Source organism: Engystomops pustulosus, chromosome 8, assembly GCF_040894005.1.
Source record: "Engystomops pustulosus chromosome 8, aEngPut4.maternal, whole genome shotgun sequence".
In the NCBI taxonomy this organism is placed as follows: Eukaryota; Metazoa; Chordata; class Amphibia; order Anura; family Leptodactylidae; genus Engystomops; species Engystomops pustulosus.
The window spans coordinates 70,960,893-71,032,981 of record NC_092418.1 but is presented as its reverse complement, the minus strand read 5'-3'; the positions used below and the strand labels follow the sequence as shown (position 1 = coordinate 71,032,981).

General features: G+C 41.4%; 1 protein-coding gene across 1 annotated transcript; it reads left to right on the top strand.

Moving 5' to 3' along the window:
- Nucleotides 1-16,228: 16,228 nt before the first annotated feature.
- Nucleotides 16,229-69,735, top strand: LOC140074606 (T-cell-specific surface glycoprotein CD28-like). The gene is made up of 5 exons (XM_072119622.1): nucleotides 16,229-16,434; nucleotides 35,989-36,075; nucleotides 60,700-61,035; nucleotides 64,722-64,840; nucleotides 67,929-69,735. Exons 1-5 carry the CDS (start codon nucleotides 16,380-16,382, stop codon nucleotides 68,046-68,048), a joined length of 717 nt encoding a protein of 238 aa, XP_071975723.1. The 5' UTR covers nucleotides 16,229-16,379; the 3' UTR covers nucleotides 68,049-69,735.
- Nucleotides 69,736-72,089: the final 2,354 nt, after the last annotated feature.

Below are 72,089 nucleotides of genomic sequence, written 5' to 3'. Positions count from 1 at the left end.
TTGCGGTGGTGGATATAAATATTCCAAGTTCCATTATTTAATATTTTATGCAATGTTTGAGGAAATTCCATATGTTGCAAAATTGACAGTAGGGTCTTTTTCACACTGACATTGTTTTTTTACATTTGTGGTTCAGTGATTTTCACAGATGCCTTACTGAGCCAAAGTTTGCAATGGGTGTTTTGACATTGGCTTTTCTTTTCACTGATCTTTTGAAACCTGTCCTACTTTTTTCATGGATGGGAATCCATGCAATGGAAGTCCATGGTCCAGCAAACAAACAAACTGATGTCAGGTCCATTTTTTTCACTTATATAGCCCGGAAACCAGCCAGGTGTTTTCTAACCAATGTTATAAACTATGACAAAATGGAGACAACACGCAACGTACACACAATACACAGACCAATGTGAATCGACCCTAAAACAGTTTTCTCCTACAGACTTTGTATTTACAGCTTTAACTGTATGGTATTTTCTTATTCACAAGGGGTGTCAAACTTATTTTCGTGGGGGACCACATCAGCCTTGTGGTTGCTGTAAAGGGGCTGACTGTCATTTCGATAAATTTTATCTAAATTCTATCTACTTTTTAGTAGTAATATTCATACAGTGATATGATTACAATCAGCTTTTTGAGAGGAACCACAATGCTGTGTATAACATCGTAACATAGTGTTAAATAACAGTAACCTGAGACATCGGCATGGCTTGTATGTACCCCACAGCATAATAAAATAGACACAGCGCCTCAGAGTGCACCCCATGAGCCACAGTGCCCCCACTGTGTACCGCCAGCAGAAACAGTGTCCCCACAGTGTCCCCTAAGTAGTCACAGTGCCCCCCTAGAAACAACAGTGCCCCCCTAGCAACAACAGTGCCCCCCTAGCAACAACAGTGCCCCCCACAGTGCCCCCAGTCGGCACAGTGCTCTTAGTGGCCCCCAGAAGCCAAGATGCCCAAATAGCCACAAAACTCGCTCAGTACTCTCAGCCACAGTGACCCCCTGGTAGCCACAGTGTGCACCCAGTGCTCCTCCAATCACCGTGGCAAAGACACACTGGATGCTGCTTCTGGGGAGCAAGGAAAGGTAAGTATTAACCTGTACCTATGCTGCACGCCCAATGAGTGCAACATAGGGGCAGGGAAACAAGAGCTGGGCCAGATAACACAAGGCTTCAAGCCGGATTTGTCCCGCTGGTCTTTTGTTTAACACCAACTCATTATTATACATATCTCCTCATGTGTTCTTATACTGTATATCAATCTTAAAATATGTATGTAAACAGGTGTAGCACCAATTTCCCCATTAGAGTAATAATACTTGCTATACTGTAAATGTATAACCAATCTATAAATGGGTAAACTGGCTGCACATTTTGTTGGATATGTATAGACAGTGAGATTGTGTTTTGGTACCTGTATAGAAGCTGAAGTAGGCTTTGCCTCCATGGTGAGAAACTGTCTGTTTGGAGTTCATAGATACCAAATTCCTTGAAGATCCACATAGAAAGTCCTCTGGGTTTCTGTGTCCAGGGGTAATCCACTAGTCGGTAGGTTTTTAGACTCGAAAGATGTCTGTTTGCACGCGGAGTGGAGCCCCGGCCGGCGGCTAACACTCCATACACAGTCTGATGGTTTCCATGTGGTGACGTCAAGCTACGGTAAGTCCATGGGAACAATCTTTCCAATGCGTTTCGAAGTGTATAGCATTTTTAATGTGCATTGTATAAATAAATAAATAGTGCCAAAATTAAAAGACATTTTTAAATTAAAGCAAATAAATCTATCTCTTGATTAAGTCCCACCAGGGCTAGAGAGTCCAACAAAAAAAATCAATTTACTCTCTGCCTGTGTCATCTGGAAAATATAGTTACCACCTCTCCAAATTGGGTGGATTTTTTAAATGTTTTGCCTATGTTCATTCATGCATTTTTTTAGCATTCCTTTAGTGCGTCCAATGTATAATTTATTGCAAGGACATTTGATGCAATATATAACTTCTTTAGAACGGCAATTCATATGACTCTTAATTTTATATTTGTTTGCACAGACATTGGGTCCAAAAGTTTGAATCACTTTTCTGGTTTTGTCTGTCTTAGTTTTATCGTTCTTTATAGTTGTGGCTACTAGAGTTCCAATATTTCTGGCTTTTTTAAAGATAAATTTCGGTTTCTTTGATAAATGTTGTCCAATTGTTTTTATCCTGGGATAGAATGTTCCAATGTCGATGTCTAATTCGTTTTAGGATTTCTCAATCTTGTGTATATTGGGGCACATTTACTTACCCGGCCCTGCGCGTTCCCCGATCCGGAGTGTCTGATGAGAATGCACTGAGGCACGATTCACTTACATCGTGCGCCCAATATTCTGCATGTGTCGTTCCCTGCTCCGGTCTGGCGGATTTCACCATCTTCTTCCCGGGGCATGTAAGTGCTTGGCTTGCGACACAATTTTAAAGTTAAATCCCGTGCTCAGTCTGAATCCAGCCCTTTTCCAGTGGCGCAATCCCCGAATACGTTAGAAAACCCAACTGAAATGCGGCCGCGGGACCCTTAGTAAATAAATCCCATTGTGTTATGATATGAATTTCTATTATTTTTATGATATTCATGGTTGCTTCTTTTTCATCGTTATTTTTTCTTTATTAATAATTCTGATCTTTGTATGTTAGTGATTATCCTTTCAGTGTTTTTAAACGGAATCTCATTGTAGCCCTTATCCTTAAATTTTTGTTGTAATATTTGAGCTTCCTCTTTGAAAGGCATCCAGCCAGATTGGAAACTGGTTTTTAAGATAAAAATATTACTGTCAGTGGGTTTATTAAATGTTTTAGTTTTAATAGTCTGATTTTTAATATAGATAGATAAATCTAAAAAAATTCAAGGATTCCTGGCTGAATGTAGGTGTGAATTCAAGGAAATAATTATTTTCATTTAGCTTTTTGAGAAATTCTTGAAGGGATTTCTCCCCTCCCGACCACACAAATAGCACATCATCTATAAATCTGTGCCAGAGGACCAGATTTGCAACAAGTTCGCCTGTGGGGAAGATGTGAAGATCTTCCCATTCCCGCACATATAAGTTAGCGTAACTTGGTGCGAATCTGGTCCCCATGGCCTTGCCCCATGTCTGAAGGTGGAAGGAGTTTTCATATTTAAATAATTATGGTTCAAAAGGAACATAATGCAGTCTCTTAGAGTTACGACTTTCTCAGGAAATATTCAACCGAATTTCTTCCCTTAGTATGCTCGATAACAGTATACGATGTAACATCTAGGGTTCCGATAATAAAATGCTATTCCCATTTAATACTTTCCAAAATTTGTAAGACATGTTTGGTGTCCTTAAGGTAAGCAGGCAATTTTTGCACATGAAGCTGTAATAAATGGTCAATGTACTCCGAGAAATTAGATGTTAGATATCCTATCCCCAATATAATAGGTCTCCCAGGGGGTGCCGTTTCTCATTTATGGATCTTCGGAATGTGATACATAATAGGTATTCTTGGGGTAAGGTTATTGATGTACTGGGACTCCTTTTTACTTAGGATATTTATTTTTTTATTAAGTATTTATTTTCTTTTATAGTTATTTGAATGAAGAATTGAAACATTTTTGAATTTGAAGTTCCATTAATATGGAATTGCTTCTGGTCTAGTGGGAAGTTTCCACAATCAGTGATGCTTTGAGGCTTGAGGTCATCTGTTGGTGTAGGTCCACTGTGTTTTATCAAGACTAGTGATAAGAGAGCCAAAACTGCATAGTATTGAATTTCACAGGATCAGCACCCACGGACCCTGAGCCCGAACACACATTCATTCGAATAACTAGGTCTGTTAGTATAACTATATATAACTAGGTTATATTATTACTTCAATTGCTGACTGTGGTGCAGTTTGCCGGTGTGTAGTGCAGAGTATGCCAGATTCAGGATTTCTGGCGTACATTCTGCATGAATCTGGCCCTCTGCACTGCCCCAACAGAGTGCACAAATTCATGTTGCGTGAAGTATAGTGCAGCAGTGCCACAAAATGGTTGTCAGCGACACAAATGTGGCGCAGGCAAGAAGTTCGTGCAAGCAGTTTGCACCTAAAAGAATGTGCAAAGTCAGACAGAAAACTGGTGCACATCCTTTAGTAAACGTGCCCCAGTTACTTTTGGGTTTTCCTTGGCTATAAGCCATAATCATCAATATTAACATAAATAAACACTTGAAAAAATTCACTCTGTAATAAATTTATATAATGTGTGTCACTTTTAAATTAAATTGCAGATATTTTTTTTACTGATATTTTTATTTATAAGAACTGCCAGTCATCAACATCTTAAGCCAATGATTACAAGGCCTTGTAAAGCCTCACCCCCAGACGAAGGCTTTGCGTAGCCGAAACGCGCGTCGGGGCGTTGCAGTCGTCTCGGACACCGGAACACCCTATTTCATTATTTGGTAAGGGCCGGTAGTCACATTATCCTTGATACCCTACAACCCGTTTTTCTTGCCACTTTAGGTATCTCAGTTCATTGCACTCAGCAACTTACCCTGGTATCTCTAGGATTTTATACAATCCATCTTAGTCCTTACACCTACCTTTTTTGATAAGATCTTCCCATTGTGTTCCATCTATTGTCCTTGAGCACGGCTGCAATTTTTCTGTGTCTTACCGCTTGTATGTCTCTGCATTATGTATTAAATTTACTCACATCATGTTTTTATATACTTTACCAATAAAGATTTATTGTGTTTCTAATACTTTTGTTGTTAGAGTCTTATTCTGCACCAGATTTATAAAAGAGTCTAATGCTGGATGATAAATCTGTCCTAGTATAAGACTGTCTAGTTGTACCCTGCACCTCCTATTAGTTGGCTTACTTTACGCCAGAAAATTAGGACACAATTTTGTCAGGTCAACAGTATTTCTGGCACACGGACCTTTCTGGCATGAGGGCATGCCCCTTTATTAGGCCATGCCCCTTTTTGCAAGCTAGTCATAGGAGAGGAATAAGAGAGTGTGCAGTGTACAGTGTAACGATCTGGGTCTGGTTTTGGAGTCTAAGTGTTGTGACTTACTTGAGTTATTGCAGGCAGGAATCGTAGTCAGTGAGGCCAGAGGTCGGAACACAGGAGAGGCTTAGCAGTACAGAGGAGCAGGCAGGTATCGTAGTCAGGTGGAAGCCAGTGGTCGTTGCACAATAGAGGAGTCAATCGCAGGAGAGACAAGCTAGACTACAGGCTGGAAGCACAATAATCTTGCAAGGATGTATAGGCAAGGCTGGGTTAAAATAGGAAGTCCAATCTAGGTAGGGGTGGAGCAAGAACAGGGAAACAGGAACTTGGAACTGGAAAGTCAAAAACTAGGCCAAGGATCAGCACTGGAACTGTCCAGAGTGTTGCATAGCTCAGTTGGTAGAGCTGCAGCCTGGGACAGCGGAGTCTGCCGGTTCAAGTCCTGACAGTAGTCCCCTCCTTTCAGGATGGCCTCTGGACATCCTAGGGGCTGGTCTTTCTGGATGTCTCTGATGAAAAGCTTTTGTTAGTCTAGGGGCATGAACATTATTTTCTGGCTCCCAAGAATTTTCTTCTGGTCCGTACCCCTTCCATTGCAAATACTGCAAACGACCTCTTGAAATTTTAGAGTCCAGGATTTTATCCACAACATATTCCTCTTCCCCTTGGATTTTTACTGGTGCAGGAGGTGGTTGATTTTGTCCTGGAAAGGGGTTTTCAATGAATGGTTTAAGCAATGATACATGGAACACAGGATGTATTTTCAAACTGTTGGGAAGTTTCAAACGGAAGGCAACTTGGTTAATTTGAGCAGAAACCTGGAAAGGTCCAATGAATTTTTGGCCCAATTTGGGAGAAGGAACATGTGTTTTCAGATTTTTAGTAGATAACCAAACCTTATCACCAACATTTAGGGTAGGAGGAGTCTTGCGATGTTTATCTGCCGCCTTTTTGTAGTTTTCTTGGGCTTCTTGTAACATTTCAATTAGTTTTTTCTGAGTTTCATGTAATGCTGTTAGTCTGTCAGTAACTGCAGGAGTAGATGTAGACGATGGAAGGTTAGGAATAAACACAGGATGGAAGCCAAAGTTTGCATAAAATGGGCTTTCAGATGTAGAATTATGTTTGGAATTGTTGTAAGCAAATTCTGCTGTTGGTAAATAGTCCACCCAATCATCTTGAAGATAAGAAATAAAGCAGCGGAGATATTGTTCAAGAGTTTGGTTAGTCCTTTCAGTCTGGCCGTTTGACTGAGGATGAAAAGCAGAAGATAAATTAACTTTGATTCCTAAGGCTGTACAAAAATTCTTCCAAAATCTTGATGTGAATTGCACACCTCTATCTGAGATTACATTGTCTGGTATACCGTGCAGCCTAAAAGTCTCTTTTAACATTAATTCTGCAGTTTGTTCAGCAGTAGGGATTCGTTTGGTTGGTATAAAATGGGCCATTTTTGTGAGTCGGTCCACAACAACAAGAATGGTGGTCATTTCTTTAGAAGGAGGAAGATCCACAATAAAATCCATGGAAATTGATCCCCAAGGCCTGGATGGAACTTGCAGTGTTTGAAGAAGACCTAGAGGGGGAGAACGTGGAGTCTTGTTTCGTGCACATGTTAAACAGGATGAAACATACTTCTTAACATCATTTTTACAATTGGGCCACCAAAATGAGCAAAGCAACAGTTCATAAGTTTTCATAACTCCTAGATGCCCTGCAAGTTTTGAATCATGGATCAGCTTTACGACTTCAAGGCAAGCAGATTCAGGGATATATAGTCTGTTGTCCTGCTTCCAGAACCCTTCTTTTAAGGAAAGATTTACATCCTGAGAAGGGTGATTGAGAAATGAGTCATTCTGATATCCATTTTTGATCATTCTTTGGAATCAAGAATTCCTACAAAATTTTTGGAAGGTAAGTTGGTTGACTCTGTCTTAGACCCCTCCTTAGGTTCATCAAGAATCCTGGATAAGGCATCAGCCTTGCCATTCCTTGAGCCTGGTCGATAAGAAATTATGAAATTAAATCTAGAGAAAAATAAGGCCCACCGTGCTTGTCTTGCAGATAATCTCCTGGCAGTACGGATAAATTCTAAATTCCTGTGATCTGTTAGGACAGTTACAGGATGATTTGCACCTTCCAAAAGATGTCTCCATTCAGAGAAGGCAATTTTAATGGCCAACAGTTCTTTATTTCCGATGTCATAGTTCCTTTCTGCAGATGACATGGTATGGGAAAGAAAGGCACATGGATGAAGTTGCATCTTGTCACCAACCCGTTGAGACAGAACAGCTCCCACAGCAGCGTCTGAGGCATCTACCTCCACAACAAATGGCAATTCAAGATTTGGATGTACCAGTATGGGTGCAGAAGTAAAAAGAGTTTTTAATTTATCAAAAGCCTCCTGTGCCTCTGGGGACCACAAAAATGCTTGGGTTCTCTTTGTGAGTGAAGTGATTGGAAAAATTACCTTAGAAAAGTCCTTAATGAATCTCCTGTAAAAATTTACAAAGCCAACAAACCTCTGAATATCTTTAACATTTTTGGGGGTAGGCCAATCCACAACAGCTTTGATTTTACCAGGATCCATACATAGGCCTTCTGGAGATATGATATGTCCCAGAAATTGGATTCTGGTTTGTTCAAATTCACACTTCTCTAATTTAATATAAAGATGATTCTCCCGTAAACGTTCCAAGACTAACATAACATGTCTGCGGTGTTCCTGCAAGGTGTCTGAAAATATTAGAATGTCATCAAGATATATCACAACAAATTGATCCAAGAAGTCTCGAAACACATCATTTATAAAATGCTGGAAGGTGGCTGGGGCATTGCATAAGCCAAATGGCATAACCAGGTATTCAAAATGTCCATATCTTGTTCTGAAAGCTGTCTTCCACTCATCCCCTGGACGAACACGTATGAGATTGTATGCCCCTCTTAAATCAAGTTTGGTAAATATCTTGGCACAGCGCAGTCTTTCCAGTAACTCAGGAATCAGGGGGAGAGGGTAACGATTTTTAATAGTAATCTTATTTAGTTCTCTGTAGTCGATACATGGCCGGAAGGATGAGTCTTTCTTTTCTACAAAGAACAAGGGTGCACCAGCTGGGGAGGAAGATGGACGAATAAAGCCTTTCTTTAAATTTTCATCAATGTATTCTCTGAGTACTTTTAATTCTGGTTCAGAGAGACTGTAAATTCGCCCAAAAGGAATAGCCGCTCCAGAAAGCAACTCAATAGGACAATCATATGGGCGATGAGGAGGTAGCTGATCAGCTTTTTTCTTGCTGCAGACATCATTGAATTGTTGGTACTGAGGTGGCAACATGTCCTTTTGAAGAGAAATCTCAGAGACTTGCATTTGCTTTTGGATAAACAGATTCATATGACAATTGTCCTTGCAGTATTTAGATGGAAAGGTAACCGACCTTGATTCCCAGTTGATAAAAGGATTATGTATAGCAAACCATGGAATTCCTAGAATGACTGGAAACTTGGGAGAAGAAATCAGATGAAAAGTCATAGTTTCATGATGATCAGGTTCAATACAAATTCCAAGATCAATTGTCTCCTCAGTTACAGGCCCAGATGATAAAGGTGATCCATCAACTGTTTCCATTTCGATTGGAATGGATTTTGGCCTACGTGCAATGTTATGGTCAAGTGCAAACTGTAAGTCCATAAAATTACCCCCTGCACCAGAATCCAACATAGCAGAACATGGTAACGTACAGCTCCCAATGGTGATTTGTATAGGAATGACAAAATGAGATGAATTAACTTTGTCCTGAGTTACAGAGGAGATAGACTGAGAAGCAGAATTTGGTAGTGTAGAAAGTTCAACATTGTTTACTGACTTCCCACTTATGCAGACTACAGTCCTTTGGAACTTATTTGGACAGTGGATGGCATAATGTCCCGATTCTCCACAATAAAGACAAAGATTTTCAGTACGGCGCCTTTCTTTCTCAACCGCAGTTGAGGTTTGCGGATTACATCAATCTGCATAGGTTCAGGTGTTGTTTCAGTCTTTTGTTGTGTAGATTGGCTGAAAGAGTAGGTCGGATTGTTTCCAAAGATGCTCAACTTTTCATTCCTACGTTCTGTAAGTCTCTGATCAATTCGGATACACAGTTTAACAAAGTCCTCAAAACTATCAGGGGCCTCCACTCTGGCAAGCTCATCTTTCACTTGTTCTGATAACCCTCGTCGAAATTGACTCTTCTGGGCTGGTAAATCCCATTTGGTGTCAGCTACCCAGCGACGAAATTCTGCCATATATTCAGCAACAGAGCGTCGTCCTTGACGCAGATTATGTAATTTGTTTTCAGCCGTGGCACAACGATTAGGGTCATCAAAAACTTGATCCATAGCTTTGGTAAAAGTTTCCAAGTCATTGAGGAGGTCACTGTTCTTTTCCACATAAGGCGAGGCCCATGCAAGAGCTTCATCTGTCAGGAGATTGATTATAAACAATACTTTTTTTCTTATCTGTGATGAAAGGTGCAGGTTGCATTTGAAAAAATATGCGGCATTGATTTAAGAAACCTCTGTAATGGCGACGTTCTCCATTGAACTTTGATGGCAGGGGCATGCGGCATGAATCTGCGCCTTGGTTGTGCATAGCCAGAATTTGCCTTTGTAATTCAATTATTTCTTTTTGTTGATCCATTAACACAGTTTGCAACTTAGAGAATTTTTCCTGATAAGTAGCACCAAAATCTTGTAGCTCAGCCACCTGTTGTCTCAGAGTAGTCACAACAGACTCCATGGTAGGCAAGATTATTCTGTAACGATCTGGGTCTTTTTTTGGAGTCTAAGTGTTGTGACTTACTTGAGTTATTGCAGGCAGGAATCGTAGTCAGTAAGGCCAGAGGTCGGAACACAGGAGAGGCTTAGCAGTACAGAGGAGCAGGCAGGTATCGTAGTCAGGTGGAAGCCAGTGGTCGTTGCACAATAGAGGAGTCAATCGCAGGAGAGTAGGAGACAAGCTAGACTACAGGCTGGAAGCACAATAATCTTGCAAGGATGTATAGGCAAGGCTGGGTTTAAATAGGAAGTCCAATCTAGGTAGGGCTGGAGCAAGGCCAGGGAAACAGGAACTTGGAACTGGAAAGTCAAAAAACTAGGCCAAGGATCAGCACTGGAACTGTCCAGAGTGTTGCATAGCTCAGTTGGTAGAGCTGCAGCCTGGGACAGCGGAGTCCGCCGGTTCAAGTCCTGACACACAGACAGTCACTGGAATGAGAGTGCCCGAGACAGTCATTGGATTGAGAGTTCCCAAGACAGGCAGTCACTGGAATGAGAGTGCCCAAGACAGACAGTCACTGAAAGAGACGGACAGTGTCAGTGACAGAGCCAAACAGAGACAGTCTGAGACAGTCTATAGATACATATAACATATTTTTTGTTAACCCATTCTATTTTTTTTACAGCTAACAGCAGTTATTTACTATCTAAGGCAATGCCATGAGCTACAGCTAGTATACACATAAAACTTGTTCAGGTAACATACACATCAAACCATCACACACATTATACATACATACTATGTAGGCTTTTATATAGAGTAGTGCTGCCTTTGTTTGTTTTGGCTGCATTTAAAATAAACTATGTGATGCTCCTCAGCTCCGAGACCCCACCTTTGTGCTCCTATAAAAATCCTCCCTGTTGCTCCTTCACTCACACAGGGACAGAGCTCACAGCCTTGTGAGCTGGCATAAGTGGGGGAGGGAAGAGTTGTACAGTTACACAAAGGTGGGGGCTGAGAGCTGAGGAGTGAGCAGAACAGACAATTCACATGTCTTTTTTTAAAATGCATCCAAACCAAAACAAACCTGGGACTCAACACAGGATTCGGTCAGGGTGCAAGGTAAGTTTAAACATACAATTATATTGTAATGCAAATGCACAGCATTACCAAAATTACAGAGACTAGGTCATTGCATGTGAATTAGTTGCATGTCCATCTCTGTTAACCCAAGGGGTAAATGTTTTATCTACATTATAAATGTAAAATATTGTAATCTTCCTGAAGCTTAGCAGGCTGCTCACGGTTGGCACCCCAGAGTGTCTACACACCGCAAGTGAATATGTAGAGGCTCTATCTGACCCACTGTTCCAGGCTGAGGTTCCTGGTGGAAAAGGACTTTTTCTACTGCTGCAGCCAGCCAAACTACAGCTCTGTTGGCCCTCAGAGGAAGGAGTTGGTTGTCATCTTGATACCTGCTACAGTTACAGTTCTTCCAATAAAGGAACAATGAGGTACTGAAATCTGGATTGCAGATTGCAGTGGCCTCCTTCTCCTCTTCTTGCTTCACCCTGCCAGCCGGGTTGGGTGTGTTTGAGGCCTACACTGGGACAAAAGGCTCCCATTACATCTATAACCCAGCCGCTATCAAGCCAACCACACATGTTCAAGCCTCCAGCTGCCCAAACTGGTGGCCACTGATACACATATTGCACTTGTAGATATCCTCCTTTCATCCCAACATCCACTTACAGCTCATCTACTCATATTATTCCTAGGTGGGGAGGGGCAGGATGACCTCTTAGCTGTCCTCGGCTTGTGCTAAGTGGAAGAACTGCCATGGTTCTCAGAGTGGATCCCATCCTTGATCCTGAGCTATCCCTGATGCTGTAGTTCACTGCTCTAAATGCTGCTAATGTAGTAGACATAACAAGCAGTTGATAACACGTGATTAGATATGAACGATATAGAAATATGAATAGAATGTAACTCACTGAATCTGCTTTATTTTATTTGCATATAATAATAATATAATAATTCTTTATTTATATAGCACCTACAGATTATGCAGCGCTACACAGAGCTTGCAAAATTAGTAACTTTTCCTGTTGGGCTCACAATCTAATCAACCTAACAGTATGTTTTGAAGTGTGGGATGAAACTTGAGGAAACCCACGCAAACACAGAGAGAACATACAAACTCTTTGCAGTTGACCTGTATGGGACTTGAACACAGGACACAAGCACTGCAAGGCTGTAGTGCTAACCACTGAGACACCATGCTGCTGATTAACTCAACAGATACAATAACAGTATGATGAACTCACCATGTTATGACACGGTGCTGACAATACAGCTCTGGGCTTCCACTAAATTGTAGGAGCTCCCTAGCTGTTTAAATGAATAGACTGGGTCACTTTAGTCCAATGAGGCCAACTTTATTGCTGAAAGAGTTGCTGCACTATTTTGTATAGGAAGCGGGGGGTGATGACTTCTAGTAAACCTCATAAGGTTTCTACAAAAGACGGACTTTTTTTAAATTTAGAAACCATGCATCATGTTATCCTGAATATGTTGGATTTAGTGGACTATGGCCAGAGCTTAATATTAGCTGCTAAAAAAAACTACCTCTAACCCCAATGTCAATACTCTGGTACCCCCAATTCACCATGGGTACCAGGAAAAGGCATTAACAATCAGCAAATAATCGTAAAAGATAATCAGGATCTTGGGCAGTTGAAGGCTTGTACTACTGTGCTGTGAGAGTCCTAAAACTGATTTTCTTTTTGTATTTGAAGAGCACATTTAGTTTTAACAGTTGTTTATCTAAGAAAAAATCCCCCAATTTAGTATAATCAGCCAGGCGCACAAAACAGCAACAGGGGTCTTCAAGCCTGATAATAACAGTTTGTGACTTCCCCTGTACCTGTTCACTCGATTGTTAACATTAGCTGGTAACAAAAGTAGCTCTAATCCCATTTTCATTACTCTGGTTTGCCCACTACACCAGCGGTACCAGGAAAAAGCATTTGAAATCCAGTACATGATCATAAAAGATAATTAGGCTCTAGGAAAACTGGAGACTTATAATATTAGGCCGTGAACTCCCCAAAACTAATGCTTTTTTGTATTTGGTTGGCTAAAGAAATTAGGAGAACCCACTTAGTTTTTAATAGGTATTTAAGAAAAAATCCCCAATTTACTATAATCAACCAGGTGCAATAAAACAGCAGCCTGGCATTATTTGGGTGGTAGTGCCCAAAAAGTTTTTGTGGGTCTCCAAGCCTGATAACAGCTTGTGACTGCTTATGTTTCTGATCATCTACTAGTTAATGGAACCAGACTCTACCCATGTACACTATTTAAAAACAATTATTACACTTACCTCTATATTGTCAGGAGGGACTCAATTTTTCCAGTGGTTCCAATATAGAGCTTGTATCAGGCTTCTCAACTATAATATAATGTTTATAGTCTCCTGATGTGGACACCTAATTTCCCTCTAAAGCTACTTTGCCTGAGTGCTACAGCATGCTCAGCCCCTGTTGGAGTTGCAGCCCTCCTTAATTCTTTAATAGAAGAAGAAGCTTTCAAAGAAGCTTTCCAGAGATCATGCGTGCAGATCTAGTAAACTTCCAAGCGCAACTACAGCATTCCACCAATCTAGCTTTATAGCAGAGTAGCTAGAAATAAGCCTCTCCTCAGAAAAATTGTGTGTCACAGGTGCTCCTGCGACCCAGGTTGCAGGCATACCCGTGAAAGCTATCTACTCTAGCGAGGCATCGGCGGTATCCTCACCTGTCCGCATTCCCTCAATGTCTCTGGCAGTGCGTCGCTGTTCATCCCTTAATTTAATAAATGGCTGGCCCCTTCCTACATACTCCGACAAATCTTTGTGCCTTGTGCCATAGAAAAAGCTTGTTCCCTTATGTCCTGCAATTGTTGGTTGAATTCCCGTTGTGACCCGGTTCTGTTCCGGACTACACCATTGACTTTGATTGTGTGCTGCCTCTCTTGACCTCCTGCCTGTCTCCGACCACTATTCTGCTTGACGACTTTGTACTTAGTCCTGGCTGCCACCGCCGGCAAAGTTGCACCTGTGGAGTGACCTGGTGGCATCCCGCCACAGCAAGTCCAACCCGCTTTGCGCAGGCTCTGGTGAAAACCGGGTGCCACTTGGACTCCACTCCCAGGTGTCAGCTTACGCCACAACCCTTGATCCTGAAAGTGTGCTTGACGTTTTCAAATAAACACCAAAATGACTCGAGATTCTTTGGTCAAACATTTGGTTAAAGCAAGATTGATCCTATTGGTCTTAACTCTAAATGTTATATCTGGCTAAAAGACCAGAAGAAAACAAACAGGGGGAGATTTTTCATGGCTTGTATCCCAGTTTTTTGTGTACAATCCTGAAATAATCAGAAGTATTAGCATATAACCATTACATTTACTTTTTGTAGAATCAGTTCTAGTTTTTATTTTTGTGTAAGTGTATTTTTTTATAGTTTTTTAAAATAATATTTCTGCATTGGTTAAACAAAATGGCTTTTACTGTGGGGACTAAATATTGAGCTACATATAAAGACACGTTTAATTTATTAAATAAGGCAAGTTTAAATATATTAAATATATTTTTTATTACATTATTTATTTTAATTACATTTTAAATTATTTTTTTCTTTGCTTTATTTTTATTTTAATAATTTTTTTTTACAGTTCCCAAATTACTTGAACATGCAATCATTTGATTGCTTTTATGGTGGTGCACTATTCTTCTAGGGTCTAATAGGCAAATGGTGAGGACAGACTTGCCAAACTCAGCCAAATATATAATTTAACATCGAAAAGTTTGAAAACATTTAGACACTATAAAAATGTGCTTCTTTTATTTTAGTTTATCTAACATAGTATACATTAACAAGGAATACAGAATTCTACAACTACAAAAAATTTACAGCAACAAAAAAGTAAATGTGTAAGTAGAAAAGCAATGTAAAATGTTGCAATAATGCATGGGGTGACATGTAAAATACTAAATAAATAACAAAAACTATTCAATGGCTGTTGCTTGAGAAAAAAAATCTGCAACAAATGCAAGACTAAAAATGTAAAAACCAAAAAAGAAATAGGAGCCGTGTCAAAATTAGCTAAAGGCTTGGTGCAGTGTTCTGAGTTTTAACCACACCCAGAGCTGTTTAGCTGGAAGACTGGAGTGACAACTGTCTTGCGGAGTCTTTTTTCCTTGGTGAGCTGGGTGGTGTCATTTTAGAGCTCAGATTTGTCTCAGATGGGGGTTGAGTAAAGGACGGCAAAGCCATTTAGATGCTGGGGTCACCATCCAGGAACACTTGTTTCTCACAATCCCAGTTGCTGGTTTTACTAGTTTGCTGACACTTGTTGTCCTATTTCTGCTTTGCTATTTTGCTATTACTTCTACTGTGGATCTGACTCTTGCTTCATTTGTAATTACTCTTTGCCTTTTTTGAATCAGTATCTCGCCACCATCTTAGTTTTACCTGGCTATCCAGACCACTCCTTTGTATGTCTGTCTGTGTGTCCCTCTTTGTTCTTTTGTAAGTCTTTCTGAGCACTTGCTCAGAGTAGGGGTTGTCTTTTAGTTGTACTCCATTTCTAATACAGCTTGAGCAATCAGGAAGGGATTGTGGTTGAGGGTGAGTTCAGGGCCTGTACCCCTTTTTCTGTTTTTATAAGCTGGTAACAAAGTGACTGACTTCAAATGGAAAGAATACACCTCTTAGATTTCCTAGATTTTATTTTAAAAAATGTGAGTACCTATAGTAGTCTATCCAAAAAAAAAATGTGTTAACCAAAAAGTTATTTTTTTAGCTAAAACAGAAAAAGCTATTGTGAATCCTACTCTTGTGATTAAATTTAAGTTTGTGCTTAAAGGGTATGTCTATTTTCAGCAAATAAATTTAAATGGTTTGTGTAGTGAAACAGTATAGAATTTTTCAATATACTTTTTCTATCAATTCCTCATGTTTTCTGTTTGCTGTCCTACTATAGAAAGCTTCTATGTTTACTTCTAGTGGAAAAAAATCTGACCATGGTCATGTGATGGACAAGCTATTACTATCAAGGACAATAATCAAAACTATGCGATAATAATGGCTCTTGTACCTGTGTGACTTCACATGACCATGACCAGATTTCTATCTACTGGAAATAAACATGGAAGCTTTTTATAGAATGACAGCAAGCAGAGATCTGGAAAACCACGAGGAAGTGATACAGAAAGTATATTGGAATATTGTATAACTTTTCGCTACACAAACCAATTATTTGCTAAAAACAAATAACCCCTTTAACTATTATATAGAAGTCATCAGGTGGTTTCCTGCCTTTTAAATAGAACTCAATGAAAGCTTATTGTGTAACAATTTTAGTATGGAGGAGGAGACAAGCTTAGGAAAAACTGAGACAAGTCACTAAGATAAAAGAACAACATATTTTCTTGCTCTATGAACTAGCTCATTGTTTCTCCAGCTTTAGTGCTGTTTGAATGAGTGAATGTTTGAAGTTTTACCAACTTGTTTTTGGTGCTTTTCATAGTTTTCACAGGTGCATGGAAGTGTATACTGAACCTTAATGCAACCATGGTTCTCAGAATGATCTGCTCTGTAGGTCTTATCTTGTTGGTTCAAAATACAGGTAAGTCAATCTATTTTAGAAATATTTAGGCATATACAGGCATACAGACTGACAATTTTGGACTAGTGCTATTAACATTCTGGCTTCCAAAAATGAACATAATCTTGCATGTAAATTTTAATTATCTTACATGTATGTAATATTTGTTTGATATTTTAAGTAAGTACTAAAGTTTTGGTTAGTACTAAAGATTAATAGCACATTTTGCAATGTGATTTCACCAAAAATTACCAGGTTACTAAATGCAAAATCTAAGATTAACGCTACTAGACCTGAAATGTGCAGTTCAAGTTCTGTTTAAATGAATGCAGGTTCCACATATAAAAACTTTTTCACTGTGATTTGTGGTTTTTTAGTTTATCGCTGTATATTAATTTTTAAAATGATCTAAAAAAAGTATACATTGACTGTCGATGTCGATTGACATTGCAATGTATCCTGTTTTTTTAGCTTAATGTATTAAAGAAATACATACAAACACAAGAGTTCTTATTTTTTTTGAAATTCCAAAATAGAATTACATTACACAGGGGCTTATAGTCATCTTTAAACCCCTCACGTTTTACCACTGCTGTGGTCACCACGGGTCTCCATCTATCTTGCTGAAGTGCTGACATACTGCACACTACTTCTCCAGAAATCACTGGATGAAGCTCCCACATGCCATATCAGCTGTTATGATTAACAAGTGATAAAAAAAAAAAATAAAAGTAACTTTTTATTTGTAGTGTTTGGCTAAGACAGAAAGGTATCATGACAATACAAGCCAATATATATGTAGTAGGAGAATTAATACAGAATATACACAATATTAGCAGATAATACAATGACAGTTACACTCTCTCTGTGCCTAACCACACCGTGTATATATGAGTAGGAACAAATTTCAATAGCTTACAGCACTTGCCATGCCCGAGGAGCCTCAAGCAGATGAAATTAATAAAAGGTCATATAAGGAAGATCATGTTAGATAAGTAGTCTGTATACTGAAATATCCAGGGAGAAACTAGATTATCATAAACCTCCCCAGGGTGATTAACTAGTGACTGGCTGGAGCAGAAATGTATACTTACAGCAAGAAGTTGCTTCAGCAAAGTGAACAGAGCTTGGGCACTGGAAAGATGGAACTCAATCAAGTTGGTGATTTAAAAGAGTAGATGAAATTTTCTTTACAAATTCTTTTCATTTGCATCTGGTAAATGTAATTATAGCTGTCATTTTCCAAAGGATATCTGGCAATTATAATTGTAATAGAAACATTTCCAACATCAATGGTGTTAGGAAAGGTTTTCAGTTTTTGGCTAGTGTCAGTTTTTATTTTTCTTCTTGTGGGTAGAACACTTTGAAACTGTAGGAGTAATAAAGCCATAGAGAATGAAACAGAGAGGCTTACTATAGATACAGAAGGACATACAACTGTTTCTACCTGTAACATTGCAGCAGTTTTGGGACGCTATTGGTTCTGTGAGCTGGATAATGCTGCGTTATACTTAACCATGTTAGAAATTAGTTCTCATCATCTAATGTTTTTGGGCTGTAGATGTTGAAAGACCGTAACATTATTGGAATGCTTGTTGCCTGAATGATTGGACACATCATTTAAAGCACTAATCCTCCGATACTTCCTAAATTGTGATGGTTGACCATGCTTGACTACAAAAGGTTAAAGGATTTGTCCACTTTCACCAAATAATTGATACTGTTTGTGTAATGAAAAGTTATTCAGTTTTCTAATATACTTTCCATATCAATTCATCATGGTTTGCCAGATCTCTATTTGTGTCATTCTTTAGGAAGCTTCATTCACTTCCAGTGGACAGACAGAAATATGTCCATGGTCATGTGATGCTACACAGCTGCATGGCTTGTTCAAACCAACAGCTCTTATCAACGCTCTTCACTTGTGTAATATCACACGCATCAACAGATTTATCATGTCTATTGAAAGCAAACAATGAATAACAGCAAGCAAAGATCTAGAGTAAATAACTGTTGGGTATTCCATATTCCAGAATGGAATTTTAACTAGTGAGTTAATGCATGGAATAAAGGAAGATTTAGTTGTGAAACTGTTGATAGTACTTTGAGGGTAATAGTGAACCAGTAAGAAGAAACATTTACATTTAATTAGCTGGAGTACCATTACTTTTTTAGACAACCCTGTAATCTTAGAACATGACAAATGTTACCTTGGTCTTAGTCTATACCATTACAGCAAGCTAAACTGATCAATGCTCTGCCAGTTTTAACCCTTTACACATTGTTCAAGTGCAAAGCCTTTGCATTTGGGTCATTGCCAAGGAAACCTGTGACATGGATGACATCACAATTTCCTGTAGAAGAGATCATGCTAAGGCAGCATAAATTGTGCTTTCTCTGCATACTCCTATTTACTAGAAATTGATAAGAGGGATGTAATGGGCCATTTCAGAACCACTGTTTTCAGTGATCTTCATATAGGGACGTGATTACAGGTTTATTTTTCCTAACTAGTTATGGGCTCCAATTTCCCATTAAGCCAACTCATTAAATTATAGTAACATAACCACTGAAAAGCTACAACATGTGGCATGTCACATTGTAATTCAATATTACATTACAAAATTCCTGAAGAAGTTAAAGGAGGATTCTTCCATTCTCATCTGGATATTCACATCTGTCATAAACATACATTTCCTCAATTGGATGTTGTTAAAAAGTTGTACCTGGGTGAAGATAATTTCCCATAGATGTAGCCAAGCCCCTTAGAAACAAGATAATTGTCCCTGCATACAACCATCCCGCTCTCTGGCAGCAGTGGACACACATATACTATTGAGGAACTTGACCACCTGGATTCAGCATTCATTACCACTGGACGGCTGCGGGACAATCATGTAACAGCTGACATAACTACAGGCAATTTCAGATGCAAAAACTCTTTGTTAATTTGTGCTACAGCAGCAGTGGGCATATTCGATCACAACAATCTCGTTCTAAGGCCCAACATGGCTACATTTCTGTGAAATTATCTTCAGACAGGTATTTTTCCAATTGAAGAAATGTAGTATATGACAGATGTGTTAAATTAAAAGTCAATGCCCATACGAGAATACCCTATAAACTATGCAATTGATTATATTCCCAAATAAGAACATGTCCTTATACAGTCAGACACTTATCAATTAATATCAATTAATGACACATAAAAATGCAAAATTGAGGCTTTATGCAGGATGAAAGTAAGCCGTGAGCAGCAGCTAAGTAACAGCAGCTAGGTCTTCACCCAGAAGCTCAACAAAAAAATTACAAATAGACTGCAAAGGTTAAAAAGGTAGGAAAATAAATAAATAAAAGTCCCATAATGGTCAGAAAATGTGTTATTCAAAATGAAAAAAATATAAAGTATATTTTAAAGAAATCTCATCTATAAAAACCCCTGAATCTGGGCAGACATTTACCTTCTGTGGCAACTTGGCAATCCACAGTGTTACCGCAATGAATGTACCACAGTGATTTGATTAAACTTTAGATATTCTACGGCTGATAGCCATCAGCATTTCAATCCTCTAAGCACGTAGCACAAGGAGTACTAGGTTTTGAGTTTTTTTTTAATTTAAGGTAAACTGTCAAGTGTTTTTTACCATCTTGAAAAACAACAAGTTATTCAAGTTTCCTATGGTGCCTCTTACTAAGCTTTCTGTTGCTGAAAAGTCAGGTCATATACCTAAACTATATGCAAATGTAACTTCACTTGCAGAAAGGTAAGGTGCCACTTCATGTTCCTGTCTGAAATGGGAGCCAAGTTTTTTTGTGATTTGCTACAATGACTGCATAGCTTAATGAAGCTGCATATCTACCATTTGACTAGTTAAAGGAAATCTACCGCTGCCATATTGGAGCACATCTCCCACGCCTCCCTGCTCACTCAGCACTCCCCACTCCTGCTGCCCATTGTCATCTCGGAGCACCACATAGAGCACATACTCACTGTTTCTGTAAGATTGGGGAGGGGGGAGCACAGAGAATACAGGGGAAGTTCTCCTGAGGGCTTGCACTATCCAAAGCCTCAGAGCACACCGCCTTAGCACTTGACTTTCATTTAAATAAATATCAAAGTTAATTTTTCACTAAACATACCTCACCAAATCCCTTAATAAACACTGAGCTGTAATTACCCTGCTGGGAGCTACCAAGTGGCATTAATGGGGAATACGGCCCTATGACAATGGTAGATTTCCTTTAAAGGGAACCTACCACCACGAATGTACCTATAAAGGTAGATCGGGTGGTAGGTGGATCAATAGGGCTAATCCTCACGTCCCCGCACTTTTTTGGTAGCTTTTATTAGGTACATATGTAAATTTTCTTATGCGGCTACTGGGGCGTGGTGTAACCGCATCTGAGGTTACACGGGCTGCTACTCCACGCTCCAGTAGCCTCTTTTCTCCCCCTACTCCTCGTAGCTGTGCGCCCTCGTCCGACGATCCTGCCCACGCCTGTGCAGCTCCGGCTGCTGTTCTGCACATGCGCAGACGGCAGGATCGTCGGACAAAGATTTTCGGTAAGAGGAGAAAAGAGGCTACTGGGCGTGGAGTAGCCGCACCGTGTAGCCTCAGCTGCGGCTACTCCACGCCACAGTAGCCGCATAAGAAAATTTACATATGTGCCTAATAAAAGTTACCAAAAAAGTGCGGGGACTTGAGGATAGCCCTTAAAAGGGCTATCCTCACGTCCTATTGATCCACCTACCACCCGATCTACCTTTATAGGTAGATTTGTGGTGGTAGGTTCCCTTTAAGGTACATTTGCATAAAGATAAAAGATTCAAATATTTAAAAGATTATAACTAGACTTTTTAGCAAAAGACATCTTGGTAAGGGACACTATGGAAAGGTCATTACTTGATAAGACACATGGTTATTGAGAAAGTAATAGTTTGAGCTAACATTTCGATGCATTTATTCAAGTATATATTTGATATTTCAGAATATTAGGATTTACAACCTATTTTTCTGAACCTATAAAATCAAGATATTTGGGTAGGGTCTTTCAGATCTCCTTTGATACTGTGAATGATTTCTGTGCTTTTGTTATTGGCCATTACATAATTTAATCTACCTGTTTAGCATTTCTCTATTGCTTAAAAAAGACATTATGAACTAGAAGCGTTGCTACAATTTATTAAAATTCTAAGCCTAAAAAAGGAAAATGAGGAGACATCCAAAGGGCAAGAAATTTATCATGTTTTGAATGGAAATTATCTGGTGTGAAAAGTCAGAAAAGTATGTTTAATTTTGTAAAAAGTGTGCATTTACATTTTTATAAAAGGTGGGTATGTGTGGACAAGATGAACCCTCAAATTTGGTGTGTATGGTTGACTTCTATGCCAGCTCATGGTGTCTCATAATAGGGTTAGTGTCGTGTACATTAGGTTACAGTAGGTAACATATTGAGGTCTTCTTTAGTCTTCTCTAGTGGCTCCAATATTACAGTTTCTCACTACAGTACTTACTAAATAATAAAGAGTGAAAATTACAAATCTACAAATTTGTCCTTCAAAGACCAAGATAAGGAGGCAACACACTAAACATTTGGTCCCTGTTGTGTAGGTGCTTTGGTTATAAATCTGTAGCCTTCAGTAGGGGGAAGGTGGGTAGAAGAGATCAAGGTCCTGCACAGTTCCTCGCCCCTCTGTGATGTGCTAAACAATGAGTAGAACCACAAACACTAGGTGTGTTAAATTCCTGTCTTCTATCTTATCTCATTGTGTTCACAGCTGTCTCTGTTCAGCAACCGTTTCCTGTATAGGAGCGTACAACGCTAACCTTCTCTTCTTCAACCAATCACTGGGCATGTGCCTTACTCTGTGGTCTACACAGCTTCAGCATGACTTATCTGTGTGCACCAAAGAGCTAGGCACTTTTTCCTGTTTCTCAAACTCAGTTCAGAGATTGTCACTGCTATTTTTTATGTGGCAATATTGCCTGAAGAGTTATTAAAAGCAGGGCTGGATTAAGTTCGGTGGAGGCCCCTGCACAAAAAAATCTGGTGGAGGCCTCCATAATGCTTTTTAATCATGTGTCATATCATGTGGCAATCATGTTGCATATCCCTGAATCACAGGCTGAGTGTAAACAGGTCTACAAAGATATCTGCCTCCAGTCAGTCCACAGTCTAGTGTAGCTTTATAGCACTGGTTATTAGGTAAATGGGTAATAACAGCCACAAAAATAGACCCACCATTAACCACTTGCTGCCGATGCCCTTTTTGAGTTTCAGTTTCAAACTTTAAAAAATCCATAACTTTTCTATTTTCAGTGTACAGAGCTTTATCAGGGCTTGTGCTCTATGTAACAAATTGTACTGACCAGTTTGCATGGTGACATTATGTTCAGCGGGGACGCCAAAAATGTATTTGTGCCAATTTTTTTTCAGGCTCTTATTTTATGTGTGGTGAAAATGACACCTAAACTTTGTTCTTTTGGTTGGTGCGATCAGGCATTTGCCTAGAGACCCCTGTCTTACTTGGGCTCCCTGCTTGTGGACTATTGTGGGCAGAGGATGTATTGCTTGTTTAATACCCTTTAGTTGAATGCCCAGGTGAAGATGCTCATCATATCTCCTGTCTATATATCTATCAGTCTACTCATATATCTCCTATAATTTGTCTATTTCCTATCTATATATCTGTCTATCTAACCGTTTATTTATCTAGCTTTTTGTCTATCTATCTATACACTCACCGGCCACTTTATTAGGTACACCATGCTAGTAACGGGTTGGACCCCCTTTTGCCTTCAGAACTGCCTCAATTCTTCGTGGCATAGATTCAACAAGGTGCTGGAAGCATTCCTCAGAGATTTTGGTCCATATTGACATGATGGCATCACACAGTTGCCGCAGATTTGTCGGCTGCACATCCATGATGCGAATCTCCCGTTCCACCACATCCCAAAGATGCTCTATTGGATTGAGATCTGGTGACTGTGGAGGCCATTTGAGTACAGTGAACTCATTGTCATGTTCAAGAAACCAGTCTGAGATGATTCCAGCTTTATGACATGGCGCATTATCCTACTGAAAGTAGCCATCAGATGTTGGGTACATTGTGGTCATAAAGGGATGGACATAGTCAGCAACAAGGCTGTGGCATTGCAACGATGCTCAATTGGTACCAAGGGGCCCAAAGAGTGCCAAGAAAATATTCCCCACACCATGACACCACCACCACCAGCCTGAACCGTTGATACAAGGCAGGATGGATCCATGCTTTCATGTTGTTGACGCCAAATTCTGACCCTACCATCCAAATGTTGCAGCAGAAATCGAGACTCATCAGACCAGGCAACGTTTTTCCAATCTTCTACTGTCCAATTTCGATGAGCTTGTGCAAATTGTAGCCTCAGTTTCCTGTTCTTAGCTGAAAGGAGTGGCACCCGGTGTGGTCTTCTGCTGCTGTAGCCCATCTGCCTCAAAGTTCGACGTACTGTGCGTTCAGAGATGCTCTTCTGCCTACCTTGGTTGTAACGGGTGGCGATTTGAGTCACTGTTGCCTTTCTATCAGCTCGAACCAGTCTGCCCATTCTCCTCTGACCTCTGTCATCAACAAGGCATTTCCGCCCACAGAACTGCCGCTCATTGGATGTTTTTTCTTTTTCGGACCATTCTCTGTAAACCCTAGAGATGGTTGTGCGTGAAAATCCTAGTAGATCAGCAGTTTCTGAAATACTCAGACCAGCCCTTCTGGCACCAACAACCATGCCACGTTCAAAGGCACTCAAATCACCTTTCTTCCCCATACTGATGCTCGGTTTGAACTGCAGGAGATTGTCTTGACCATGTCTACATGCCTAAATGCACTGAGTTACCGCCATGTGATTGGCTGATTAGAAATTAAGTGTTACCGAGCAGTTGGACAGGTGTACCTAATAAGGTGGCCGGTGAGTGTATATCTTCTATACATATCTACCTATCTGTTATCTATCCATCTATCAATCAATCGATCTTCAAAATCTCTTCTACTATATCTATCTATATTCTAGCTATCTATATATAATATACTTTATATTTATGCATCTATAAATCTATGTCATCTATATCATCTTTCATATTTATCTTCTATAAAATCATCCTACAGTCTAATATTACAGATTGCCTTATCATACTACTGCTTGTAAACTACAAATTGTTATTATCGTATCAGTCTATAGGAGCCTCTTACTGACTGTGACTGTTCATAATATAGTTTTACTTTGGGGCCCCAATTTTAGTTTTGCCCAGGGCTGCACTTTGTCTAAAACTGTCCCCGAGTGCAATCGCAGGGATACCAAGTTTACAGTTGGTACGGGACGTATTCAGGCCCCTCTAAATTCTTTCTACATTTTCTTTTTTAGTTTCTGTTTCACTGTTTCATTGCAAGCAAAGATCAAAAAGGTTATTTTTTTGCTCATTAATGTACACTCTGGAACCCATCTAGACAGAAAAAAAATCTGAAATGTAGATAATTTTGCTAATTAATTAAACAAGAAAAACTGAAATATCACATGTCATAAGTATTTACACCTTTTGCTCAGTCTTGAGTTTTGAGCTAGTCCAGCCATGAGTCTTCTTGGGAATGATGCAACAAGATTTTCACACCTGGATTTGGGGATCCTCTGCCATTCTTCCTTGCAGATCTTCTCCAGTTCCCTCATGTTGGATGGTTAATGTTTGTGGACAGACATTTTCAAGTTTCTACTGAGAAAGTCAATTGGGTTTAGGTCAGGGCTCTGGTCGGGCCAGTCAAGAATGGTTAGAGATGTTCTGAAGCCACTGCTTAGGGTCATTGTCTTGTTGGAGGGTGATCCTTCGGCCAAGTCTGAGATCCAGAGCACTCTGGTTTTCATCCAGGATATCTCTGCACTTGGCCGCATTCATCTTTCCCTCAAATGCAACAATCACTGGAGCTCAGTCACAGGGGTTCTTCAATACCTCTCACTAAGGCATTTCTCCCATGGTTGTTTTCTCCCATTTAGTTTTGATGGGTGGCCAGGTCGGGGAAGAGTTGTGGTTGTCCCAAACTTTTTCCATTTAAGGATTTGGGAGGCAGCTGTACTCTTATGACCCTTGAGTGCTGCAGAACTTCTTTTGCAACCTTTTGCCATAATTCTATGTCTGAGCTCCTTTGGCAGTTCCTTAGAACTCACGATTTTGTGCTCTGAGATGCACTGTGAGCTCTTATATAGACAGGTGTGTGCCTTTCCTAATCAAGTCCAATCAGTTTAATTATACACAGCTTGACTCTAATGAAGGAGTACAAACATCTCAAGAAGGATCAGAAGGAAATGGACAGCATAAGAGTTAAATATACGTGTCACAGCAAAGGGTCTGAACACTTAGACCATGTGATTTCAGTTTTTCTTGTTTAATAAATTAGGAAAAATATCTACATTTCAGTTTTTTCTTCCAAGATGGTGTGCAAAATGTATAATTATGAGAAATAAAAAATATTTTTTTTTGATCTTGCAAATTGGCTGCAATGAAACATATGAAACAATGAAAAATTTAAAGGGGTCTGAATACTTTCTGTACCCACAGTATATAAGTTTTATGATGTTTTAATAGATTATTAAAAAATGCAAATCTTTTGTACAAAAACATATTTTATTTAGCTTCTGCCATATTCTGTCACCAATAACTTTTCCATACTACAGTACACTTCCTTATGTAAGGTATAATTTTTTGCTGGACAAGCTGACGTTTTCATTGCTACCATGTTGGAGAATATTAGGCAAATTTGTTTGTGTAATACAGCACTTAGGCAAATGTGTTCACATAGACTTTGTGATATGGTTTGTGTAAGGAAAAGTTATACAATTTTTCCAAAATACTTTCTGTATTTTGTAAAAATTTGCCGGTTCCAAAAATCAAAATGATCTCTTTTTCAGACAGATAGTTTTACCACCCAAATTAGTTACTTACAAACATTACTCACATATCTGCTTTATATTTTTATAATTTTTAAAATGTCTTCATATTTGATCACAATGTCAGCCGATTTACAAATAGAACATTGGTTTCCTGTATTTTCAAGATTTCACAATTTTACCTTTTTGGGAATTATTTTTGTTTTAAATGAGCTTTGAAAAAAGATCAAATCTGCGACCCTCAAACTATTAATAACAGCTTTTAAAAAGCTTGTTAACCCTTTGAGCGCTTCATAGCAGCTAAGACAAAATAGAGGTGAATTTGATGAGAAGGACTCTTTTTGGCTAATCATTGCTTTGTGCATGTGTAGCTATGACTTTTTTCACTGAGAAAACAAGGGTGGTCGGTTTCTTCCACTTGAAGGAAAATGAGGAAGTCCTAACTGGTCCTAATATTGTGTCCATGCCTGGATAATAGTCATTTAAAGTGTTACTATATGTTATTAGCCATTTCTAAGGGGGGAAATATGGAGATTAACATGTCATGTAACTGGCCCTTGTGTGAAGATCAGAACCTACTTTTGATAGTATGTCTTTAGAGATAGTTTTATGGGATGTTAAGGGCCTTCTATCTCCACAGAAGCATTCCATGTTATTGAGACACCTAAAACCTCTGCAGATAGATGTGGGGCTATTGTTGGAGTCCCATCTGAGTACCGAGTACTGAGATGAGATAAAACTCAGGAAACCCCTGTGGGTGTCTGATGTTGTTGGGTTGTCGGAGTCAACCAAACGAGGAGGGGCTATTATTTTGATGAATAAGTATTCGGCTATTACCATACGATCACAAATTATTTCAGAAAACCATAGAATTATACATGCTCTCCTGGAAACCCCTGCAGGAGATCTAAGCATCTATAACATGGAGAATCACACATGGTCGCAACTTGATAACATCCTGGATAGAAACACTCTAATGGATAGGATGGTAAGCACAAATATAGAACAAATGGTCATATTGGACCATTTTCTGTTTCACTTAAATACTCATACAAGCCAGGTACATACTTTATATGCCACTTTCCTTCTTGTATGTCAGATGAGTATTACTGCAATAATTGAGAGGTTGATGGACTGAGTTTAAATATTATAATAGTGCTACTAAAGATAGCACTATTGTAGGATGTGGCAAGAAACAAGTCAAAAAAGTTTAGTAAGTGTAGTGAGGCTCTCCAACAGGCCTATACCTCACACATTAACTCGGCCTCTCTAATAGTTCTTAAGGGTTGGAAATTGGCTAGGCCCTGCACGAATCTCTGCTTGAAAGTCAGGAACACCATAGGTCAACGAGGTCGAGAGGTTTTCATTTAGTAATAAATTGGGCCATATCTTGGCAACCCTAGAGCAATAGTGCATATTACCAGATTAATGACCTCTTTGGGCATTATTCACGATGACCCAAGCGAGGTATTAACTATATTTTGCCAAATCTATTTGTTTCTTTACACGGACACTGACCCATTTGACGTAAATAAGGGTGAAGCATACTTGTAATGGCTTCAGTTTCCTCATCTAACTAAAGAATAGTCTTAACGCACATATTACCCCAGAAGAAGTATCAGCAGCAATTAGGGGTCTAGCGACAGAAAATACCCCAGGGCCTGACAGCGTTCTAGGTGAGGCATATACAGGTCCAAGAGAGCAGGTCTCCCTTGTCCTTTCGCATTACTTTAATACCCTTTTACACAGCAGCAGACACCCACCTTTTGCTAATTTAGCTTAAATTATAGTTAAAACTAACTAACTAACTAACTAACGATTAATCTGATTAACAGTTTCTTAAATTAGTGGCGAAAATATTGGCCGACTGCCTATCAATCTACTTGCCTAGCCTTATTAGCAGTCCACATGTTGGCTTCATTAGAGCCGCAGTCTCTAATATATGAAGGGACCTAGCGGTTTTGGATACGCTAAAGGTCCAGCCGCCCATGATGGGAAAAAGTGCATTCAGGGTGCATTCAGGCTGGATCAAGTTCTTGATAAATTTTCAATTAAGGGGCCATTCCGTACCTTGTTGATGACCCTATACACAGACATAACGGCAGTCATATACTTCCCAGGATACCTCTCTAATAGACTCACATAACACAGAGATACATATAAGTGGTGCCCATTGTCTCAATTAATGTTTGATTTTGTGGTGGAATCATTGGCACATGATTGGAAAGACTCATTTCTAAACCAGGGGATAAGGATAGAATCAGAATGGGGGTCTAATGACCTATTTGCAGAGGATATCTTACTTTTCATTTCAGACCAGATAAAATATATTCCTAAGGTTATGGATCACATCATATTAAATACCTAGGCATAAAGATTGGGAAGTCACCATCATCCTTTTACAAGCTGAATTAATTCCAATTTTACACAAAATTAAACCGTGAGTAAATACTGTAGCAGAACTAACTTCTGAATTTCGTCTGCCACCGAGACAGGAATTCCTGTATGCCCCGTTGCAGGCATACTGAACAAATTGCTCCTACTTAACCAACCTGATGATGGACCAAAGAGTTCAATATCCTTGCCAAGCCTATTACAAAAACCTAGAAGGGAAGATTCAGATTTAGCTATTTCCATACAGGGAGCGGAAATTGAGGGCAAATTAGGGCAGTTTCTTCTAGAATTGTGTAAGGTTGGGGAAATAAACACAGGCTTGGGTTACGCAAATACATAATCAGTGAAAAATTGCGGAAAACCTTTTTCAAGTTAATGCACGCTGCAACGTATGCCTTCAACATTCTGGCCTCAGAAACCTGATTGGATAGAATTACAAGTGTCCACCTCCCTGGTGGATTTATTTAACTCAATATGGTCATGCCCCTTAGTACAATCCTTTTGGAAGGATTTTTATAAATTTCTGTATTATGGGTTCATGATCCCCCTCCAGCCATTAGCTTTTCTCTTCCACTCGGCCGCTCCACAGGGGAAAAATGAGGGGACAAAAACCACTAAAGTGGCCATTGTCCACATACTCTTGTTGACAGCTAAACGCAGCCTCTTAAATAATTGGTTAGTGTCGACTCTACCATCACTTTCAGAGATCGTAGATCAGGTCAAGGATCTATCTAAATGTATATAGACTAGTAACTGAATGGATAAGTGACAAGCGCACTAAATTAAAGGGGTATGCCGGGAATATGAAGGTCTGACACAAAAACCCATGATGATATAAATAAATTAATACAACAATACTCAATGTCATTAGTCACAAAACGGAGCTTAAATAGTTTGATTTTATGATTTACTAAATTTTATGGCCTCTCTAAAGTAGGTGGAGTTATCACTAAGATGGCCGCCACTGGAAACTACAAGTTCCATGATCCTTTAGTTCTCAGTAACTCCTCCTACCACTTATGCTCTGCTCCCAGTGATGCTGTAACAGGTTTTCTTGCTCTGTTACCATAGTAATGATGTGTAACTGCCATCACCACAACACTGGCCATACTGGGTGCACTGCAACCAACTGACTACAGCCAAACATAGTGGTGATCACATGACCCTGCCCAGGCAGGTGCAGGACATGTGATGTGGACATGTGACCAGCGGCCATCTTCTGTTCTGCGATGGACCGCGCAGAGGAAATAAACGGACTGATTAAAGGGCCAGTAGCATTTTAATTCTTCATCACAGTGTATGTCATCAGCATTTTTCTGCTAAGGGGAGAATAATTTTAAATAACAACTAATTACACATTAGCTTATGTTTTGAGCATCCATTTGCATATGAATTATGCTGATTCCTGGAATACCCCTTTAAATTAACTGCAAATTCGCCACCAATCAGAGAATTCCTGTACAAATTGAAGAACGCTACTTGGTACCTGTATGAGAACCTTAGAGGCACGCTGGGTAGACTGCAAGTATAGACAGTTTAGGGAGTGAGCTCCCCTTGGAGATAAATCATTCTCAAATGGATAACCACTTAAAGGGGTTTTCACATGAAAGAAAATTCTCACATCTCAATACCCTAGTGATGTTTACACAATAATGATCATTTTAACCCCTTATTTTACAATTTTACTCAGTGTTTTTGCTTTTTTTGCCTCTCTAAGCAGACACATTATGATCCATCTAGTTTTGTAGGGTGACAATTTTGTTAGATTATCAGGGTACCGGAGTATATGCACTTTCATCTGGCTTCTGACATTATACTAACACACTGACACATAGAAAGAGAGATGAGACAGATGAGCGTTGCATGAGATGCATGAGAATACAGAGAGGCTGACAGACTTTTACACTGTTACACTGTGAGCTCTGCTACCTCTGCGTTCTCACAGAGATGTGCCTGCCTCCACCTTTCCCCATATCACTTATCTCATTGTAGTTTGTAGCCTCTCTCTCTGCTCATAATGTCCTGGCATTAAGTGATCGGTGTGAGCTCTGTGCAGGGGCTGTGGCTACAGGCACACAGCAGAGATTGGCAGAAATCTTATCTGCACGCTGTCATATACAATTCCAAGATGGCTGCACCGACCCAAAGTCAGAAGTTACAGGGAAGTGTCTAGGGGCAACTGAAATTGTGTATACCAGGACTGATAGAGACAGGTTTGGCTTATATCTGTGAAATGCTACATTTTTGTTATTAACAGTGAATTAGAGAACTTGTTGTTTGCTATCATGAGTCTTTGTGTGAATACCCCTTTAACCCCTTACCGATATGTGACGTTATAGAGCGTAACATGCCGGATGCGGGTGCATGGTGAGGGTTCACGGGCTGAGCCCTCTCCATAGCTGGTAAGTCTTTGCTGCATATTGCAGCAAAGGCTTACCGGTATCACCTGCGATCGGTGCCAGCAACGATCGTGGGTGTTTTCCCACTGATCACGGCGCATGGGGGCCGCCATCTTGCCTAGGATCGTCCCTCCCCGTGACATCATCGGGGAGCCGTGATCCGTCGCCATGACTGCCTTGGGTCTTCGTTTTAACCTATTCATTACAATGTGCCATCAGCACATTGTAATGAATGAGGAGGAAAATCCCCATTTACTGCCATACTGTTTAAAAGAAAAACAAAATTCTATAAAAAGTGATCAAAAAGTCGTACAGTCCTAAAAATTATAACATTGTAAACGTAATCAAAAGCGTCAAAAAACGACACCTACCAAAGCTTGGTATACCAAAGTATAAAAAAGTTATTAGCGCCAGAAGATGGCAAAATTTAAAAAAAAAATTCTTGTGGAGGAGGTTTTAATTTTTGAAAATGTATAAAAACATTATTAAACCTATACAAATTTGATATCCCCGTAATCATACCTACCCAAAGAAAAGTTGATATGTAATTTCGGGCATACAGTGAAATCTGTAAAATCCAAGCCCACAAGAAAATGGCACAAATGCGTTTTTTACCAATTTCACTGCATTTGGAATTTTTTTTACCGCTTCCCAGTACACGGCATGGAATATTATATATCACCATTTTGAAGTGTAATTTGTTATACAGAAAATAAGCCATAACACAGCTCTGTACATGGAAAAATAAAAAAGTTATAGATTTTTGAAGGTGGGGAGTGAAAAATGAAAACGCAAAAACTAAAAAGGGCTGCGGCGGGAAGGGGTTAAGCAACTTAGAGTTTTGTGGAAAAGAAAAAGATTGGAGAGCGCAAATATAGTGCAGCAGGTTTAGTAGTAGAGGTTTCCAGTTAGTAACTTATATCTAGGTGCTCACCTTGATGAGTTTTGTCAGAAGCGACAACCAACTTTAAACGCTTTTGCAGGTCAAATCCACAGGGCTGCCCTTGGACCCACAGTTTCTTCACCAGTGGGTATATTGCAGAAAAAAGGTTTGCGAGCATATAGCTGGTGTTTAAAAAAATGCTGATTGGCGTCCTTTTCTGGATTTTTCATTGATGGACTGATGACGTACCTGGTTCGGGTATGAAACACGTCTCCCATTAACGATATAATTGTATTGTGATATTAATATAGTTTTCTTTTTCTTTTAACTTTTAACTACAATTAAAAAGTTGTAAAAAAAACAGAAAGGGGTGCCAAACAGGATTTTTTAAACAGGAACTATATGCACGCAAACCTTTTTTTCTACTGTAGCAATTTGTGATATTTCCCCCTGGCCCTAGATGTATTTCAAGGATGCGAGATATGCTGCAATTGATGTACCTTTTGGAGTAAAAAGTGAAAAAGGAGAGTGTGAGGGTCAGGGCAGTCCTAAGACCAATATCCTCTATCACATTCCAATATATTGTATTGCAAACGACTCACATTGTGATCTTTGTACTTTCATGTAAATATCAACACCTTAACGACTTGGCCATTTTGCACCTTCCTGACAGATTTAATTACCCGGCCCAATCCAGCGGCGCGTTCTGTGACGTGGATTCGGGTCTTCCGGCAATTCACTAAGGCAGTTTCTCTGATGTCCATTAGATGTCGCTGCACTGAAGTTCCGAGGTCCGCCGGAATGCACCATCCTATACCTGGGGAAATGCAAATCGGGCCCTTAGTAAATGACCCCCGATGTTTTTTCCGAATTCAAACTTTTTGGAAAGTTATATTACCAAAATAACTCGTTAACTAACATTTTCCATATGTCTGCTTTAACTTGCCATCATTTTACACCCTTTCCTTTTTTAGGATGTTAGGAGGATTATAACTTTAGGTGTGATTTTTACGATTTTCACGAAGATCATCAAAACCTATTTTTGAAGTGATCAATTTAGTTAAAAGAGACTTTATAAGGCCTATATGATAGAAAACCCCAAATTACACAATTTCAGAAACTGCACCGCTCAAAAAACAACCTTTGGGAAGTTTGTTAACCCTATGAGCGTTTCATGAGGGTGAAAATATACAGAAGTGAAATTACAGAAATGTAATTTTATCTAACAATATATTCATTCAGCACTAAAATTTGCACATTCACAATGGGTTAAAAAGGAAAATGCATTTTACAATGTTTGATGCTATTTCTCCTGAGTATGCCAATACCCATTGTGTCACTGTACCCTGCTGTACGGGCACACGGGGGCACTTGGAAGGGAAAGAGGGTTGTTTCGTTTTTTTGGAGGCAAAAATTGATGTAAAGGTTTTCATGTGTCAGGATGCATTTAGAGAGTCCTAGTGGTACCAAAACAGAGGAGAACCCCAACAAGTGACACCATTTTGGAAAGTACAGCCATTGGAGAATTTAGCAAGGTATAATTTATGTATTTGCCCCAACAGGTGTTTCATTCAATTAGGCCCCAAAAAGGAAAAATGTGAAAATTTTCTCGAAAAGGTCACTTTTACCCCAATATATTTTAAGCCATAATGGATAAAAGATGAAACAACCCCCAAAATGTGTAAAACTATTTCTTCCTAGTCTAGAATTGCCTTACATGTGCATATATAATGTTGTATGGGTACACAGTAGGGCTCAGAAGAGAAAGAGGGATGTTTGCCTTCTAGAAGACAAATTTGACAGACATCCTTTACATGTGTCAGGATGCATTTGGAGAGCCATAGTGGTACCAAACAGAGGGGAACCCCGACAAGTGATACAACAATTTTGGAAAGTGCACACCTTGGATAATTTAGCAAGGTGCAATATGTGTATTTGCCTGTAAGGTGTTTGATTCAATTAGACCTTAAAAAGGAGAAAGGAAAAAGGTGAACATTTTCCTTTAAAGGTCACTTTTAACCCTCATTTTTTATAGCCACAAGTGATAAAAGATGAAATAACCCCCAAAACTGTGTAAAAGTATTTCTCTTGAGTATAGAATTACCCCACATGTGCATGTTTGCCTAGGTTAGAATCCCACCCAGGTCAACATCTGCAAAGAGTATGTATGTTCTCTCCGTGTTTGCGTAGGTTTCCTCTGACACTCCAAAACATACTGTTAGGTTGTTTAGATTGTGAGCCCCATTGGGACAGGGACCAATTTGACATGCTTTGTACAGCGCTGCGTAATCTGTGTGCACTATATAAATAAAGAATTATTATTATTATTATTATTACAAATATGATGTGCCATGGATGCCCAAGATGGAAATTGCAATTATTTCTGGAAAGTTCAGTGCCTATTATGTGACGTCGTGTATGTGTTCCCTATTATGTATGCCTGTTATGTGATGCCCAGTTTGTGCCACTGTGAAATGTGGGCTTATTTTTTGTGTGACAAGTTGTTCTTTTTAGTGGTACCATTTTGGTGTTTGTAACTTTTTATGATCACTTTTTAGAACATTTTTTTGTAAAGCAAAGTGATAAAAAATGTGTATTTTTGGCTAGTTTTTCAGATTTTTTTTTTTTACAGCGGTCCAATTATCATTAAAATTTATTGTACAGATTGTTACGGACGCGGCAATACCAAATATGTAGGGGTTCTTTGTGATTTAGTGTTTTTTTCGTACTTTATAATTTGTGTTCAGGGAATTGTGGTGTTTAGGGATCTTGCACTTTCTTTTATTATCTAATTTTTAAAAAAACCTTCATTTTTAATATTTTTTTTAACTTTTACTGACATGATCTTCTAATCACTTGTTCAAGCTCAGATACAGTTTACACAGTGCACAGATATTTTGCACTGTGTAATGTAAGACACTGAGCAATCATCCGATTGCTTGTTAATTATAATACCCTGCAATATTATTATCACTGTCAGCCTATGCAGATGCAGTGGCTCACAGGCTCTTACTATACACATCTCTAGGGTCCTAGTCGGACCACAGAGTGGCCATTTCAACTAAAGCGAAGTGGGTGGGGGTGATTTTGGGGTAGAATCCCCCATTTAAATGTTACGGTCAAGCAGCTCACAATGATTCCACCCCAAACATTATCTAGTGAATTAATAATTAATCATTGTAAAATCCTCTTTTCTTTATTATGTAAATGAGGCTGGGCACATGGAGAGAGAAAGTGATGTCTCCCTTTACTGCTGCCCCTGCTCATGTCTGTGTGTAATGTATAGTAAAGCATTGCTAGTGTTTGTGCTTTATCTACTGATATGCTGTGTTCTGCTTATACATATGAATTAAACTTTCACGGGTGCTCATGCAACCCATGTCCCGGGATGCAGGCGCACCCGCGCCCCTCTCTGCTCCCCAGGACCCTCACTGTCTGCCTCATCTTTCCTCAATCCAGCGCTGGCTCCATCGTTCTGGTGCGTGCATCCCCGTCTACTAGGGCATGCACGGCGGCTTCCGGAGATTTAAAGGGCCAGCGAGCCAATAATTGGCGCTGGCCCATTCTGTTAAATTTCTGGCCTCTTCTTGTGTCCCCTGCCGAATCTTTGCGCTTCTATGCGTTCCATGGCCTGTGCAATAGTCTTGCCTGCCCTGACCTCCTGCTTTGCATTTGACGTTGATCCTGTGCTGCCTGTCTCTACCTGCTGCCTGTCCGGGACCACGTTTCTGTTTCACGATTCTGTGCTTCGCCTTGGCCGACAACGCTTTGCAGTGGACTCTAGTCCTAGTCTGTTTATTTATGATCACACATAGACTATAAGTTATGAAAATCTTAAAAAATGCAAGCCACATAAATGCAAATTGCCGATTGACATTTCTCATAGCTGCTTTTGATCTGACAATAGTACATATAGACTAAGAGACTTACAGAGAATTGTAATCACATTAGTCTAGTAATAAATATTATAGTATCTGCCTTTGCTTTGCAGTTATTTTCGTGGAAGCAGAAATGACATGTCGGGTTATGGAGAAGCTGGTACAAGTATCTTGTGACAGTCAATTGCATCTGGGTTCTGGTAAGACAGCAGTATAAAGCATATGGTACTAAGAGTCTCAAGGCTTATAAGTTATAATGGGGCACATTTACTGATGGCTTTGCGCTGCACTTTCGTCGGACTTTTCTCATTCACAAAACGGATTGCAAAGGTATTTAAGAAGTGTGTGCGCTGCAATTGTGGTGCTCGTGACCCTTTTGTGGTGTAGCTGCGCTGGCTTCCATACGACACAAATTAGGGGGCGTGCCGTCGTTCCGTCAGACTGATTCGGATTGAGCACCGTATTTAACTTTGAAATTGTGTTGCATGCCCTTTGTTAAAGATGCATCACAAAAAAGATGGTGAACTCGGACCTGAGCGCGGAAGTGACACATTCATGATTTCAGGTGCACCATCTTGAATCGCCGCACGCTGCATTATAAACGAACAATGCACTTTCAGTGAACTCAAGCGGCTTTGTGAGCAAAAGTGCCCCAATGTGTTATAATGAAACCTCTGTTAAAAACACTGTCGCCACACAGGAACGGTGTCATCTTTCTTCATCTGCTTCTGTTTCATTAAATGTTAAGTTATACACTTTGGATGAGGAAATTATGTACAAAATGCTATTACACTGTGCAAAACTACAGCACAAAAATAAGCCTTAAGGCTTCAAGATAGTAAACGTAGCTTTAGAGACCAGTGTCAAGCAGCTGCTGCAAGTGCATTTAAAATTCTGTATCAGGAGAGGCAAATGCTAATGGTATGTACCATATATACTCGAGTATAAGCCGACCCGAGTATAAGCCGAGACCCCTAATTTTAACACAAAAAAGGTAAAACCTATTGACTCGAGTATAAGCCGAGGGTGGGAAATGCATTGGTCACAGCCCCCCCAGTATATAGCCTGCCAGCCCCTGTAGTGCCGATGCCGGCACACACATTAGAATGTCAGTGCGTGGCTGGCGTCACTATGCCTGTGACGGACCGGGACACAGAGCTGATGCCGGGGCCACGACGTATGGAAGAGGACCTGGCGGGGGGTGGGGGGCGTGGCGGGGGGGTCTGGGAGTCGGAAGGTGGGTACACTTTTTTTTTTTTCTTGACTCGAGTATGAGCCGAGTTAGGGGTTTTCAGTGCATTTTTTGTGCTGAAAAACTCGGCTTATACTTGAGTATATACGGTACATAGTTTTACTCTCAAACAAATCACTGGTCAGACTATTGAAACAATTTTAGGCATCAGTGTATAAGAAGAACATAGTTGAACTAGAGCAGGTACAGAATAAAGTGAAAGTAAATATGGGAGTGGGTGTATAAGAACCCAAAGACAAAGTCAGCATGTCTTTCTTTCTCTTTTGTAAATGAACAGTTCCAATGATGTTCTCCACAACAAAATCTACTGTTTTTCAAGACACATGGGAGCAATAGATAATCTTAGAGGGGTTGTGTGTGATTAGATTGTGTGATTTATTAAAAAATATAGTATAAAAGGTTTCACCTCTGTAGGATCATATACATAAACACATTTTGTTTTTCTCACCATTGTTTGTGGTTTTCATTTACTGCACATGACTTCCTGTGTCAAAATTAGGCTGATGATTTTATCTAACATCTTCTCTTAGTGAAAGCAGAAATCTAAGCTCTGCTGGGGAGGACCCCCGGTGACGAGGAAATACATGGTTCACAATAACAAAGGGGTCTTCTATAGGATGTAGTGAAACTGTGGCTGGTTGGATTAACCACAATCATATGTGGCAAAGAAAAAAAACTGTATTATTATTTTAGAACCAGATTTCAATCTACAACAACAAACAACAAGGATCTTTATTTATAACAGCCCTGAATAAATCCATTAATGTTTAATTCTTTTAAAGACAAATAGAAAATTGCATTTTGATGTTTTTTAAAAATTTAAAACTATACTTTATATTTATATACAGTTATGTTTATCCCAGCCTAAAATGTATAAAAGCTTCCAAATTAATCCTAACTTTTGTACCCAAGTACTATAATGTGCCCTCTCCAATTTTGCTTGCAATATGCTATTTTGATACTGACAATATGAATGGATGTGATAGCAATGCACACAACTGCATTCACATGCTGACATTATAAGCACAGGGTGAATGTCACTGCGTCAGAAGAAGATTTCGGGACATCGGGTCAGTAAAGTGCCGGTGTCGGGCTGTGATATCACAGCCCAGACCCGGCACTAACACCCGGGATCTGAAAAACAAGTATGACTGCGGCGTGCAAGTGTGTCCCACGTGGATCGGACCCCTCCGGTGTGCTTACCGGGGGATCCGATCCCTCCTGCCGCTGCCCCCGGGTCCAGCGAGGATCCTTCCCGGCAGGATCCGGCTGTATGTAACTGAGCATGCGCAGTGTATTGCAGTGTAGAGGCTTGATCAAGCGATCGGATGATCGCTTGTTCAAGCCAAGAGGTGGAAAATGTATGAAAGTAAAAAAAAAAAAAAAGTGTAAATCATTTTATAATAATAATTAAATAAATAAAATAAAGTTCCATAATCTCCCCAGTTACACATATAATGCAAATACAGTATATAAAACCCAAAAACACACGAAAAATGTACATATTTGGTATCACCGCATCCGTATTAATCTTTACAATAAATCTAAATCAACATTGAACCCGCTCTGTGAACGACGAAAAAAAAAACTACGAAAAACTTCCCATAAAAAACAATTTTTCATCAAACACCATCACAAAAAATGTTCTAAAAAGTGATAAAAAAAACTACGTTCCCTAATATGATACGACTGAATAGAACAACTCTTTCCGCAAAAAATAAGCCCTCAACCAGAACTGCCAACAGAAAAATACAAAAGTTATGGCCCTGAAAAGTTGTCAATAGTAAAAACAATGCGATTTTCTCCAATATTGGTTTTGCTCAGTAAAATTGAGCAAAGATAAGAAAAACGATATAAATGAGGTATCACCGTAATCGTAGTGAACCAGAGACTCAAGATAAAATATTATTTTTACGTTACGGTGAGCGGGGGAAAAAAAGTGCTAAAAATCCCAAATAAAAATTGATGATTTTGTTTGTGTCACCCTTGAAATAGTTAATAAAATCTCATGAATAAGCTATAGAGCCCCAAAATGAATTATCTATACATTGTATCTCACCACGCAAATAATAAGACCTCATATGTTCGCATTACCAAAAAAAAATTAAAATTTATAGCTCGTTCAATTTGACAATACAAATCTGCTGTGAATAGCGGTGCTTTGATCCTATGCTCGACCGTGCGCCCATACAGCAGTTTACCACCAAGTATGGGGTATCAGTACACTCGGAAGAATTTGGCCATTAGACTTGCAGAGCGTTTCATAATTTTATTTATTATGAAACTGTCAGCTTTGGCCTAAATGAATGTATTTTCCAAAAAAATCCAAAAGTTTCTAAATCGCAGGTCCATATTGTTTTAACCCATGTGAAACACTTGAAGGGTTAATACACTCAATAGATGTTGTTTTACATACATTGAGGGGTGAAGTTTCTATAGTGGGGTAATTTATGGGGTTTTATTATCATATAGGCCTTACAAAGTCACTTGAAAGCTGAGTTGTCCCTCAAAATGTGAGTTTTAGCAATTTTCATGAAAATGAGAAAAATCGCACTTAAAGTTCTACACCTCATAACATCGTAGAAAAATGACAGGACGCATAAAATATCATCCCAACATAAAGAAGACATTCCGTAAATGTTAATTATCAAGCTTTTTGGGTAGTTTTATTTCTTGTCTGGAAAGCAGAACATTTCAAACTTGGAAAATGAAGAATTTTTAGAAACTTTTGCCAAATTGTCACTTTTTTTCACAACGAAATGCAAAACTTATCACTTAAATTTAGAACTAACATAAAGTACAGTGTGTCACGAGAAAACATTCTCAAAATCACCTTGATATGTTAAAGCGTTCCGAAGTTATAACCAATTATCATGATACATGTCAGATTTGAAAAATCGAGTCTGGTCATTGAGCTGAAAACTAGTGTCGGTGAAAAGGGGTTAAAGTAAGTGTTACATATGTGTCTGCATAATCCTCTGTCCATGGAGTGCGGCTGAAGAGGTGCTTATTGTGTCCTTTGCTCATCTGTTTTGTCCATATCTCAGAGTTCTGACCCAATCAATGTTTGGGGATTATCACATAAGAGTTTTGCCCACCCTTCTAAGGGTTCCTGCTATAGAGGTTTCTTAGTTAGATCCAGACCTTGTGATTCTGATGTCTGTCTCCTGTATTTTGCTTGTTTTTGACTATTCTCTGCTCTTCTGGTTTTGTACTGTATATGTCCTCTTGGTTCCAACTTGTCTCTGCTGACTCCTCTCATTTATTTGTATTGCCTTATCCTGTCTCTGTGTTTTTCACTTTGGCGCAGGAAGGGAAAGTCTCCTTGTTTTCCCTTACCAAAAGAGTTTTGTGAGGCAATCAAGCAGGAACAGCTGGGTTCAGTGGGTTCAGCATCAGGACCCAATATGTTTGTCTGTTATTCCAAACTGTTCCAAAAGTGTGTGTTACATGAACACAAATTTATGTGCAACATCCCCCACCGGGGCCTAGCCTTTTCTTGGGGCCTGGAGGCAGCCTGGGCCCAGAATACCGGAGTGGCTGGTGGTTGCGGCCTAGGCACGCAAGTGTCATAGTGCTTGGTATGGGGACCGGAGGGCTGTCCCACAGCCTAGCAGGTCTCCACTAGGTGGTGTATGCAAGAATTGATATAGAGGGAGAGGCTGATGTACTGGTTCTCCCTGGGGCAGCCCTCAGAGTCTGTAGTATGTTTCCCTGGTAGATGAATGGGGCGCCCTTGATGGTGAAACAGCCGTAGCAGGGACCAGACGGAGGCAATGTTGTGCATAAAAGTAGCTTACAGTTCTTTATTCAAACCAACAGTAATAACACGCCAAACGATTCTGTACAAGTGCAGTACTGTAGTGATCTTGGAGAAGGAACCTCAGGAGTTGGGTCACCAGCCTGCAGGGGCAGGCTGGGATGTAGCTGTGTCCAATCCTGGAAGCTGCAGCTTTGTCCTGTTTGTCATGTGTCACTCTGTGTGTAGTTGATGAGGCCTAGGAGGCCTGTGAGCAGAGCATGTGCTCTGAGGTGGTGCTCTCTCAGTCAGAAGCTGGGTCTCAATTCACTCTGTTCTAACTCCTCCCTGACTAAGGGTCTAGTTAATCCCTGGTCAGGTGGTCTCCTCCTCCAATCACATTCCAGTTCACATTTAAGTGCATTGAGGCATATCATTGGATGATAACATTAACAGTCAGCTTAACCCTTGCCTATCTAGGCAGTATCTACCACTGCTCAATTACCTCTATATGTACTGGGTAGTAAAAGGGCTTATTTGCAACTACTCCTCTGCCATGCACATTGGCAGGGATGTTGCATATGCTCACCCTGGCATACAGCCAGGTGCAGGAGAAAGGAGCACTCATCCGAATCCTCTCCATAGAAAGCCAGTGGCAAAAGATGGGAAATGTCCTATATTTTGCATGGCGGCTGTCCATCTTAGCGCTGGGTGCCAAAGGCCATGATCCGGACACTCAATAGGGTTTTCAAGAGGTATTTTAACTATTATTTGAAGTGATTGTCCTTAAAAGTAAGACTTGATTGAGGACAATTTTTTTACTACAATCCCATATTTGTTTAAGAGTTGCCATATTATTAGAGCTCACAAGCCAGAGTTAAAAAAGAGAAAGAAAGCTTTTGATAGTATAGTATTTTTGGTATGTCTTATTCCAATAAGTAAGGTATTTTGCTTATCTTATTGGGCTATGATAAGTGCAATGGCGGATCTTTATATAGCCAGTATGGGTGGGCGCCCGGGGCCTTTGGCTTTGAAGGGGCCCACGTCCGTCCAAAAAAATCTATACTCACACTCAATGGACATTTCATTGAAGGGGGGCTTCTGGGTGGACATTTCATTAAAAGGGGGCATCTGGGATGGACATTTCATTAAAGGGGGGCATCTGGGGTGGACATTTCATCAAAAGGCGGTATCTGGGGTTGACATTTCATTAAAGGGGGACATCTGCTGTGGAAAATTCATTAAAGGGGCATCTGCTGTGGAAATTTCATTAAAGACGTCATTTGCGGTGCACATTTCATTAAAAAGGGGCTCTGCAGTGACCATTTCTGTAAAAAGGGGCTCTGCAATGGACATTTCATTAAAGGGGGGCCTATGGGTGATAAATAGGGCCTCGTGGGAAGGAAGCCTTATACTACTCAAACCCCCCACTTACCCCCATCCTCAGCTTAATTAACCTAATGGAGTTATCTAACACTACTAAGGCTGCAGACGAACTCTGGCACTGCATGGGGGTGGGCTTCAAAGCATTTCCCCAGCTGCATCGTCTCCAAATACTTGAGCTGATTTTCACTCCAATTTTCAAACAGGAGAATAAGAGCCATAAAACTCATAAGACCAATACGTTGATTAGAGACAGTTATGGAGTTATGGTCCATCTCAGCCCAAGGGCAACTACAGTTTTGGAACCTGTGTTCCCGTTGTATCATTTCGATAGGTCGATTTAGGCTTAGATTTCTAGCACCCTTGTATCCAGAGATATAAATATCTCTGGATAGGACCATACTAGGTAGGAGGTATTACATCCAGAACCCTGACCCCTCCTGGGGATGAACAGAGTGTGCCCTTATGGCAATTAAATATAAAATTTAACCTGTGTTGCTCTTTTATCACAATCCACAAACCCAATCGTTCGTGTTCCTCGGTCATATACATGCTACCGGGTTGGTCCCTCACCCTATATAATCCCCTTACGGACTTGGCTTATATTAAAGGAGAACACTCTTCATTGGGTTGATAAGTTTCTGCCAGTTTTTTTGGAATGCTTTCATATGGTTTACTGTCCATTAAAATAACACATTGAACAATTATGGTGATACAAAATCCCAGTATAATAGTATTATTGTTTTATTACTTCTTGAACCACTGCTTTTTTTCATTTTTCTGTTTACATAGCTCTGTAAAGCAATATTTTTCAGTAGGAGAGCTCTAGCTTTTATTGGTTTAATTTGGGTATAAGTACAGCCGTTTTGTACTTTTTTTCATTCTCAAGATGTTAATTGACATGTAGATGGTTTATATTTTCAGATATGTGAAAGCCAATTTACTGTAATTGCTTTTTATAAGTAAAATGGTGATGCAGTCCCTGCACAACTTTCTGTCACCATCTAAATATTACACCCTGAAAAACCTAACCAGGTTTAATGTTAAGATCTGTTGGTAGATTTCAGCTATATAATACAGCTGGCATCTTCTGCATATGGATAGGGCAAAGTAACTGCTTTCATCTGAAATGTCAGACAGTGGCATATGTTTATAGAGGTTTATAGAACTACATTTTCTACAATAAATCAATGTATTAAAGGACTTCTACCATCAGATTCACTGGTATGCTCGTTCAGTGATACGCTCGTTACTTTAGGGGTTTTGGGTACCTGTTTTCTTCTCTTTAACCTCTGGTATACGGAAGAATATGCGTTACAAAAATATGGAAATAAGGCAGTGTTCTAAGATATGCACTCCCACTGCCAATCAATATGTGCCCCTTGTCCCGCCGCCTCAGTCTGTCTGCAACTCACTTGCTTACTCAAGAACACTGGGTGACGCCACTGGTTGTCTGCAAAGAGGTGGAGGGATGAGGGGGCACATACTGAGTGGTAGGGGCTGTGCCTATTTTATAAGATGGAGAAGCCAAGATGAGCTCCGGTGACGCCGGCAGGAGCACCTCTCGTTCATTTACATATTTTTATAAAGTATATTTCTCGGGAAACCGGAGGTTAAAGAAAGGAAAAGATGTCCCCGGACCCCCTAAGGCAGTGATGGCGAACCTTTTAGCGGCCGAGTGCCCAAACTCCAACCCAAAACCCCCCTTATTTATTGCGAGGTGCCAACCAAAAATTAAAGCAGTAACTTATTGCTCCCTGTTCAACAACTTTCAATCATATTGGCCTCCTGAGGACAGCAACACAGTAGAAAGATGGTAAATTTTCATCATTTTAGCTTCTTTCCAGTGTCCCTCAGTACAGAGAAAATTGTTGGGCCAGCAGGAGGTCCTCCAAAGATAATTCGTCCCTGTCTACTCATTCTCCCTCTTCCTACAGTCCCAAGTAACAAAGTAAGTATCAAACTATGACTGGAAGCAGCATCTTTTAAGTTGCTTGGAACTGCAGGAAGATTCTTTGAGTTCTGTCTGGTGTACTAGGGCAGTGGCCCGGGTGCCCACAGAAAGGACTCTGAGTGCCGCCTCTGGCACGCGTGCCATAGGTTCGCCACCACTGCCCTAAGGTAACAAGCATGTGACTGAGTACAGTCTACCATTAGTAATTCTGATGGTGGATGTCTTTTAAGCTTCTACTTTCACTAGAGTTTCAGCTGAATGTAACATATATCACAATATTACAAAAAAACCCTCAAATGCCTTACATTTAAGAATCCACAGCACTTTACAGTGAACGTTTTCAATACCAGCAAAGAGTAAGGATTTAGAGTCGCCTGCATAACAATGTAATGCCATATTTTGATATTATTATTTCACAAACAATATATTATTTGCTGATAGTAGACAACTCCTTTAATGAAATTAAACAATTTGTTAAACTAAATGTCATGGGGCACATTTACTTAAATGGTCACCAAAAAAAAGTGCATTGTCCATCAGCTGAAGTCTTGAATCTTTCGCTTCCTCGCTCAAGTTCCGACAGAGTTCACCATCATTTTTGTGGTGCACCTTTAGCATAGGGCGTGCAACACAATTTGAAAGTTAAATACAGAGCTCGGTCTGAATCAGCCCCCTAGTTTGTGTCAGATGGAAGCCAGCGGAGCTGCGCCACAAAAAGGGTCACAATTAGAGATGAGCGAGCACTAAAATGCTCGGGTACTCGTTATTCGAGACGAACTTTTCCCGATGCTCAAGTGCTCGTTTCGAGTAACGAGCCCCATTGAAGTCAATGGGAGACTCGAGCATTTTTCAAGGGGACCAAGGCTCTGCACAGGGAAGCTTGGCCAAACACCTGGGAACCTCAGAAAAGGATGGAAACACCACGGAAATGGACAGGAAACAGCAGGGGCAGCATGCATGGATGCCTCTGAGGCTGCTTAATCGCACCATTATGCCAAAATTGTGGGCAACAGCATGGCCATGACAGAGTGACAGAATGAAGCTAGATAGCATCTAAAACATCCAATAATTGACCCTGACACTATAGCGGACGGCATGCAGAGGCAGCGGCAGCAGCGGCAGGCTAGAGAGTGGCATGGCGACATACCCTAAATGGACTCAGGCTTCCAACCAATGGGTGGCAGAGAGGAACCAAAGGAGGTGAGCAAGAAGCGCTCAAATAATATCGGTACATGATAAAAGTTTGCCAGTATATTTTGTGGATTACACAGCAGGGTGGCGACAAAGTTAACAAGTTTGATGTGGAAGCCATGAAAACAACCCAAAATTCTGCCTGACACAGCTCGTTTGATAAGGGGACCATGTATGGAGGCAGTGAACTAGTAGTAGATTAAAGGTGCTGCAGTTAAAACTATGTTAGTTGGGGGCGTGGCTAGCGAATGGCGGGTTAGGACGCACAGACTGAGTGCTCCGCTCCGGAACCCGGCTATCTACCAGTGCAGCAGGCGTTAATTACCTCTTACCTTAGCCATGATGGTGGGCAAAGGCGGCAGGAACACCGGGAGATCCCGCCCGAAGAAAGAAACCGGGAGCTTGTCCACCTTTTTCGAGCCGGCGGGCTCTGTCAGCAAGAGGCCGGCATCACCCAAGATGGCCGCCGGCACTGTGAGCGCCAGCGCTTCCTCCCCGAAGACGCAGGGGAGAGAGAGACTGCCCCAGCAAGTGCCTGTGACAGCTGCCTTGGCACCCGGTCGGGAGGCAGATGAAGTGGGGGTAGCCGAGACCGGACCACAAAGGGAGGCACCACGCACCACTCCGGTCCAGGTAGGAGAGAGAGTGAGCCCAGTAATGGGGTCTGCTCCAACCCAGCGCGCTCAAGCCACGTGGGCAGACAAGGTGGCCTCACCAACACTAGGAGGAAGCCAGCAACATGACTCACTAGAGGAGCGTGCGACAGCTCGCAGTCCCCGGTCAGAACGGGATGCCCCCCCCTCTCCAAGATCACCAGAGATAGTGGGGGAAGCTCCCACCAGCATGCATGTGGGGAAACAAGCTGGGCTCTCCACACCAAGCCCTGGGGCCTACTCTGCCTCTCTGGGGGCCTCTCCACGATGGGCATCTCCCCACAGCCCTAATCCCTCTGTCAAGCCTCCTGCTTCAGGCGATGGAGGGCATTGGCCTGGTGCCTCCTCGCCTGCCTCACGTGCCAGTGATGAGTGGGATTGGAGGGCCCATATAATGGCGCTACCCACGAGAGAAGACCTTCAAACCCTTTTAGGGAAGATGGAAGCCTCGCATAAGAAAGACATGGAGGACATTAAGTCAGAGATTAAGCATGTGGGACACAGAGTCCTGGAGCTGGAGGACCAGCAGGAGGACCTGCGTGATGTTATTCATTCTCATAAGGAGGTAATTCTACAACACACATCTCAAATAGCTGATATTATGGATCATCTTGACGATATTGAAAACCGTCATAGGCGGAATAATTTGAGAATACGTGGCCTCCCAGAAGAGATTTTGCCGGAACAACTAGAGACTTGGGCTCAGAAATTCTTTGGTAACTTGTTACAAATGTCTCCCAGCAAGAAGATTGAGATTGACAGGATACATCGCACACTTGGTCCGCGCTCCTCTGATCCTAAACGTGCGCGAGATGTCATATGTCGCATACATTTTTACAAAGAGAAGGAACGTATCCTGCAGCGGGTCCGAGATTCTGGGGGCATACAACATGGCGACTCATCCATTCTGATCCTACCAGACTTAGCCAGACGTACACTATTCCTAAGGAAAGCTCTTAAGCCCCTTTTGCAGCTCCTACGGGATCACGACATCCCTTACAGATGGGGGTACCCTTTCCAATTGCTGGCCAGGAAAGATGGAAAGACTGCTTCATTCAGACGTCTTGGAGATCTACCCAAGTTCCTAGGAACTTTTGAGCTACCAATGGTGTCATTACCAGATTGGCCGAGTCCGATCTCTCTGCCTGTGTCACCGCCGAGGGAACAATGGAACAGAGTCCCGCCCAAACAGCAAAGGGATCCCAAGAGACCCAGAAGTGCTGCCTCTACGAGTTCAACCTGAGATACATCCCGTTTAGTGGATACCCCTGAAGCCTCCACTATCTTGGTTTATTGTGAATTTCCCACTTGTAACGCCCAGTTGGGGGCATCTTAGAACGCTATTGTTGCACAATATAAGATTTGTTACGCCTGCTGCCGTATACCTGGCCTGTTGAGCCATGTTCTTTCTTAGGGTTTGGTGCCAATGCACAACCGTCATAAGCTTGTCTAGTTCCCAAGTAGGGTTAGCAACAATTTGTGTTGCTCAGTGCATAGCACCCAAGAATAGAATAATATATTGCACTGTATATACTGGCTTCCTAGTTTCTTTGGGACTGGGAACCTGGTGTACAGATTGCTTGTTTCCTTTTATTTTAGTATAAAGTCTGCCATTTGAGCTCCCCTGTCTGTCCTTGTTTGTCTTTGTGCGTCTTACCCTTTTCTCCTCTCCCTTTGGTGCGAGTGACATCACTGCCGAATCATTATGTCTAACCTGTCCTTTGCCACGTTCAATGCTAGGGGCCTAAATAGCCCAGGAAAGAGAGGGCAAATTCTATACAAATTCCATAAATTGCGTGTTCAGATAGTCATGTTCCAAGAAACGCACTTTAAAACCTCTTGTATGCCGGTGTGTCGTAATAAGTTCTATAATGTCTGGTTTCATGCTCCAAATCCTGTTCAGAAGTCCAAAGGGGTTTCCGTGGCATTTCACTCTTCCTTTTCTCCGCAGGTCCTGGACTCTAGGGTAGATCAAGAAGGCAGATTTCTCTTTCTTAAGATATCTGTAGCAGGCTCAGTATACACCCTGGCTAACGTATATTTCCCAAACGTAGGACAAATCGCGTACGGTCTTTGTCTCTTGGAGAATCTGGCAGAATTTGCTGGGGGATCGGCCATCATACTCGGAGGTGATCTGAATGTACCGCTTGATCCAAGCCTTGACACTTCTGAAGGTAAGTCCTCAATTTCTTTTGCAGCCACCCGTAGACTCAAACAAGCAATAGCCAAATTGAACTTAGTAGACCTTTGGAGAATACTACATCCTACACTTAGGGATTATAGTCATTACTCTAGTGTGCACAACACATATAGCCGTATTGACACTATTCTGATCTCCCACTCCCTTCTTGATCTCGGTCCTACATGCTCCGTTGACTCTATTTTGTGGTCTGACCATGCGCCGGTACTGGGAGCGATCAGACCCTATCCTCAGAAGAGGAAAACATTTTCTTGGCGACTAAACGACCACTTGCTAAAAGATGTCTTATGTCTGACTGAGATCAGGACGGCCTTAGAGAGATTTAAAACAGGCAACATAATTGATTCTAGTAATGCCCCGACAATGTGGGAAGGGTTAAAATGTGAACTCCGTAGAATATTTATGTCTCATGGGGCTAGACTCAAGAAACAAAATGCCTTTAAACTAAGGACCCTGCTAGCTACCCTGACTTCCCTTGAGTCTGCAAACAAGAGGCAGAAGACTGATGCCCTAAGAGCAGAGTTATCTTCTGTTAGACAACAAATCCTACAAATCTTGGATCAAAAAACGCTATGCGCGAGAGATCGGCTGCGTTTCGGTTACTTTGAATATGGTAATAAAAGCGGAAAATGGCTTTCTAGGGCCCTACACCCTAGGTTACTTTCCTCAAGGGTGATGTCCATAAACTCTCCTACTAAGGGTGCACTCCATAGTCCCTCAGAAATCCTTGAGGAATTCAAAGAATTTTATGAAAACCTCTATAATATACCAACACATGCAGACCCGAACAGGAAAGAGGAGATCGCTGCGTATTTATCTAAATTTGCCCCTAAAGGCATCTCACAAGAGATAGCACAGGGATTAGAAGATGAATTTATGCCAGAGGAACTTTCCCAGGTGATCAAGGAATTGAAAGTGGGCAAGAGCCCGGGCCCGGATGGCTTCTCCCCGCGCTTTTATAAATTATTGAAATCGGATCTGATAGATCCCCTCTTGGCCTCATATAATGCAATTGCAAAAGGAGCTTCGTTTCCCAAACAATCTTTAATGGCGCATATCTCTGTAATTCCAAAACCGGGAAAGGACACTACACACTGCGCCAATTTTAGGCCCATCTCCCTTATAAATATAGACATAAAGATATACTCCAAAATGATAGCGCAGCGCCTGCAAAAACTGATCCCTGGCCTCATTCATAAAGAGCAGGTAGGCTTTGTCCCAAATAGAGAAGCCAGAGATAATACGATCAAAACAATATCCCTGATGCATGCTGCTCGCCGTCATAAGATACCTACGTGCCTACTCTCTGTGGATGCCGAAAAGGCATTTGACAGGGTTAGTTGGGACTTTATGGAGCAGACACTTCAACAGATAGGTCTCGGTCCTCTCATGCTGACGCGTATAATGGCCCTCTACCAGCATCCGACGGCTATGGTCAGGGTTAATGGGGACCTTACTGCACCATTTAATATAAGTAATGGGACCCGTCAAGGGTGTCCCCTCTCACCGTTACTTTACATCCTAGTAATGGAATCCCTGGCGAATGCCATCAGAACCAATGAATCCATTAAAGGCTTAAACTTGGGCGGCTATCACCATAAAATGGCCATTTTTGCGGATGACCTACTACTATTCATCACACAACCACGCATAACACTCCCTACGGTTATGGTAGAGTTTAAAATTTTTTCCGAACTCTCTAACTTCAAGGTGAATCTCACCAAATCCGAAATACTTAATGTAAATCTGCCTGACACCCTGGTGGGAGAGATTGGGGGCGAATTTCCCTTTCGCTGGGCTGAGAAATCTATCACATATCTGGGGATACAGATCCCAACGGACTTGTCTAGTCTGTTTCAGGTGAACTACCAACCCCTCCTGACCACAATCGAGAAAGATCTCCTCGCATGGAAGCGCTTGCCACTCTCTTGGTTTGGAAGGATCAGTGTAATTAAAATGGACATATTACCGAAATTACTTTACTATTTCCAGACAATTCCCCTACGTATCGCTTCTCCCTTCTTTAGCAGACTCAAGGGAATAATCTCAAGATTTGTATGGGACTCATCTAGGCCCCGTATGTCACACTATATTCTCACCAGACCTAAAGAACTGGGTGGAGCAGGCCTGCCAGACATGGGCCTATACTATGAGGCCTCTATGCTGGCATGCATGGTTGACGCAGTTTTAAGTTCACCCTCCAAGCTATGGGTGATGTTAGAAGTCTCCCTGAATTCGACTCCCTTGGGAGCGTCTCTGTGGCTTTCTGCCACAAATCGAGGGATAACCCCGGTCCGCACACCCCTATATAAAACACTTATTGGTGTCTGGGATATAATGAGGAAACGCCACAATTTGACGTCCATACCTGGTCCTATGTCACCAATATTCTTAGACCCTAGATGCCCTCTGAGGGACATGACCCCGGAATTGTTCGGACTTCCACCAAACGAGGTGGTGCAAATAAGGCATGCTTTAGTAGATAGGGACGTGCACTCCCTGGATGGATGGTTCCCCACAAACATGAGGGGTAGTAGGTGGTTTATGGCTAAACAGCTGAGTAGTTTTATCCAGTCATTAGGACCCACACAAGCGCTTACACGGGAAGTGACATTTATAGAGCGTATTTTCACGAATAAAACTGCTCCTAGACATTTGATTTCTACAGTCTACGGGTGGTTGCTGAAGGAGAGGGCTGCGAAAATACCAATCCCATATAGACAAGCATGGGAAAGAGCTTTGAACAAATCATTTTCTGAGGAGGACTGGGACAAGGCGGCCATTCTGACTCATAAAATCTCTGTGTCAGCACAAATTCAAGAGACAAACTTTAAAATCATGGCCAGATGGTACCGAACCCCAGCAAAGCTACATAGGATGTTCCCCTCGGTGTCTGACGTTTGCTGGAGATGTGGCCGGGAGCAGGGTTCCATGCTACACGTCTGGTGGTCCTGCCCTGGGGTTCAGGATCTGTGGAAGGGGGTCTTCGCTCTTTACAACAAATTATGGTCAGATACTATTACACCACTCCCAGAGCTTGGGCTGCTGTCTATGTTCCCGGGTTCAATTTCAGCGGCGAAGAAAGGCTTTCTGAGACACTGCATTGCTGCCACTCGCCAAATAATTCCCAGGCTCTGGAAGTCCAGTATGTGCCCAACGAGAGCCCAGTGGGCAGAGGCTCTCAATAACATAATGAGGATGGAAGAAATGAGAGCCATAGAGGGGTTGACGGACTCGCAGTTCGATAAATATACTAAGACTTGGTCCCCCTGGATAGATTTCCGCAGCTCAACGGAATTTGCATCTTGGATAGAGGGGGTATAGGTTAGATAGGAGATATTTTAGGACCAGGCGGACGAATCCTCGCACCCCTTACCTACCCCCCCCTTCCCCCTTTGCTCCCCCTTTTTCTTTTCCTTTTTTCCTTTTCTTCCCCTATTGTGCTCCTTCCCTCCTACCCTCCCTCCACCCCTAATGTGGTTCCCGATATATGTTTGTTCTATGTGAGTAATGTTGTTAATATTGTAGTTATGTTAATCGAGTTATAGTCCTATACGACTTCTTTCTTTGCATCTTGATATAGAGATTGGCCTTTATTACAGCAGTAATATTATGTTTCATGAAACGGCTATTCATTTTTTCTAAATTGTACCTACGGTGTATGTCATTTGTTCTATATACACTATGATACGTATACTGACTTAGTTTGCACTTGTTCCAATGTTAATACTTTGAAAGTTTTTATATGCCATCTTCAATAAAAGTCTATTGAACAGAAAACTATGTTAGTTGGATCTTGGCATGGAGCTGGCGCTCCGCTGCCAGGCGAGCTGAAATAATATCCGTAAATGAAAAAAGTTTGCCAGTATATTTTGTGGCTTACACAGCACGGTGGCGACAAAGTTAACAAGTTTGATGTGGAATGCCCTGTAATAGCTCTTGGGCGGTGTGCCTTTTATCACCTAGGCTCAGCAGTTTGAGCACCGCCTGCTGTCGCTTAGCGACGGCATTGCTGCTGTGCCTAGAGCTACCGACTGATGGCGCCATGCCCACGGATGGTAATTCGGAGGAGGAGGAGGTGGAGGAGGGGTGGGAGGAGGAGGAGGCATAGTAGGCCTGAAACACCTGGACCGAGGTAGGCCCCGCAATCCTCTGCGTCGGCAGTATATGACCAGCCCCAGGGTCAGACTCGGTCCCAGCCTGCACCAAGTTAAGTGTAGTAGCGTTCTTATAAGTTGGGAATATGGCGGGTGAGGGGAATGTAAACAGATGCGCAAGAAGCGCTGAAATAATATCCGTAAATGGTAAAAGTTTGCCAGTATATTTTGAGGATTACACAGCAGGGTGGCGACAAAGTTAACATGGAAGCCATGAAAACAATCCAAAATTCTGCCTGACACAGCTAGTTTGATAAGGGGACCATGTATGGACCATGTTGTGGATAACACAGCAGGGTGGCGACAAAGTTAACAACTTTGATGTGGAATCCATGAAAACAACCCAAATTTCGTCCTGACACACCTCGTTTGATAAAGGGACGATGTATGGAGGCAGCTATATGGACGACTTTTGGAGGTAGCAATGGAGACAACGTGTGGAGGCTGCTATGGAGACAATTCAATTTGGATAGTGCCTGTATGTGGCAGTCCAAAAAAGTTTTCAAACCAGAGGAGGAGGAAGGTGGCCCTCCATAAAAATGGAATAGATTGAGTGCCTGTATGTGGCAGTCCAAAAAAGTTTTCAAACCAGAGGAGCAGGTAGGTGGCCCTCCATAAAAATGGAATAGATTGAGTGCCTGTATGTGGCAGTCCAAAAAAGTTTTCAAACCAGAGGAGGAGGTAGGTGGCCCTCCATAAAAATGGAATAGATTGAGTGCCTGTATGTGGCAGTCCAAAAAAGTTTTCAAACCAGAGGAGCAGGTAGGTGGCCCTCCATAAAAATGGAATAGATTGAGTGCCTGTATGTGGCAGTCCAAAAAAGTTTTCAAACCAGAGGAGGAGGTAGGTGGCCCTCCATAAAAATGGAATAGATTGAGTGCCTGTATGTGGCAGTCCAAAAAAGTTTTCAAACCAGAGGAGCAGGTAGGTGGCCCTCCATAAAAATGGAATAGATTGAGTGCCTGTATGTGGCAGTCCAAAAAAGTTTTCAAACCAGAGGAGGAGGTAGGTGGCCCTCCATAAAAATGGAATAGATTGAGTGCCTGTATGTGGCAGTCCAAAAAAGTTTTCAAACCAGAGGAGCAGGTAGGTGGCCCTCCATAAAAATGGAATAGATTGAGTGCCTGTATGTGGCAGTCCAAAAAAGTTTTCAAACCAGAGGAGCAGGTAGGTGGCCCTCCAGAAAAATGGAATAGATTGAGTGCCTGTATGTGGCACTCCCAAAAATTGTTTAAAACAGAGGACCGGGTCGGTGGCCCTCCATAAAAATTAAATGCATAAAGTACTATAGCTAGAGCCAGTGGGCCCTGTCAAAAAATAGCCAGTTTCCTCTGCTTTACTGTACAAAGAGGAGGAGAAGGAGGAAAATGAGGAGGAGGAGGAGTGGATAAATTATTCAGGGTGAGCTTCCTTCACCTGGTGGAGATTGGAAATTAGGAGAAATCCAGGCTTTATTCATCTTGATAAGCGTCAGCCTGTCAGCGCTGTCAGTCGACAGACGTGTACGCTTATCGGTGATGATGCCACCAGCTGCACTGAAAACCCGCTCGGACAAGACGCTAGCGGCAGGGCAGGCAAGAACCTCCAAGGCGTACAGCGCCAGTTCGTGCCACATGTCCAGCTTTGAAACCCAGTAGTTGTAGGGAGCTGTGTGATCATTTAGGACGATGGTATGGTCAGCTACGTACTCCCTCACCATCTTTCTGTAAAGATCAGCCCTACTCTGCCGAGACTGGGGACAGGTGACAGTGTCTTGCTGGGGTGACATAAAGCTGGCAAAAGCCTTGTAAAGCGTACCCTTGCCAGTGCTGGACAAGCTGCCTGCTCGCCTACTCTCCCTCGCTACTTGTCCCGCAGAACTACGCACTCTGCTGCGAGCGCTGTCAGAAGGGAAATACTGTTTCAGCTTGTGCACCAGGGCCTGCTGGTATTCATGCATTCTCACACTCCTTTCCTCTCCAGGGATGAGAGTGGAAAGATTTTGCTTGTACCGTGGGTCCAGGAGAGTGAACACCCAGTAATCGGTGCTGGAATAAATTCTTTGAACGTGAGGGTCACGGGATAGGCAGCCTAGCATGAAATCTGCCATATGCGCCAGAGTACCAACGCGTAAGAATTCACTCCCCTCACTGGCCTGACTGTCCATTTCCTCCTCCTCCAACTCCTCCAACTCCTCTTCTTCTGCCCATACACGCTCAACAGTGAAGGACTCAACAATGGTCCCCTCTTGTGTCTCGCCAACATTCTCCTCCTCTTCCTCCTCATCCTCCTCCACCTCCTCCGATATGCGCTGAGAAACAGACCTAAGGGTGCTTTGGCTATCAACAAGGGAATCTTCTTCCCCCGTCTCTTGTGAGGAGCGCAAAGCTTCCGACTTCATGCTGACCAGAGAGTTTTTCAACAGGCCAAGCAGCGGGATGGTGAGGCTGATGATGGCGGCATCGCCACTGACCATCTGTGTTGACTCCTCAAAGTTACTCAGCACCTGACAGATATCAGACATCCACGTCCACTCCTCATTGTAGACTTGAGGAAGCTGTCTGACCTGACTACCAGTTCTGGTGGAAGTTGACATCTGGCAGTCTACAATCGCTCGGCGCTGCTGGTAAACTCTGGATAACATGGTCAGTGTTGAATTCCACCTCGTGGGCACGTCGCACAACAGTCGGTGAGCGGGCAGTTGGAGGCGGCGCTGCGCTGCCCTGAGAGTGGCAGCATCTGTGCTGGACTTCCTGATCGTTCAGCCCCGATACCCCCTGAGGACGCCATAATCATGGCGAAACATGTCGGGGGGGCTGTCTGAGCGTTTATACTCACAGTTTTAGAAGTGGTGATACGAAGTGGGACAAAGCTAGTTTAGTACTGTGTCGATCTGCAGCGACACACTACAGCTAGGCAATTCACTAGGAGGGAGACTCTAGGGAATTTTGGCTGGCTGGGTGGCTAACTGAAGAGCGGCTACCTTACAACCGCACGACAACAGGGTAGTGAAATATACCCACTCCAGCCAATACCATAAACCCACTCCCCCATCCCGAACCCTACTAAAGACAGTACCTACTCCCACCACATTAAGTTTTTAATTCAACTTGCACACGTTACTAGCACACAATTCCTGAATTGAAAAATTAAAAATACTATTCAGTTCTAATCTCAAGATTATTAAAAGTTAAGTTTTAAATTTAGGTCAAAGGACCTCCTTTTTTTCTTGCAGAGATGCAAGAAATATGAATTAACTCCTCTAAACATAGGTCCCGACCATCCTAATAAATATTGTCAGGTCTGCCTCTCATTTTCTGTAATTGCTATATGGACTTCCTGAAATGCGCACAGATGCGGCGCACCTTCGTGAGCAAATCAGACAGATTGGGGTATGTTTTGAGGAAACGCTGAACTATCAGATTTAACACATGGGCCAGGCATGGCACATGTGTCAGTCTGCCGAGTTGCAGAGCCGCCACCAGGTTACGGCCGTTGTCACACACAACCATGCCTGGCTTCAGGTTCAGCGGTGCCAGCCACAGATCAGTCTGCGCCGTGATGCCCTGTAATAGTTCTTGGGCGGTGTGCCTTTTATCGCCTAGGCTCAGCAGTTTCAGCACCGCCTGCTGTCGCTTAGCGACGGCACTGCTGCTGTGCCTAGAGCTACCGACTGATGGCGCCATGCCCACGGATGGTCGTTCGGAGGAGGAGGTGGAGGAGGGGTGGGAGGAGGAGGAGGCATAGTAGGCCTGAAACACCTGGACCGAGGTAGGCCCCGCAATCCTCGGCGTCGGCAGTATATGACCCGCCGCAGGGTCAGACTCGGTCCCAGCCTCCACCAAGTTAACCCAATGTGCCGTCAGCGATATATAGTGGCCCTGCCCGGCAGCACTCGTCCACGTGTCCGTGGTCAGGTGGACCTTGTCAGAAACGGCGTTGGTCAGGGCACGGATTATGTTGTCTGACACGTGCTGGTGCAGGGCTGGGACGGCACATCGGGAAAAGTAGTGGCGGCTGGGGACCGAATACCGAGGGGCGGCCGCCGCCATGAGGCTGCGAAAGGCCTCGGTCTCTACTAGCCTATAGGGCAGCATCTCCAGGCTTAGCAATCTGGAGATGTGCACATTAAGGGCTTGGGCGTGCGGGTGGGTTGCACTATATTTGCGTTTCCGCTCCAGCGTCTGGGGTATGGAGAGCTGAACGCTGGTGGATGCTGTGGAGGATCGTGGAGGCGACGATGGGGTTTTTGTGGCAGGGTCCTGGGCAGGGGGCTGACTATCAGCTGACACAGGGGAAGGAGCAGTGGTGTGCACGGCCGGAGGTGAACGCGCTTGTTGCCACTGAGTGGGGTGTTTAGCATTCATATGCCTGCGCATACTGGTGGTAGTTAAGCTAGTAGTGGTGGAACCCCTGCTGATCCTGGTTTGGCAAATGTGGCACACCACAGTCCGTCGGTCATCCGGTGTTTCCTTAAAGAACCTCCAGACTTCTGAAAATCTAGCCCTCGCCGCAGGAGCCCTCGCCACGGGAGCTTCACTAGTTGACACATTTGGCGCTGATGCACCAGCTCTGGCCCTGCCTCTCCATCTGGCCCCACCACTGCCTCTTCCAACCTGTTCTGGTCGAGGACTCTCCTCCGTCTCAGAAGCACTGTGTTCACCCGGCCTCTCAACCCAGCTTGGGTCTGTCACCTCATCATCCTCTGATCCCTCAGTCTGCTCCCCCCTCGGACTTCCTGCCCTGACAACAACTTCCCCACTGTCTGACAACCGTGTCTCCTCATCGTCGGACACCTCTTTACACACTTCTTCCAGTACGTCAACAAGCTCATCATCACCCACAGACTGCGACTGGTGGAAAACCTGGGCATCGGAAAATTGCTCATCAGCAACCGGACAAGTGGTTTGTGACTGTGGGAAGGGTCCAGAAAACAGTTCCTCAGAGTATGCCGGTTCAAATGGCAAATTTTGCTGGGAGGGGGCAGACTGGGGGGGAGGAGGCTGAGGTGCAGGAGCTGGAGGAGTGCCGATTTCGGTGACATGGGTGGACTGCGTGGAAGACTGACTGGTGGACAAATTGCTCGAAGCATTGTCGGCAATCCACGACATCACCTGTTCGCACTGTTCTGGCCTCAACAGTGCTCTACCACGAGTCCCAGTAACTTCAGACATGAACCTAGGGAGTGTAGCTCTGCGGCGTTCCCCTGCTCCCTCATAAGCAGGTGGTGTCTCACCCCGCCCAGGACCACGGCCTCTGACCCCTGCAGTAGTTGGACGCCCACGTCCCCGCCCTCGTCCTCTACCCCTAGCCCTCGGGTTAAACATTTTGAAAATGAGAGTTATAACTTTAATTTTTTTTTTAACTTTTTTTTGTGTTTTTTTTTTGTGTGTGTTTTTTAGTTTTTAAAACCAAACGATGCTATCCTATTGCTATGGCTATTTTCTAGCCAAGTATGAAAGCACACTACTATGCAAGATGAGATGACGCTGAGTTATGAAAAATATAAACGTAAAATAAAAAAGGAAATGGCAGACTGTGCCTAATTGAAATACAACCCCGGGCCCTAATAAATTTTCCCACTTCGGTCTTTGCGATGGATATGTGCGTCACTAAGCGCAAAACACAGTGGTCGCAAGTCTCACTACAAATTGCTCACAATTTCCTAGTAGATGCACTGCAGCAACTACAGCCACCAGCAGATCAACCAGAAATCAAATATATATAACGCTACTGTAGGCGTAAGTAAGACGTTTGGATTCTCCTATGGCTATTTTCTAGCCAAGTATGAAAGCACACTACTATGCAAGATGAGATGACGCTGAGTTATGAAAAAAATAAACGTAAAATAAAAAAGGAAATGGCAGACTGTGCCTAATTGAAATACAACCCTGGGCCCTAATAAATTTTCCCACTTCGGTCTTTGCGATGGATATGTGCGTCACTAAGCGCAAAACACAGTGGTCGCAAGTCTCACTACAAATTGCTCACAATTTCCTAGTAGATGCACTGCAGCAACTACAGCCACCAGCAGATCAACCAGAAATCAAATATATATAACGCTACTGTAGGCGTAAGTAAGACGTTTGGATTCTCCTATGGCTATTTTCTAGCCAAGTATTAAAGCACACTACTATGCAAGATGAGATGACGCTGAGTTATGAAAAAAATAAACGTAAAATAAAAAAGGAAATGGCAGACTGTGCCTAATTGAAATACAACCCCGGGCCCTAATAAATTTTCCCACTTCGGTCTTTGCGATGGATATGTGCGTCACTAAGCGCAAAACACAGTGGTCGCAAGTCTCACTACAAATTGCTCACAATTTCCTAGTAGATGCACTGCAGCAACTACAGCCACCAGCAGATCAACCAGAAATCAAATATATATAACGCTACTGTAGGCGGAAGTAAGACGTTTGGATTCTCCTATGGCTATTTTCTAGCCAAGTATGAAAGCACACTACTATGCAAGATGAGATGACGCTGAGTTATGAAAAAAATAAACGTAAAATAAAAAAGGAAATGGCAGACTGTGCCTAATTGAAATACAACCCCGGGCCCTAATAAATTTTCCCACTTCGGTCTTTGCGATGGATATGTGCGTCACTAAGCGCAAAACACAGTGGTCGCAAGTCTCACTACAAATTGCTCACAATTTCCTAGTAGATGCACTGCAGCAACTACAGCCACCAGCAGATCAACCAGAAATCAAATATATATAACACTACTGTAGGCGGAAGTAAGACGTTTGGATTCTCCTATGGCTATTTTCTAGCCAAGTATGAAAGCACACTACTATGCAAGATGAGATGACGCTGAGTTATGAAAAAAATAAACGTAAAATAAAAAAGGAAATGGCAGACTGTGCCTAATTGAAATACAACCCCGGGCCCTAATAAATTTTCCCACTTCGGTCTTTGCGATGGATATGTGCGTCACTAAGCGCAAAACACAGTGGTTGCAAGTCTCACTACAAATTGCTCACAATTTCCTAGTAGATGCACTGCAGCAACTACAGCCACCAGCAGATCAACCAGAAATCAAATATATATAACGCTACTGTAGGCGGAAGTAAGACGTTTGGTTTCTCCTATGGCTATTTTCTAGCCAAGTATGAAAGCACACTACTATGCAAGATGAGATGACGCTGAGTTATGAAAAAAATAAACGTAAAATAAAAAAGGAAATGGCAGACTGTGCCTAATTGAAATACAACCCCGGGCCCTAATAAATTTTCCCACTTCGGTCTTTGCGATGGATATGTGCGTCACTAAGCGCAAAACACAGTGGTCGCAAGTCTCACTACAAATTGCTCACAATTTCCTAGTAGATGCACTGCAGCAACTACAGCCACCAGCAGATCAACCAGAAATCAAATATATATAACGCTACTGTAGGCGGAAGTAAGACGTTTGGATTCTCCTATGGCTATTTTCTAGCCAAGTATGAAAGCACACTACTATGCAAGATGAGATGACACTGAGTTATTAAAAAAATAAACGTAAAATAAAAAGAAACTGGCAGACTGTGCCTAATTGAAATCAAACCCCTAATAAATTGTCCCACTTTGGTGTTTGAGGTGGATATGTGTGTCACTAAAAGCTAAACACAACGGTAGCAAGTCCCCCTGCTAATTCCTCACAATATGGTACTAGCTGCACTACTAGTGCCAGCAAGCCCAGCCACAAGCAAATAAAAAAAAAAAGTATAACGTTATTGTAGCCCTAAGAAGGGCTGTTGGGTTGTTGTAGAATCACTCCTGCCTAACAGTAAGCTAATAGAACACCCTAACGCTTTCCCTGACCAGCAGCAGCTCTCTCCCTAGCGGCATCCAGACAGAGAATGATCCGAGCAGCGCGGGCAGCGGCTAGTCTATCCCAGGGTCACCTGATCTGGCCAGCCAACCACTGCTATCTACGTGTAAGGGTACCACGTCATGCTGGGTGGAGTGCAGAGTCTCCTGGCTTGTGATTGGCTCTGTTTCTGGCCGCCAAAAAGCAAAACGGCGGGAGCTGCCATTTTCTCGAGCGGGCGAAATACTCGTCCGAGCAACGAGCAGTTACGAGTACGCTAATGCTCGATCGAGCATCATGCTCGGACGAGTATGTTCGCTCATCTCTAGTCACAATCCCAGTGCACACACTTCTTAAATACCTATGCAAGCTGTTTTAGCCCAAAAAAAGGTGCACAGTGTGATTAAAGTGCACGGTGTGACCCTTAGTAAATGAGCGCAATAGACTTGATTTCCAGCTTGTAATCCCCACCATGCCATTTATATTTAATAAATTGATTCCTTTTTCATCATATTTTCCAGATCCATCACCACTTCAAAACAAATGCACATTCAATGCAGAAAACGACACCATCAGTTTAACGTTTTACCAGAATTTTAGTGACCCTACCAAAGAATTCCAAGTATCCTTGCTTAGGGGGCTTAACAAAACAAGTGTTTGCAAGAAATCATTTGGGGCCACCCATCAACCATTTGTTTGCAATAACTTCAAAGTTACTCAATCTGCAAGTCATGTCACATTTCATCTACAAAACCCCACTGAGGATGATACAGATATTTACTATTTTTGCATAGAGGATATGTATCCCCCTCCTTACATCTGCGAATGTGATGAAGGCACAATCGTTCATATTAAAAGTAAGTAATGAGAATTGTTCCTACAAAGCTAGGCAGGCCGCACATGAACCTCTATGGGAGAAAGCACTGCAGCCTGTTAAATTTCTAAACTAAGCAGAGTTTGTTAATAAAGTATATTAATAAACATTCATAACTCTGCCAAAACACAATATTAGAAATTATTGTTATATTATATTGGGATTGTTTATTTATATATTTGTTCTAGGGAAAAGGGGGTGATTTGAACTTTTACGTTTTTTAATTTTTTATTTATTTTATTTTACTTTTTTTCACTAGTTTTAGTTTTTAAAGGATATTTTAGCCCTTGGAGGTTTGATAATTCCTGCCCTATTTTACAATATTACAGTACAGGCAGTCAGCTGGTTACGTAGGAGATAGTTTCCATAGGTTTAATCTTAAGTTGAAGTTGTATGAAAGTCAAAACTGTATATTTTATAACTTTTACAATTTTTTTTTGCCTGTGTGACAATTGGAGTTCCAAAATTTTTTGCTGTAATGGGACCAAGGATTATCAATAAAGCTTGATTACAGAAACTTTACAGATGATTATTGCAGTCTGGGACTAAAGTAAAGAATCCAGAGAGCTTCACCAAAGGTCACAGGGGGCGGAGGGGTCTGTCTTTAACTAGGGTCATCTGTAAGTCAGGTGTCCTTAAGTAGGGGACCGCCTGTATTGCAGTATGTAGAGAATTTGCTATGGATTTATAATTCTGTGCCACAGTGTTATAGATCATGCCTAATGACAGGTCTTGGAATCTCATACAGACTCCAGGTGCCACAGGTATGGATCGTCGCTCTCCCGATGATGTCAAGGGACGGCCCAATTCAGGAGGAAGGCGCCACCAGAATTGGACAGATAAACCTATGTATTCCTTCCCATGCAGAGATTTAAAGGGGTGTTCCCATTTCAGTAAAGTAATGTTATTGTTTGTATAACGAACTGGTATACAATCTTCCAATATACTTTCTGTATCGATTCCTCACAGTTTTCTAGATCTCTACTTGCTGTCCTTCTATATTAACCCCTAGGCGCACCACGACGTTATACTACGTCCCCGGGGCTAGATGCTTAGCGCACCGGGACGTAGTATAACGTCCAGCTTCTGGGACCAGCTCACGAACGGAGGAAGTACCAGAAGCAGCGGCTATCAGCTCGCACGGTAAACGCCGGAGGAAAAAAAACGCAAAAAAACGTTCCGAAAAAAGATAATTTTTAATTAATACCCTATAAAAATGCTCTAAAAAGTGATTTAAAAAATTTTATGCACTCTAAAATAAGCCCACTAAAAAGAACAACTGTTCTCGCAAAAAATAAGCCGAAAAATAAAAAAGTTATGCATATGAAAAGATGGTGATGCTAAAATGAATAAGATTTTCTCCAAATTAGTTTTTATTCAGTACAATTGAATAAAATACACAAAACCCCCACATATTTGGTATCCCTGCGTCCGTAACAATCTGCATAATAAAACAGAATCGTTATTAGATCCGCAAAGTGAACCCCCGTAAAAAACAACCTAAAAAAACTCTCTGAAAAAAAGATGATTTTTTATTAATGCCCTTTAAAAATGCTCTAAAAAGTGATTTAAAAAAGTTATGCAATCTAAAATAAGACCACTAAAAAGAGCTATCATTCTTGCAAAAAATAAGCCCTTAAACAGATTTGTGAGGTGAAAAATAAAAAAGTTATGCATATGAAAGACAGTGATGCTAAAATTAACAACAATTTTGCCAAATTACTTTTTATTCAGTAAAAATGGGAAAAAATAAAAAAAATATATAAATGAAGTATTTTCGTAATTGTGGCGTCCCATAGAATAAAAATAATATACTATTTTCATGGTATGGTTAACGGCCCAAAAATAAAACACATAATAATTTTCCTAAAAATTGATGATTTTCATTTCCTCTACCAACAAAGAGTTAATTAAATCTCACCCCAATTAGCTATAAATGCCCCAAAATTATGTACCAGAAAAGTGCATCTCATGTGGCAAAAGAAATAAGCCCCTATAGGTCCTCAATAAAAAAAAGAAATAAATTATAGCCTGTACAATGTGACAATGCAGATCTGCTCTGGATAGCGCCTCCTTCCCTTCTATGCCCGGCCGTGCGCCCATACATCAGGTTACCAGCACATATGGGGTATCGGTGTACTCGGAAGAAATTGGGTAACAAACTTTGTGGAGCCTTTTTTCATTTAATCCATTGTAAATATTAAATTTTTCACCCAAAATGAATGTATTGTGAAAAAATATTACAATTTGCAGACTGCACCTCCATTTTGTTTTAACCCCTGTAAAACACGTAAAGGGTTAACAAACTTCTTAAAAGTGGGTTTTCATACGTTGAGGGGTGTAGTTTCCACAATGGGGTAATTTATGAGTCTTGCTATTATTTAGGCCTCTCAGTGTCAATTAGAAGTTGAGCAGGTCCATCTAAATACGGGTTTTGGCGATTTTACAAAAAATGTGAAAAATGATACCTAAATTCTGAGCCTCACAACATTCTAGTAAAATATGTGGAATTTTAAAAAACCATGCCAACATAAAGCAGACATTTGGGAAATGTAAGTTATGAATTTATTTGGGTGCTATGACTATCTGCATCAAAAGTAGAGAATTTAGAACGTTGAAAATAAAGAATTTTTCAAAATTTTTGCCAAGTTTAGTTTTTTTTCATAACTAAACGCAAAAGATTTCATCCAAATTTTTAAACTAATTTGAAGTACAATGTGTCACGAGAAAACATTCTCAAAATCCCCTGGATATCTCATAGCGTTCCAAAGCTATAACCACTTATAGTGACACAGGGCAGATTTGAAAAATGGGGTCCCGTAGGGGTTAAGCTTCTATGTTTATTTCCAGTTGACAGAAATCTGACCATGGTCACACAGGTGCACGGCTCGTTACAACACACAGCTCTGATTATTCTCTGTGATACTAAGGAGCCGTGCACCTGTGTGACCATGGTCGGATTTCTATCCACTGCAAGTAAACATATAAGCTTCCTATAGAATGACAGCAAGCAAAGATCTTGAAAACCGTGAGTAATTGATACAGAAAGTACATTGCAAAATTGTATAACTTTTCATTATACAAACAATAACATTTATTTGCTGTGATGGGAATACCTCCTTAATATATTAATTATATTTATACTGTGGAGGAGAAAAAAAAGCCAACTTATCCAACTTCACTCCACTGTGCCCCATTCCTGTACTCAGGAACTGTAGCAGAGGGTGGCTGCTTGTTTGACGTAGCTGCTCTTGTTTTACTGACAAGACTTCTGCCCTTATGAGGATGCATTTTCTGTTTTTAGTCACCATCTTGTCCTAAGACACACGGCCTACAACTATTATCTATTTATGATTGTAATTTTTTACAGTGTAAGGCTACATTCACACTGCCGTTGCCCACGGCAGTGCCAGGGAGCGAAGGAGGGGAAGAGCGCTGCTCACCTGGCCCCTCTCCATAGGAATATATGGCACGCAGCGCCGTATTTTGAAGAAAGACATGACATGTCCTATCTTGCTACGGGGAATGGAGCGGTACGGTGCCGCACGTGTGCTGCACCGTAACGCTCCCGTTGAGCCCCGTGTGCCCATTGCCGTCTATGGGGGACGTATATCGCCTAACTCTTAAAATCCTTTGGCTATCAATGTATTCTGCTTTTCACTTTTTCAGAACATAAAAAGATCAAAGAAGTCATAGAAATTCAGAAATTGCCACTGAGTCTATTGATCATACTGGGATGTATTGCAGCATACAGCCTAATAATCACTACAACATTTGTCTATATTTTGGTAAGGAATCTCAATCATCTTATTAATGTCACCACTGTTTTAAACCTAAAGAAGAAAGAAGCATTGAAGTACTTGGGTACCACTTTAAAGGAAATCTACCATAAAAATTAAAGGGGTATTCTCGTCTGGGCAGTCACATTCAGTTGCATTAATCTGCCAAATGTAAACATTTCTTCAATTAGATGTTATTAAAAAAATGTACCTGGGTGAAGATAATTTCTCATAAATGTAGTCATGTTGTCCCTTAGGAACGAGATAGCTTCCTCGGATACGACCACCTCTGCCGAGTGATAGCACAAAGAAACAAAAGCTTATTGTATATAAAATGTCCATCAATTACTACATATCGCACAGCCGTCCTGTGGTAATGAATGCTGAATCCTGGTGGGCCGGCAGGACTCTATAGCGCAAGTCTGGCCACCGCTGCCAGAGTGAGACGTGGTCGTATCCGAGGAAGCTATCTGGTTTCTAAGGGACAACATGGCTACATTTATGAGAAATTATCTTCACACAGGAACATTTTTTTTATTAACATCCAATTGAAGAAATGTTTACATATGGCAAATGAATTTAATTAAATGTAAATGCCCTGATGGAATACCCTTTTAAGCGTGAAAATCAGAGACACTTACACATATATCCAGGGCATGTGACTAACCTTCTTATATTTGTTATCCATGGTCTCCTTCCTTCTTCAATCAACTTTTAAAATTATGCTCATCAGCCAGATGAGCTCCTTGGGGTGCTACCTTGGCCTCTCTGTTTTGCAGATTCACATGATTGTTTTTTCCTACTGCTGCAAAAAAGTATCTAATGACTGTTTTCTAGGATTGAGCATGAAGAGTATTTTAACCGTGTGGCCGCAGTGTAGGCCGATGTGTATTCCTTGTCATCCTTTTTTTGTGGACTGCATTAAAAAATTGGGAAGTTGTTTCCTAGCAACAACTGGAAATACAAACAAGCGGATGAAACAATGTGTCAGCCACACTTTTCAAAACCCTGTAGCCTTCTATGGGAGTGCAGAGTTGCAAACACGGCCATGAGTAGGACCTGCTCCATTTTTGATCAGGGACACAAGATTAAGACACAGGCCTGAGGAATCTTCAACTATGTCATAGAAATAAATGGAGACATGAGGCAGCTGCAAAAACTTCACCTTTCACTTGCGGAAACCATGATTATGTGTATGAGGCCTTATAGTGTACAAGGTACACCTCCCCTCCCACCGTGAAACCTCCTGTGCTGCAGTGAGATTACTTCAGGCAGAGAGAGAGGAAGTGCTAAGGGAATAGAGGGGGGGGGGAGACCGTGTAACAGCCTGTAAACCTACAGTATGGAGGGGTTCTGACAACAACCCCAGGAGCCCTTCAGATTCATTAGCATCATTTTAAAAGTTGAATTGAGGAAGGGGGCCATGGATAACAAATATCAGAAGATAAACATAGTCAGTGACAGAATCTATGAGTGAAAACAATATGATTTACAGAAAATGCTTAATGTCTACACACATGAGGACGGCTTTGCATTAGGGTGACGGCTACATTAGGTTGCTTTAACATACCACATCGTGCTATACCACTGTGGTGATCAAATTAAATGAACCCACTTACCTCTTCACGGTGACCTTGTTTCTAGTGAATGTTAGTTACTATTTCAAGTCTGTAGTTTGTAGTGTCACTATTGGCTCCCTATTACATTAATATGCTTGTTTCCTGCTTAAATGGCTGTGGATAGCTAGGATTCATACTGTAATTCACAGGTGAGTAGGACATAAGTTAAATCTTCACTAGACTATCTGAACTCTAATATTATGTATGCACCTAAAAAAGTGTTTTTTATATTCTAAAAACCAAAAGTTTTGAAAAAATTACCCTACACCATTCTGAGATGGATGGCCTGCTTAATGGCAGCAAAGCCATCCCAGAGATAGACACAAAAAGTCAAGGTAGTGGTGCTACTAACTCTATTCCTTGGAAGGAGATACTTTATGGATCCCCCTAATGCTTTGACCAGACATGCTTTGCCATTGGTGTGTCATTCTTGTACTCAATGTCACATATATGGTCTCTTATCCTTCGGTGGAACTGTCTGAATCTGACTCTACACTACAACCACAACTGATTTAATAAGTCATAAACAGTTTTGCCGTAACAAGTAGTTGTAGATATGCATGGCTTAATCTTTTACACACTACACAATGAAATAATTTTCATCAGTGTGAATTAGGGTGATGTCACACGTTCAGTTTTTCAGATGCAGTTTTTGAAGCCAAAAGCAGGTGTGGATCATAATGGGTGAAACAAATAATTGAAAGGTACTGCTCCTCCTCCTACTTCTACTCCATTCCTGGTTTGGGCATCAAAAACTGCATCTGAAAAACTGAACGTGTGACATCACCCTAAAGGGGACACGAGATAGTAATCAACATCTATTTAAGAAAGTGTTAACAAATACCCTGTAAACACAACTAAATACTAGCAGACCAACAGAGATGTCTTGCTGTATTAAAATATTTTACTTTTATGTATATACCGCCTTGTGTGAAGGTCTAGACCAGAGGTACACAGGTCGAATGCACCTCTCAGAGCCCCAGGTTGCCTGCCCGTATCCTCTGGCAGAGACCAATGAGCGTTTCCATCAGTGATAGAAGTGCTCATTGGTGCAGTGGATATCTCCTCCTGCTCCAGATCCTGACACTTGTTGTATGTGCCAGCATCAGGACCCAGAGCAGGAGAGGAGTATTCACTGTAATGTTGTTTCTATGGTGGCTTTGTATTGTGTATGTTGATGCATCTAGGGTGCTGGGTACTGGTGAGACCCCTTATAGTTGAATGGTATGACAGTACAGACCATAAAAGGTTGTGCAACCCTGTTACAGACCAAGCTGCCTTTTTATCAAAATTAATAAAAGTTATATTTTAATATTTACTCGATAAAAATACTATGACATAATGTATATAAACTTTAAGACACCCCTAACTCAGTGAATCTATTTGTCTGAGCATGAAAATAAGCCCTCAAAGGGGCTTTTGTCTATTAAGTTTTACTTATACAATAAAAATATAACAAGTTTGTAATTCTTTTGCAGACAAACAGAAGAAGGACACGAATTCAACGGAGTGAATATATTAATGTTGCACAGAGGGCAAAGAACCATAAGCCCTATATGCCTTATATTGCCAGTTCTGTTTACCCTGTAACTCGCTGACTAACGCATGCTACTATTTCATCTGTCTTTGCTTACCTGGATTGTTGCAATGGTCTCCATGAATTCTTCATAGCATTTATTTCTTCAATTTGTTTCAAAAAGATTATCTCATTTACATTAACTGTTTAAGGAAAATGCCATTTTTATTTACCATAACAATTTACTATATAGAGTAATACAATATGAACAATATTGTCAATAATGTATACATAATCAGCACAAAGAGGAAAAAGTTAAAATAAAACAGATACTCAACCCCACCTTTCACAGAAAAAAAACAGAATACTTTTGAGTAAACCACAAAACAGTCCCTCTAATAAAAATGTGTTTTGGCCCCCAAATTCAATAGCTCTTGTCCTGCAAGATTATTTTGCATATTACTTTTAATACCTGTATTAAACCATTTTTTAAATTATCTTACGGTCACAGCAGCAGCTTACTGTAAAACAGTACCAGCACTGCAGTTCGACTGACACCATATTTCTGTATGCTGCAAAGACTCTCATCCATTGCATGGTGAACTATCTGTGGGATCAGCCCTAAGTCTGAGCCTTTCCCTATTACAGGTTTGTGGCCTATTCCTCCAGAAAGCTGTTCCATTTTACAGTGTAGAATCCTTGTTTCTCCCTATGTTCATTTTCAAATTCTATCACCATACCACTACCATTGTACTTTATATTTGCAATCAGATACTGAACGTGTAATGTTCCTAAATAAAACCAAACCTCTACATAAAGACCAATGTTTACAGTAATATCACAGAATTAGGATCAAATATTACCATCTTGTAGTGATAATATTACCACTAACCTTACTGTCATTGAACAAACACGATTTTAATGGTAAATGACACAGCTATATAAGGCCCAAAGGATACTGCCACACAGTCACCACTACTATTACCTCTACATAGTGACTAAATAATATCTCCATACTAAAACCAAATTAAAGACAATACAAAAAAAAATAATACATATTACAAATAAAATTCTCTTAAGACCATATGCGCAATTGCAATATAATTATATCTTACTTTTCCAGTATTTTTCATTTTGGACACAAAATAATGTTGCCTTTATAGTGCCCCCTATTATATGGTACTTCTAAACTGCGCCTTCTAAAATAGGCCAATGAGCTACACTGTACACTGTAGCTCATTGGCCTCCTGGGGACCCCCATCATACCTTTCACCATGCTTACGGGTAAGGACTTTATTTGATTCTGTGCACAGTGGGAGCCAGAAGGTACCTCCGGTCCCTACCTTACATAGGACCCAACTAAGGAGATATTTCTCTACTCATATTCCCGTCTGCATTATTTATTATATATTAGACATTCTTGTCTTTATACTACTATTTACCTATAGGTTTTGGGGTGTCTGCAGGGCGCTTATGGTTTTCGTGGTTGCCCCATTTTCCATCAGGGGCTATTTGTTTCCCCTTATTTCTTTCCCTATTATGTGATATTTTTTTTTCTTGCATATTGTGCATTATTCTTATAATAAAATATACTATTAATTTTATTATTGATGGCATTTTACGGCTTTCTTTTGGGTTATTGATTATATTTTGGTTGAGAGTTGCAGTGATATAGTATTCTATGAGGCTCCCTTCTCTTTTATTGGTTTTTGCTGCTGTATACTACATGGGGGCTGCTGTATACTACTAGGGGCTTGCTGTATACTACATGGGGCTGCTGTATACTACTAGGGGCTGCTGTATACTACATGGGGGCTGCTGTATACTACTAGGGGCTGCTGTATTCTTCTGGGGGCTGGCAGGCTGTATACTACTGGGGGCTGGCAGGCTGTATACTACTGGGGGCTGGCAGGCTGTATACTACTGGGGGGGGGGGTTTGACCAATGCATTTCCCACCCTCGGCTTATACTCGAGTCAGTAGTTTTTCCAGTTTTTGGTGGTAAAATTAGGGGTCTCGGCTTATACTCTGGTCGGCTTATACTCGAGTATATACGGTACTTCTGTATCAATTCCTCACAGTTTACTAGATATCTGCTTGCTGTGCTTCTATAGAAAGCTTTTAAGTTTACTTCCAGTGGATATAATCTGACCATGGTGAAAGACATGCAGGTGCACGACCACCAACTTCTATTACTCTCTGTGATAATAACGGTTTGTGCACCTGCTTGTCCATCACACACCATGGACTTATTCTTGCCACTGGAAGTACCGTATATACTCGTGTATAAGCCGAGTTTTTCAGCACAAAAAATGTGCTGAAAAACGTCCCCTCGGCTTATACACGAGTCAATACTTGTAAAAAAAATAATTAAAAATGGACTAAAAAAAAATAAACTATTTACTCACCCTCCGGTGGCCCCGATGCACAGCGCTGCTCCCCCGATGTCATCGCTTTTCCTCTTCTGGCTTCCCGGCTCCTCTTCTTGCTTCCGCGCCGTCTTCTGTCTTCTTTAACATCGCGTTGGGCGCCGCCATTGTTCTTCTCCCGTGCGGCGCCTAGTATGTGTGCACATAGCCATCATATGTATAAACATAATTTTTTAGGAATAAGAGAAAATCTTGAAATAAATTGGAACTTACTTAAAAGTGAACTGATTTTATGGGTGGAACTTGAATAATTATGTCCCACAGAGCAGCCACTCTGAAAAATATCTTGGCTCCCAGTAATCCAAAGCAATGATCAAGGATATTGGCCAAAAAACCAAAGGCATGTGCAACATCCCCCACCGGGGCCTAGCCTTTTCTTGGGGCCTGGAGGCAGATGGGGTACCCAGAATTCCCAGAGTGGCTGGCGATTGCGGCCTAGGGCCCGCTGATGTCACAGTGCTTGGTATGGGAACCGGAGGGCTGTCCTACAGCCGTGCAGGTCTCAAGCAGGTGGTGTGTGCAAGAAATATAGAGGTAGAGGCCGATGTACTGGTTCTCCCTGGGGCAACCCCTGAGTGTTTGTAAGATAGGTCCCTGGGTAATAGATGCGGAAGGCTGTGGTGGTAGAAAGTCGTATACAGGGATCAGACGGAGGCAACGTTGTGCAAATCAACTCACAGTTCTTTATTGGACAACAGGCAGTAGGCAACGGCCTAAACAGTCAAACAGCAGATCTGGATTCTGGTACTGGAGTGGTCGTGGAGAGGGGTCTGCAGGATAAGGCACCAGCCTGATAGTAGATGCAGGCTGGGAGAAACTGTGGAATCTCCTGACTCAGTTCCTGGGATTGGTTTCTGCAGCACTAAAGGTGTGCTGAACACTGACTCCGTGCTCACTCTGTCCTCTGTCCAATACATGGGAGAAAATTACAACCCCTATACAAAGCATTTACAAATAGTAGTTAACAAGCTGATCATATTCTCTATATCTCTCCCTGATTGAAAACAATGGCCCCATCTTTTTTGGACACTGTGCTATGAGCAGTTTTACTTTTTTGGCAAATATATCACATTGAATTTTAGTCAGATGAGTAATTTCTTTGTAAACCGTGCCCATGAAGATAGACAGAGCAGGTGCAGAATTGTTTCTGTTACAGTTATTGCACAAGTTTTATATCTTAACCACGTTTATCAAAATAAGGTATTCATCCTAACATGGAGGGGAAATGGTGAATAACAATAATTTAAATTCGAAATGAATAGAGTGGACCAACAAGGAATCTTCTTTGGTAGGGTGGTTTTTATATGTTTAACCCAGTTCTGCTCTGCTCCACCCACTATAATGTCTGGTGATGCCGGTGAGTTGATGAAAAGGATGGAAAGGATGGAAAATATTATAACTTTAACCCCTTAACGACTTGGCCTTTTTTAGGTTTTTTCACTTCCATTTTTCACTCACCAACTTCAAAAATCTATAACTTTTTTTATTTTTCCACATAAAGAGCTCTGTGATGGCTTATTTTCTGCGTAACAAATTGCACTTCATAGTGACGGTATTTAATATTCCATGGCGTGTACTGGGAAGCGGGAAAAAAATTCCAAATACAGTGAAAATGGTGAAAAACCACATTTGTGACGTTTTCTTGTGGGCTTGGATTTTACAGCTTTCACTCTGCGTCCCAAATGACATGTCTAC

Excerpts from the sequence above, each read along its gene's own strand:
- LOC140074606 (XM_072119622.1), top strand. The coding sequence starts at position 16,380 with ATGGTTCTCAGAATGATCTGCTCTGTAGGTCTTATCTTGTTGGTTCAA. Across the intron at positions 16,435-35,988 it reads CTTGTTGGTTCAAAATACAG|TTATTTTCGTGGAAGCAGAA; the intron begins GTAAGTCAATCT and ends TTTGCTTTGCAG. Across the intron at positions 64,841-67,928 it reads CAACATTTGTCTATATTTTG|ACAAACAGAAGAAGGACACG; the intron begins GTAAGGAATCTC and ends ATTCTTTTGCAG.